The following is a 72,089-nucleotide window of genomic DNA, read 5'->3' on the forward strand; positions in this document are numbered from 1 at the left end:
GTATACCCATGAGCTAAGGTGTTCAAGATGCATCCAAAACACCTTTTGAACCAAGTCTCCTTGTAGGGGGCCCTTTAGCATGCATCCAAGGTGTAGCATGCTTTTTTCAAAAGGGAATCCACCTTAAACAAATGAGGTAGGATCCAATAAAGTTTGATTTATTGGGGATATACATTATATTTAAGATTTGTTGACCAACACAAGTAAATGATCCAAGACTTGGGTCACATAGTGGTGGGGAAGGGAAGGCCTATAAGGTTAACCCTACCCTTGAGAGAAGATGGGTAAGATAAGTGCCCATAAATTATTTATTTACAAATTATGGGATGTAGATAGGTATTTAAATTAGTAAAGGTAATTAGTTAAAAGAATATACAGTAAAAAAACTAGGAGAGTAGAATTAAGTTTACTATTTACATTCAGCATGAAGAGAGAAATATGATGTAAATGCATAAAGATCTAATAGGGGTAAGGTGTTTGTATGGAAAAAGGCTATTACGGAAAGAGAGAATGAACACTAGGTTAAAACTTTGATAAAAAATATATACATTTGAGTAGAAATGTAGTGCAAATGCAAGGTTACCATTTAACGCTACTCATATTAGCCCTCCCCCTTCATCTAGGATCATTCATGCTCCTAGATGAAACAAAAGAGTTTTTTCCTTTTTCTTCTTTTTTTATTATTTTTTTCTTTTTTTCTTATTTTTCTAAAAAAAAGGAGGAGTGATATACACTCTTTTACTCCATTAGACCTGCTTTTCATTACCTCAATCCCATAAATCGGAGATGGGAGGGTTGCCTTGGGTATGTTGAGATTCCAAGGCTGGTTCTTCTTTGCACATCAAAGCTTTCAAAATAGGTGGAGCATTTGCCAAGCCAAAGGGAGCCATGCCAATTTGGAGCTTAGACGATGTAGGTAGATGACTTCCTATCAACGGATTGATACGTTGAAAGTAGGGCTTTAATCTCCATCCATTGACTCTGGTCTTGTGGAGTTTTCCTGATAAATCTGCTAATCTGTAACTACCATTTCCAAACTTTGTTTTTATCATGAAAGGTCCCTCCCATCTTTGCAAAAACTTTTTGTCAAGTCGAGTATCAAGTCGGTTATCATAGCGAAGAACCAACATACCTTCCTTCAATCCTTTCCCCTTGAGCTGATAAATCTGCTAATCTGTAACTACCATTCCCAAACTTTGTTTTTATCATGAAAGGTCCCTCCCATCTTTGCAAAAACTTTTTGTCAAGTCGAGTATCAAGTCGGTTATCATAGCGAAGAACCAACATACCTTCCTTCAATCCTTTCCCCTTGAGATTCTTGTTGATTTTGTCCCTTTGGCTTGTGGCTTGGGCAATGTAATAGTCGATGGACTCTTCTCTATCAAGCTCAAGTTGTTGAAGATCTAAAATTCTTTCCTGCAAAGCTTCTTTTGGCCTCTTTGCTCCCCGTGAGAGAATGCGTAGGCTTGCAATCTCCACCTCAATAGGAAGGAGTGCCTCCTGTCCATATACCAAATGAAAAGGAGTGAATTGAGTGGATACCTTGAAAGATGTTCTGTATGCCCATAGAGCTGCAGTCAAATGACGATCCCAGTCGTTTGGTCGATCTGCAACCTGCTTAGAAATGATCTTACATATCATTCCATTCACCTTTTCAACTAACCCATTGCACTGGGGGTAGTAAGGTGTAGAATGCAAATGTTTGACTTTTAACTTTGTCAAAAGATTATCTAAGAGCTCTGCTCTAAACCCTGGACCACGATCTGAAAAAATCTCTAATGGTGTGCCGAATCTACTGCATATGTGATCAAAGATAAATTTTGATACCTCCTCGGCTGTAATTCGTGTTGTACTTGCTGCCTCCGCCCATCGTGTCATGTAATCTACTCCCACAATGATGAAGAACTTCCCGGTAGATGTGCGAGGTAAGGGGCCTATTGCATCCACACCCCACTTCTCAAAAGGACCATATGAAATTATTGGAACTCGAGGTTCGTAAGTGAGTCGTCGATTTCCAGCAATCTGACAACCTTTGCATGACTTACACCAATGCTGGACATCACGGTGTAGACTTGGCCAAACAAACCCTGCTTGCAAAATCTTCCTGTTTGTAATATCATGAGAAAAATGACCCCCACAGACATCATCATGGCATGAAAAGAGGATTCTCTCTATTTCTTGAATAGAGGGCACCCTTCTTAGCACCAAATCTTTCCCTTTATGATACAGATCATCTCCTATGAGTTGGTAAGGAGTTGCCTTTTTTACCAACCTATGCCTTTGCACTTTATCCAAGTGTTTAGGGCACTCACCAGTTTGGAGGAAAAATATGATGTCCTTCAATTCCTCTTGGCCTTGGTACTTTGGTTCGTAGAGCTTCACACCTCCCACCATGATCTGAAGTTTCTCATTGGCGAGATAATCTGCTTCCTTGTTGAGGGTTCTCACAACATGCTGTACCTGTGTAGCTTCAAAGTTCTTTATCAAAGCCTTCACCTGTCTAAGCCACTCCACTAGAGTAGGGTTCTTGCACTTCCATATCCCTTGGATTTGCCTAATAACTAGTAAGGAATCACCTCTTATTATAAGTCTTTCGATGCCAAGTTTTCTGCATTCTTCAAGCCCCAACTTTAAGGTGACATACTCAGCCTCATTATTAGAATGAACATTTTCCAAGGTGATACCTTTCTTAACAAGAACTTCCCTTTGTGGACTTAGAATAAGAACCCCCCCTGCTGCCTGATCGTGTTGTCGTCGGTAAGCTCCATCAAAGCACAAAATGTGTGCATTGTCCATCTCCTCCTCATTATTTTGTGGTGTAGCTTTGTCTCCTGCCTTTGGTGACTCTTTCCTTTCCCTCACTTTGTATGTGAGAATGTCTGCAAGACCTGCCCTTGTGCTATCTTCCACAAGAAAAGTGTATTCGAACTCTTGAAGTTCTAGAACCCATTTGGCTATCCTAGATGAGAGGCTCATGTGTTGCACAACATATGGTAAATTGTTTTCCATGGTGAGAATGACAAATGGTGCAGGTAAGAGATATGATTGGAACTTTCTTACCGCAAACATAATTGTGAATACCACCTTCTCCATATCGGTGTAGCCCTTCTCTGCAGCGGTCATGACTTTGCTTGCAAAGTATACTGGCCTCATGTAGCATGTTTTTGGGTCTTTTTGCATGAGAACTACACCGATGGCCTCCATTCCTACACTTGGCGTGATGTAATATGTATCCTTTGGATTTGGTGGCATTATTGTTGGAAGAGAGTTGAGAATACCCTTTACTTCAGTAAAGCATAATTAGTGTTCCTCTCTCCATTCAAATGTGGGTTTGTTTGCTAGCTTGTGCAAAGGTGCAATAGCTTCCGCTAGAAGGTGAATGAAACGAGACAGTACCTTACTTTGTGGTTGAAAGTCATGAGCTCCTTGGTTGTCGTTGGTGGTTGTAGTGACAAGAGAGCATTTACTTTTGATGGATCCACTTGAATTCCTTGCAAAGAAACCACATGACCTAGCAATACCACTTGTGACTCTGCAATGTGACACTTCTCAGGATTAAGCTGTCCCCCAAATTGATGAAGCCTCCTAAGCCCCTCCTCAACTTTTTGGCAATGAAGTCTTTGGCTACTATAGATACAGAAGTCATCCATAAAAACCCTAATTGACTTTCCAAAGAAGGGCTGAAAGACAAGAGTTGTAAACCTTATAAAGGTACTAGGAGCATTTGTGAGCCCAAATGGCATCACTCTATAGGCAAAGCAACCCCAAGGTGTGATGAAAGTGGTTTTTAACTGATCTTCTTCTGCTATTCTGATTTGAAAATACCCTGAATACCCATCACACACTGTGTAACATTCATAGCCGGCTACTTCGTTTAAGATTTCATCTTGGAAAGGAAGAGGAAAATGATCCCTCTTTGTTGCAGCATTGAGCGGTTTGTAGTCAACACAGACCCTCCATTTTCCGTTCTTTTTAGGGGTTACTACAATTGGGGACACCCACTCAGAGTTAGACACAGGGTAAATGAAACCAGCTTTTAGGAGTCGGTTAACCTCTGTCAAAAGTGCCTCTTGTTGTATTTTTCCTAGGCGCCTTAGCTTTTGAGCCACAGGTTTAGTACCTGGTTTTAATTCTATGCCATGCTATATAACATCCACACCTCTAATTTGTGAGTAATCAGTGATAAACAAATTGGGATACCTCTTGAGCATATCGATGAAGGACCGCTTCTCTTCAGGGGTAAGATATTTTGCAAGCATCCTTTCAAAGTCTTCAAAGTGCTTGTGGTCACCTTTTTCATCCTTTGTTTGCTCCTTTGTTGGGTCAACCTCTATTGATGGAGTTTTTGATGTGTTGAAGATGATTCCCATTACCTCCAAAGATGATTCTTCTTCGCTATTGGATGTAGTGGTTGAACCTTCCTCGTCGCTTGAGCCAAAACTCTCTTCACTTTCTTCATCAGCCGTGGTCTCATAGTTGATGTCGAGCTACTTTCCTTCATGCCAATCGTATACTACATGTTGCCCCTTTTTGAGAATCAATTGTCCTCGTCCCCATTTTTGATCTGCATTCACAGCAATGAGCCAAGGCCTCCCTAGGATGATGGGATAGCCCTCCCCCTTGGCTGGCATAACATACATGTCCACACGTACATCTATATTACATACAGAAACTTTTACATTCTCGATGATCCCTAGGCACTTCACACTTGCATTGTTGGCCAGCCTAGCTTGACAATTAGAGGATTTAGTGATTTCAAGCCCTAGTCTATTCATGGCTCTTTCCGTGATCACACACATTTTTGCTCCACCATCAACATACACATTGGATACCTTCCTACCCCTTACATAAGCATCTACAATAGGTTCCACATCTTGTTGTGGCTTTGAAGTCAATGCCTTTACTGTCACCTTTTCTTTCTTTCTTGGGAGTCTTGTGCTTACAAGTTTGGACCAGTGCTTTCTCACCTTGGGTGATAGATGTAGGAGTTGAGGCCAAGAAATATTGGGCTTTTGAGTTTGCAAATCTTCTAAGATGTTATAGGGTTCCATATTCTTCCCTAATGGAAAATCGTTGATGCCGATCTCCCTTCGCCTCGACCTCTGCTTCTTGCCTCCTTCCTCCTTCTTTGACTTTTTCTTCCTCTCCTTCCTTGCAGGTTCTGACTCTTCATTCCTTGTGTCTTCATCCTTGTTGTGTGCTCTTGTGCGCTTTTCTGCTGGCATAACATCAAAATGTATAGGGCTCACCTCTATCTCCTCTTCCAGCTTTATGACGTTTACTCCTCTCTCTTCCTCCACTGGTGGGACAGGTGGGATGTTTGCGACGAAGAATTTGCGGGGCTTGAGCATGCTCTTGCTGCACCATGAGCGGAGGGGGTCTAGGAGGGTATATGTCCCCTGGAAGCCTTCGAGGGTGAGGGAAATTATACATGCCATGACCAACTTCGTTGCAATTCCAGCATCTCAACTCTTGTGCTTGACGTCGTTGATTGCGATTCCCTTCTCTTGGTTGTCGTTGTTGGGGTAGGCCTGCACTAGATTCAAGGTGAGACTCTCTAGTTGTTGAGTTAATCTTTACAAGATCTCTTGTTGTGATCCTTCCCCTATTTGTGAAGTTTGGGCAAGAGAGCCCCTAACTTGTGCTCCCATGCTTGGTGAAGAATCCCTCTCAATGACTTCATTTAGGTCCCTTGTTCTATGTGCTTGAAAATTTAACTTCTTGAATTTGACCATGGCCACCTCACGTGCTTCCTCAAATGTTGATGGGAATTTTAACTCTACCTTGGTCTTCAAAATTGGATACAAGCCATCCATGAACCTATCTTCATTTAGAAAGTTTGGTGCACCACCTTGGTTTTGTAAGGTAGCCTCCCATCTATCCCATAGGTTAAGGAAAACGGTCTCATAAGATGGGTAGTCTTCAAGGAATACCTGTTTATGTTGAAGTAAACACTTCCAAAGACCCTCTCGAGTATCTCCTTGCCCAAATTTGGCAAGAAAAATTGCACGTAGCCTCTCCCAATTGGTTTTTTTTGGGGTTGCAAGGCCTCGTACCATGCCTTAGCCTCCCCTTTGAGAATGAGTTAAAGGGGTAAAGCACGCAGCTTTACCTCTTCTTGATCTCTCCTAGAGATGAGGTGTGCCATCTCCAAATTATCCAGAAATTCTTGTGCATCCTCACCATTTTTAGAATGAAAGGTAGGAAAAGTGCTTGACATTTTTACCATACAAGGAGGCTTGTGTACCACAAAGTTTTGACTACGATGAATGATCACATCAAAATGAAAATATATACATCAAGTGTTAGTTCATAATTTATCATAGGCAAAATAAAAGGGTTGATTGAGGCATTAATTTCATTAAGGCGAGTGGGTCCAAAAATTCTCCTAATGGTTGCTTGAAATCTAAATTTTGTAGCAATTATGATGTGCACAGATTGACGAGCTATGGGTGTAAAAGGAGAAGCAGCTCCAGGTTGGTTCATGTGACAATGTGTTCTCCTTTTTCTTTCTCTTGAAGAAAGTTTCCTTTGAGTGGATTGCTATCTAAGCGCCTCTTGTCCCTGCCTCAAAACAAAATAAAAACATGGACATCAAATGAATCATCATAATTAATGAATGGAAGAATGATGGGATTTGGAGATGCCAAGATTTCACCAAGTTTTTCTGCTCCAAACATAAAAACAATGCGTTGTTGGTAAAAAAATTTGCGATCTACACAAATGTTAATTCTGATGCGTTGTGAAAAATGAAAAGCATATGGTGCAACTCTATTGTTCATGAGGAGAATAGAAGGCAATTAGGAAAGTTCCTCAGTGGGGGCACCACTTTTATGAGAGCGGATTTTTTGAGATGGGGCTCAACTCAAAGCTCCCACTAGACAACCACTCCGTGAGACCCTACACACGCATATTTCTTAGGGGCACCACCCTCTTTTATGGAGAAAGAAGGAAACCAAAACAAACCATATACAACACACACACACACACACCTTCCTTATGTGCTTCAACACAAAATGCCCTTCAACCATTCAACACACACTCCTTAAGCAATCCCTTTGAACACTGCACAAACTCACATGCAAAGATTGACCTTCACCATATTAGTGCTCATATACTTCTAAGAAAAGCAAGCACAAAACCTCAAAACTCAAAACACCATAATGCACAAATACTTGACAACTCCTTTCCTTTCCCAAAAGAAGAGACTACTTACACACATAAGGCGGCATGCATAGAGAGCTCTTCTCCATCTATGCAACCCCAAGAATTACTTACACACAACATAAGGAGAGAAGCCAAGCAAATAGACACCATGGTGCACAAAAAACTTTCTCAAAAAACAAGCAACCCAATGAGCACAAAATATGAGAAGCTGCCAAGATATGCTTACCAATTTTACATGCGTTTAGAGCAAAAGTGTGACGACGACACCCCAATTGCAACAATTCGTTGATCAAACCATGAGATAGATCATTGAACTTGATATCCTTGCTCTCATATAGAATCTAAAATCCTTATTTAGGGATGAGTATGGTAAGAGAAATGTTTGCAAGAGAATGGTAGCAATAGCATATTGATGCTCTCTCTATGGTGCCGCTTATGATAGCGAGCTTAGGAAATGGATAGGGAGACAAGAGGAGAGAGAGATTAGGGCTTCCCTAACCTTAGAGGAGCTTATTTGCAGCAATGGAGTAGGTGTGTGTATTTTTGTGCTTGCCAAAGGGCCTTTTTATAGCTGTACAAGACCTTGGGTTAGGTTAAACTTGACTAGGGTAGGTAATTAACCATAGTTAGGTTCCCTTTTGACCATTCCTTCAATTATACAAATAAGGGACTTAAATTTTCATTAAAAATATCCTTTTAGGTCGTGGAGGCTCCATAAGGGTTGATAATGTATGTGGGCCCCACCATGATGTCCCTCCAGTGGCTCCTGCAGAGTGTCCCCATCCTGTTTGTTGTGTCTCTGGAAGCATCTTGAGCCGAACCCTCCACATGCAAGTGGTTTTTAACTCCCCATTGGTATTTTAGAATGTTGGAGAAGTCAAGAAAAATTTTCACCTTTGTGGTTTACCTGATTGTAACTTTGACCTGCAGTAACAGTGTTCGCAGCACCTTGTTTTCACCATAACTTTCAGCCTGTAACTCAGAATTGGGTGCTGTAAAAGGCAAAGTTGACCTTCTCAAAGTGTTTAAGCTGATTTTGGAGTGTTCCTCAAGTATACCCACGAGCTAAGGTGTTCAAGATGCATCCAAAACACCTTTTGAACCAAGTCTCCTTGTAGGGGGCCCTTTAGCATGCATCCAAGGTGTAGCATGCCTTTTTCAAAAGGGAATCCACCTTAAACAAATGAGGTAGGATCCAATAAAGTTTGATTTATTGGGGATATACATTATATTTAAGATTTGTTGACCAACACAAGTAAATGATCCAAGACTTGGGTCACATAGTGGTGGGGAAGGGAAGGCCTACAAGGTTAACCCTACCCTTGAGAGAAGATGGGTAAGATAAGTGCCCATAAATTATTTATTTACAAATTATGGGATGTAGATAGGTATTTAAATTAGTAAAGATAATTAGTTAAAAGAATATGCAGTAAAAAAACTAGGAGAGTAGAATTAAGTTTACTATTTACATTCAGCATGAAGAGAGAAATATGATGTAAATGCATAAAGATCTAATAGGGGTAAGGTGTTTGTATGGAAAAAGGCTATTACGGAAAGAGAGAATGAACACTAGGTTAAAACTTTGATAAAAAATATATACATTTGAGTAGAAATGTAGTGCAAATGCAAGGTTACCATTTAACGCTACTCACCAATAGGAATCAGGCAAGCCATTGGGCTACTGAATGCTCATTGGACCCCTTGGGGAGACTGTCCAATAGTCTTCTAGAGAGATTAATTCCTATTGGTTCTTTTATTAAGTGTTTTTAAAATTAATTAAACTAGATTTACTCTAGCATAATCTTCATTGGTCCACCTCCATGGCCATCCAATAGGATTTGAGTACACCTTGTGGGCATCTGGGCTAGGGAGTTGACACGTGTCCCTCTTTCCCCTTGTGTAAAGGAAGCTTGTGTGTGTGTGTGTGTTTCTCTCTCATCTCCTACTTCTAGGGCTCGCCCCTCCTAAGTAGGACTCTTTGAAGACTTTTTGGCACACACACTAAGCATCCAATTTTCCTAGTGATTGACCTTTGGACACAACCTTTGAATTTTGGAACCTTAGCATTTTGGAAGTCTTAATGGGCTGAACCTTAGGGTCTTTTAAGACCATTGTTGCACATTGCTCTTTTGTAGATGGCCCCCCTTTGGATCCCTATTTTCCCTCCTTTGGATCCTTTAATGTGGTCGGTCTGCCAGTTTAACCAATATTCTAGCCTTTTCTCCCTTGGCACTTCCCCATATTAAATGATCAATTTAACATGAGAAAATCATTTAGGAGAATTAGATATTAGTTATTATGACATTACCTCTCCCTTGAAATCATAGTCGTCCTCAACTATGGGGTAGAGAAGATAAATCCTATTCATTAGTCCTTTTTCTAGCGGTTAGAGGATCCCTATGTTACCCTACGACATTGTTCCAAAATGGATGACTAGTCCATTTGGTGCTTGAGAGCCTAAGCTACCGCAAGCATGTCTGCACATTAGTCCTATAAATCTTCCATAGTAGAATGACAAGCTCTACTTGGTATTTGGGAGACGTCGTCTCCGCAAACTTGATCTAAGCATGCATACTACTTCACATTTGTGCACAATAAAGAAAAAGAGAGTCTTATAAGACACAAACTTTGTTTATTTTAAACATTTGTACATTTGCTTACTCTAGGGAAGCATTGTAAGCATCGACAAGGTTTAGGTTATCCTTTAGTTGTATGCCTTGCATCCATCTAGCATCTTCAAAAGGATAATTCTTAAATTTAATAAGATATCATCAGATAGTCTTACCACCTCTTAGGACCTTGTCTTTATGTCGGAGAATGGACTCGTGCTGCAACACCTTTTCTTGGTCCTCGATCTCCGGTGGGTCTTCAATAGTTGGTTCTTGAGGTGTCTCTCCTTTGTAAGGCTCTAGTAGGCTCACATGAAAAGCATTGTGTATGAGCCAATGGTTGGGCAACTTAAGTTGATAGGCCATCTAATTGATTGGGCTAAGAATTTGGAAGGGACCATAGTACATTTTTGCTAACTTAGCATAGTACTTTTGGTGTCCCATAGGATTCTTGCATGTCGTGTGCCTTAATCGAGCCTTGGGAAATTTGAGTAAGACCCAATCATTTTCTTTAAAGGCTTGGGCTCTTTTGTGCTTGTCAGCAGCAGCCTTTTGCCTTTGCTATGAGATAAAGATAGCATCCTTAATCTTTTGGAAAGATTCTTGTAGGTCTCGGCTATACTCATCTGCAACGAAGATCTTCCCGTGTACCTTAAGTAGAAGGGGACTTTTTGATCTTCCCTCAATTACCTCAAAATGTGCTTTTCCTGTGGAAGTATGTACAGTGTTATTGTAGGCATACTCCACCAAGGGTAAGTACGTCTCCTATTGGGATCTTTGATCTACTTCCATTACATAGGCTTTGAGTAGATCAAGAATTGTTAGGTTAGCTATTTCACTTTGGCCATCCGTTTGCGGGTGATAGGCCGAAGAGAAATTTAGCCTTGTCTCTAAATTCTCAAAGAGACCCTCCCAGAAATGACTAGTCATTCTAGGATCTCTATTCGACACTATGGACATTGGCAAGCCATGGTACTTGAAGATTTGTGAAATGAAGAGGGCTGCCATTTGATGGGCTTTGATAGTCTTTTTGACATGTATAAAATGAGCTTCTTTATTGAATTTGTCTACTATCGTCCATATTCCCGTATTCCCATGGATAGACTTAGGCAATCCAAAGATAAAATCCATAGATATGCTCTCCCATTGTCAATTAGGGATTGACAAAGGTTGAAGCAATCCAGGTTGCTTCCCTCTATCAAAATTCGTCTTTTGGCATACCTCACATTTAGAAACATACTCTTGTATGTTTGCTTTCATGGTAGGCCAATAGAAATATGTTTCAATCCCTTTTAGGGTAGAGTGAATCCCTTTATGCCCTGCATAAGGAGGAGCATGAGATTCATGCATTACGTTCTCACATAGTGAGTTAGTAACACATATTCTATTGCCATAGAGAAGATAACCATGTTGTAAATTAAGTGGTTCCTCTTTTTCCCTAATGAAAGGGCCAAAATCACATCTCTAAAATCGGGATCAATAGCATACTCATCTATCATAGAAGATAGATCATTGTGAGTTTCTATGGAAACCGCATTCACTCTCAATCGTCTTGAGAATGCATAGGCTACTTGATTATGCTTGCCAACAATGTGAGTAATATGAAAATGAAATTGCAAAAGAAAATTTGCCCATCTGTTTGTTTGTCGGAGAGCTTGGTCTGCGTCACAAAGTACTTAAGACTTTGGTGATAGAAGTCCCCAATAAATAGTGCTTCCATGAGTCTAAGGCATGTAGAACTGTGAGGAGTTCCTTTTCATATATGCCTAGAGCGTGCTCAACAGACTTCAACTTTCATAGGCTATGGCGTGCCCTTCTTGGAGCAAAACAGCTCCAAGGCAATCACCACAAGCATCACATTGGACCTCAAATGGCTTTGAGAGATCCGGTAGTGTAAGCACAAGTTGAGAGATAAGCTTTTCTTTAAGCTTTTTGAAAGCATTATTCTCCTTGGAAGACCATGTATACCTAATATTTTTCTTTGTTAGGTCATGTAATGTTCCTGTGATTTGTGAGAACTTTTCTATGAAGCGTCTATAGTATGCACACATGCCTATAAAGCTTCTTAGTTCATGAAGATTCCTTGGTTTAGGCCATCCTTTTATTACCTCTAACTTTTATGAATCCATTTGGATGCCATCTTGAGAGATAATGTGACCTAAATACTGAATCTCTTGTAAGAAAAATTCACTTTTCTTTCAATTAACATAAAGTTTATTCTCTCTTAGAACTTGAAATATTACCTGGAGGTGTTGCTTGTGTTTGTCTAATGAATTAGAGTAGATGATGATATCATCAAAGAACACTCCAGTAAAGGTTCGGTGAGGCCTGAATAGCTACTCCATCAAGTGGTTGAATGTGGCTGGTGCATTGGTCAAGCCAAAAGGCATCCCAATATATTCATAAAGACCAAACGTAGTGCAAAATGCGGTCTTTACAATGTCTTGATGATAGCCACTTTTTAGGTCAATCCTACTGAAGTAGGTGGACCCTTGTAGCTTATCAAATAGGTCTTCTACCCGTGGAACAGGAAACCTATTCTTGATAGTGATCCTATTTAGTGCTCTATAGTCGACACACATATGATATGTGCCGTCTTTCTTTTGCACTAATAGCACATGTGAGCAAAATGGAGATGAGCTAGGCCTAACCATGCCCTTCTCAACTAACTCATGCACTTGCAGCATAATCTCCTCTTGTTGAGCTTGAGAAAGTCTATAAGGAGGTTTATTAGGGGGTGAACTTCCTGGAAGAAGTTCAATTGCATGGTCATCATTGCCTCGTTTAGGAGGTAGCACACAAGGGATGTCGTCAATAAAGACATCTTGAAACCCCTTGAGAAAATTGGATAACTCTAATTCCTTGTGAGTGTGTATATTACTTTAGCTAAAACATTAGGTTCATTTTGAGAATCTTTAACAAAAATCATGTACATGAAAATAGAGCTCTTTATTGACTTATTGAAAGCTTGCGTATGTACAATGTGTATGGTGTTACCCATTTGCTTAGCATCTATGTACATGTCTTTTTCCTTGAGCCTAAAGTAGATTTTCCTTTCAAGGAATTTAACATTGGCATCCATGCGATCAAACCATGGTGCCCCTAGGATTACATCCTCATGCTTGAGAGGAGAGATAAAGAAGTCCTTTTTGTCCACATAGCTTTGGACATGGAGCCTCAATTTCCCGATTAAGGGAGTGACTGAAGCTTCTTGCCCCTTGAAAGCACCATCTCTGTGGGTAGGACATCTCCCATCTCGTAAGCTTGTATGCCTAGCTTGGTGGACAACTCTGTGGATATGAAATTGTGAGTAGAACCAGGGTAAAAGAGAATAAAATCACCATGTTCTCTTACCTTTCCTCAAGCATGGCATAGAGGAGATCCTTTATGGTGAGTTTCCTCCTCTTGGATTTTGACCAAGGTAGCTCTAGGAGGTTCATGGTGTGTGTTCTTTTGGGGACAAGCGCGGTACGGATGCCCTTGCTCGCCGCACTTGTAACAACGGTTATCCTTACGATAATGCTCAAGCTCTTCAATAGAGAGTTTGTTTTGCCTTTGTAAACTCCCTTCTCCTTAGCTTTGTGAGGTGAGGGTAAAGCAAGGTAAGAAGTGCACCGCAAGACTAGCATCATCCGATCTGGAGTGAAGGCGAGTTGAGCTACTACTTCGACTACTTGTACTACCAACCCAACTCTACCCCTTGTTCGCTTTGTCGTCGACACTCTCCAACCCTGGTGTATCCCTTCTTGCCCACAACCATGAGCACTTTGTTGGTTCAAAGCTCTATGCGAGCGACGTTAGCAAAAAATTTCTTGTGAAGTGATTATTATCTTTACCGAAATCATGATTATTATCCGATAATAATCGTTTTTGCTTTCTCGTGTTAGTCTTCACTACACCCACTTAAGGTGTTTCTATAACAACGATAATTATCGTTTTTTTATCAACTTAGTTAAGAAATGAAGGAAGGACCAAGCACCAAAGCTTTAGGGAAAAAAAAAGTCCTCTTGGCACCTAGTTGTATGCGTTACTTTGTAATGGAACTCGACGCTCTGGCCGTAAATGAAGATATTGTCAAATTCTCACATATGTTAGGGACGGAAAAATACCCAAAAAGGAGTTAGTTGTGCCGATGATGGCTTGGTCTTGAGACCATTGCATGATGCGGAAATGTCGAGCCCCAATTCGCCAAGGGCTACAACCATGAAAAAGGACAAAACTGTCTTGATTGAAAAAGTTTCCTTGAGGAAACAAGAAAGAAAATGGGCTCAGCTCAAGGGTTTAAATTGGAGGTAAAAACCCTCAAAGACGGGGTTCCTCAGGGTCCCATCTGTACGAACGTAAATAAGGGTCAAGTGTTTCTGCAGCTTGCAGGCTAGGCATTTCGTTTGCTGCATACTCAAGGGGACTGACTCTAAGGACTATGGAAAAGGTTCATCAGAAGGGTTGTCGAGTGAAGGAGATATCGAAAAACTACAGAATGCAAGAGCTAGAATTGAGCAAGAGCTCAAGGAAGTCAACAAAATGATCGAGTCCTGCCCTAACAACAACAAAAGAACTTGCTCCCAAGCAGATTACAGTGGGTTGATCGGGCCTTTTTTGCTTTAAATTTCTACCTAGCTAATGGTTTTTGTTCAGTGAGATTCAAAGAGGCCTCCAATGTGGAAAAGATCCTTGAAAAAGGGCCCCTTATATTTAATAGGACTACGGTTTGTGTGGTGCCTTGGGAGCCAATGTTAGACTTAGATGAATCTCTACAAGGGTTTCATCCGGTCTGGGTTGAGTTTGTGGGACTGCCTAGTTGGCTGTGGGAAAATCTCAGGATGCTTGCTAGTCAACTAGGCACTCCCTTATTTATACCTAGCAAGAGAGGGTTTGGCAGAACCTCAAATAGGGTTTGTATAGGCTAGAATGTTGCTAAAACGCCACCTAAGAGCATTGTAATCAATGTTTGAGTTGGGCTTGTTACTATTCTGCTAAACTTTGGGACATACTTTGAATCATGTTTTGAATGCAACAACTTTGGACACTTCACCAAGGATTGCCCCTTGAAGACTAGGTCATCAGGAAAGCTCTGGAGATTGTACAAATATTCTTAGTAGCTTCGGGGCCCCACGTAATATAGAGAAGTCAAGACTAATCTCCTTGGCGGAAAATGACTCATTTGACCCTTTTGACTGGTCAACAGAGATTGTCACAAGAGGGAATATTTTCAGACATTTGGGAGCCCCCTTGGGGGTGGACGTACTCACAAGCAAAGATTTGAGTGGGTGTTTGAAAAAATCAAAACAAAAATGAGTAGGTGGGAGTATGCTCTTCTCCCATTCCGAAGTCGGGTAAAAGTGATTAATGCCTTTATGCTCCCTTATATTGCCTTCACTAGCCCGCTTCTCAAGATGGCTAAGTGTCACTGGAAAGAGTTCTTAAAAGCAACAAAAAGGTTTTTATGGAAAAACAACACAAAATCCTCCAGGCCATGGCAATGGGCTAGTTGGGAATTAGTCGCTCGGTTGGTGAATCAAGGAGGCCTCGAAATTCTTAACCTTGTGGCCCATGCAAAAGCTTGTTGCACCAGATTTGTTGTCTCCTTGGCTAAACGGGATCAAAATTGGGCTATCATGATCAGAGATATGATAGAAGCAGCTAAACTTGGCTTGAAAGGTGGAAAGTGGAGAGGGGTAGAGGTTCATGACAAACTATTAGCCCCGATGTGGTATACCTTAATATTGAGAGGCGGCTCAGGGGAATTGGTAAGAAAATGCAATAGAGTAGCAGGAGTCTTAAAGTGGGGGGAAGAAACTAGATACTTCAAGAACTCCATTTCTCATTGGTCCCCCTGGCTTTCCAAAGTTGTAGATCCGCCACAAAATCCCTATTGGATAGAGACAACCAAGAAACTGAATAATAAGGGCCTGACTCGACCTGGGCACTTTTGGGATAGTGACAGCAAGAGCTGGAAAACCATTGACCTTTTGGTTACCCATTACCAACTTAATAGCTTGGAGGTCTTGCTTGTCAACAAAGTGATGAAAGAGTTTGACAATGTAGTGTTGCCAATCTGTGATTCGGAGTTTGATTGGAATGCTTGGAAATGGCCCGAAAGCAGTCTCTTATGGAAACCCCATCCTAAAGGCATCATAAAGGTCTTGCTTGTCAACAAAGTGATGAAAGAGCTTGACAATGTAGTGATGCAAATCTCTGATTCGGAGTTTGATTGGAATGCCTGGAAATGGCCTGGAAGCAGTCTCTTATGGAAACCCCATCCTAAAGGCATTTATCATACAATGATGCATAAGAAGAATTGGTCTAGCTCCCTTAACAAGATATGGAAAAACAATGGCCAGAGGAAAGGTGGGAGCAAGTAATGGAGAACATCTGGAAGCCAAAGGTTCCGTAGCACATGAAGGTATTTTTATGGACGGTAATTTGGGGTGCTCTACCGACGGGGGTGAAGATTCAGGAGAGAGGGATTTGTGAAGGTTGGCTAGTGAAGATCTGGCCCACCTATTCATGGAATGCCCAATTATCAAAGGCCTCGCAGGGAAAATATGCAAGTGGGTTCAAAGAACATGGATAATTGGTTTTTTCAAGACTGATTTATTCCTTGGAGGTAAGAATTCAGGTAGTCCTACCCTCCTCATCAGCACTCAAATCGTCAGGTACTTCTTCTTACATAATGTATGGTAGACAAGAAACCGCAGTGTGTTTGAAGGAGGTTTTGAGGTGGCAAGCTTCACAGAAATTATACAAGAAAGCAAAGTGCTAATATGGATGCTCGGGTGCAAGCAAAACTCGGAGGATTGTTCTAGGACTACCTGTGCCTTATTGTGACAACAGATGGAATGCCTAGGAAGGGGAAAAATCTTGGCCATTAGAAAATAGAAGATCTCTAAAGAACATGATAATTGAGCTTGTGTCTTAAGGATAAAGGGGCGGGTCGTTAGGGGTGGCTCCCCACATAGCCGATGTAATATGGTCTCTAGATGATGTCATGGCTCAACACGAGCATGGTAAGATCTTGTAATTTTTTGGGATGATCAATATAATTCACTCACAATTGTGAGTTTTGCAAAAAAGAAAAGAGTACCAGGATGGCGAGCGATGAGCAGGGAAGGTGTGGGATGGCGTGCTGTGACTGTTTCTAGGGCTTAGGTTAGTGGGTATCACGAGTCGCTGAGGGTAGTTTGAAGAGGTTTCGTGTGGGAGCTTGCATCCGGTGTTGACCATCTTTTGCTTTCCTATTGTGCTTCTGGGTAGTCGCGACCAGCTGAAGGCATGCTCCTTCCTAGTGCCGTCCACTAATCACGCCCTTTTGTACCCACAGATTGCGATCCATCTCCATTTATAGTTTCTTCTTGGTGAATTTTGACTCATCCATCACTATGGATCGCCATCGCGTAAAAAAAAGAAAAGAAAGCCCTTATTAGAGCGCCGGCTTGGGGCTGGTTCTCATGGACCCTTCTTTGCTTAAGATTTGGCATTGATAACACAAAGGCAGTGACGGGGACACAAGGGGAGGTGAAGTGACCCTCTTGTGGTGGAGGGCCAAAGGGCCGGAAGTTGCCAGAGCCCAACATAATGAGTGCAGTTAGGGCAACAACTCGACGCTAAACAAGGACAAATTGAAAAGTCACAAGGCACATATCAAGAAACAACTGGCCAAAATCATTGGAGCATTGTCACTGAACGAAAGATTGTTGGAGGAAGCAAAGGCACCCACCACATCACTAGATTTTGCCAAGGGAGATAGAGCCTTTTAAATTCTAAAAAAACCTTCTCGCAGAGAGTTGAAGTAGAAGTTTCTTTAATCATGGTGGTCCCTCTTGCTCTAATCAGGGACAACTAGCTGAGCTCACTAAATCCACTCTGATTTTTGGCTTTATAAACAAGGTCCCAACCAAAGTTGAGCTTATCAATTGGCTTCAAGTCTTCATCAGTGTGGCTCAATATCTAATGGTCACTATCTAGCTAAATGTTTTTCTCAGTGCAATTCAACAACAAGGTGATAGTAGCCAAAGTAACGGGCAAAAGTTGTCGTTTCTCTATCGTTCACCGGTGTGTGTGATCCCATGGGATCCCTCATTTGAATCCCCAAATCATTCCAGGATATGTGCCCAGTGTGGGTGGAATTGATCGACTCGCCTTTATGACTAAGAAGCAACCTAAAAAACTTGAGAGTGGCTGTGGGTACCCCTTTGTTTGTACCGTCAAGCAGAGCGATTGACACTGCAGCCAATAAGGTGTGTATTTGGTGGGATATCAAAAAGTACCATCCCAAGAATCTGGTTGTTGATGTGGGGTCCGGTATTAAGGTAATTCCCCTAAACTTTGGCACCTTCTTTGGTGCGTGCTTCAAGTGTAGCAAATTTGGGTACTTTGCTAGATCATGTCTAGTTGCCTTGGCCATGGCCTCAAGCCTGATTAACTGGTGAAAAGGTTATGCATGATATGCTCAAGGTGGATTATGAAACTACAGCTCCTCAATCAAAGGTCAATGATAAGGCATGAGAAGATGGGCCTATTGCAAGGAAGGAAACCCCGGAGAATTTAGAGAAACCCACCAAAATCATGTTAACAAAATGGCCACCCCAAAATACCGCTTCACATCCATCACCTAGAAAAAACGACATTCCCAATGTTCCAGAAGATTTCTTTGTCACCCAATTTGGGTCAAAAAGATGAAGGATGGAAAAAATCCTCTAATATCTCATGCAAGCAGTTTAAATCCTAGGCATGAGCAACTGAGCAGATGAAGAAATCCCGCCATATATCCCAAAAAACCCCTTTTTCTATGGTGACATCTTTGAGGTTCTTCAGGATACCAATAAAAAGGTCTCATGATTACTGAGGAGAAGGATAAACGACCAATGGAAGAGGAAAACAAAAAAGAAGGAACAGAAGAAGAGTTCCTAGAGGCAGAGGAGTTTGTACCCCTCTTTCAATAATGTTTATTTTCCAATCTTGGAACGTGAAGGGGCGCAAAACCTAGAAGAAGAGCTCACTCTTTTGGGAAGAAGTCAAAAAAGGCAAGAAAATCAACTTTTGGGCTATCCAAGAGCATCGCCTTGATGCTGCTGCAAGCAAAAGAAAGCAAATAGCTGGAAATAAGTTTGTCTTCTATGGAGAGGGTGTTGATGTTTTTAGTGGAGTCCCCTCTATTGTGGACAAGGATCTTGTGCCAAAGGTGGTCTTCAACCATCCCTTTGGGAGAGCTCTTGGAGTAAAGATCAAGTGGGCTGCTCAACATATTACTATCATAAACGTGCAATGCCCTTGCTTGGTGAAGGAAAGGGCTAAATTGTGGGAGCACTTGAAAGATATCCATATTGAAGGGGAATGGCTCTTAGTGGGTGACTTTAATATGGTAGAAAGATAAGGGACATAACTGGTGCATTGAGCATGTTAGTTGGATCTAAAAGACCCAAATGGCTAAGCCTTTGTGAGAAATTGGCATTGGTGGACTTGTGGGAGGTAGGCCCGCAAAGCAGCATGCCAAAATTCACGTACACTAGCCTTTAATATGCCGGTACATCATCTTGATTGGACCACTACTACTGCTCTCATCAAGCTGATTGGCTTCCCTCATGGCTTGAGCTGAAGGTGGCAACTTCACAGTGTCTATCAAACCATCTACCATTAAGCATACAATTAAAAAAAAGAGGAGAAGATCACTTCCCCCAAGGGTCAAAGAAGTTACTTTTGATAGGGCTCACATCTTTAAAGACCTGCTCTTCAAAAGCCTAGCACTCAAAGCTTTGATCAAGCTTCAAAAATATGTGTATTGCGGAAGCACTAGGACCTGGGATATGTTTTCCAAGAAATTGTTGGCCCTAGAAGAAATAAATACCAAGGGGAATGGATTAAACAAATTGTTGATGACGAAGTTGAACTTCTAATCACCAAAAAGTAGAAGGGGTATTCCTTAGAGGTGGAGCACATAAGATGGCTAGAAGTTAAAGTGGAATCAAGTAATCACCAACTTGAGGAGGTGAGGACGGCCATAATTGTATTCAAAGAAACCTTTCTCTAGCTAGAGGAGGCCAACCATGCACACTCCTTTAAAGTCCTCAAAATCAAAAGAAATCAAGGACTGGTCCACTTGTGCACAAATGTGGATGGAAATGATATTAAGGATCCTAACAAAATGGCTCAATTAATGATTAACCACCTACAATAGATTATAGGCCAATGTAAGGCATGTTAACCTGAATTGGAACATGCCAGATCTACTCTTCTTGGGAGTGTCAAAAGAAAAATATCCCTCTCTGAAGTCAACCTACAAGAGAAGGCATTCACCGAGGATGAATGCTCTCTTGTGCTGCAAGATTTAAACAAAGAGAGGTCTCCTGACTGGGATGGTTTTACTACTGGGTTCTTCAAAGAATTTTGGGATGAGCTTAAGTCTTCAATCACAAGAATGGCTAACCAAGCCCTGGTTGATGGAGTCATAGACTTAATCATTAAAAGAGGCCTCATTAAGCCTATTCCTAAATAAGTCTACTGCTCCCAATTGATTCATTGGCACCCCATAACAATGATGTGAGTAGACTATAAAATTATCACCAAAATTTTATCCCTCATGCTCTCCCCACTTGGAAAATGTACTCACTCCCCACCACTAGCACGGATTCATCAAGGAAGCTCAATTTATGATAACATTCTGGCAGCAATCGTCGGCATTAAATGTGCTACTTTCACTAAGCAAGAGTGTATCGTACTAGAATTGGATCTAGAAAAAGCCTATGACAGGATCACATGGTCATTCATTGAAGATATCATAAAGTCATTAGGCTTTGGGCCACGGATGTGTCGGCTGGTCAACACCCTTTGGTGCCTTGGTGATGGTAGCAAACCCACAAAACCCTTAACAAAAAACTTGAAAACCAAAATGAAGTCTTGCTTGAAGTTACTACTCTTGAACACTTGTTTCTTCAATTTGAGCTATTCCTCTTGACTATGCATCCACATCATCTCCATCTTCCACCAATGTAACATCAATAAGTGGATTTTCTGACATTGCCTCAAAAATTTTCATCATTGGGTCTTCAAGTTGGTGCTGATCACCTGTGTCATTAGTGTATGTAACTCCAACTAAAACTGCACCCTGAACTTCATCCTAAACTTTATTTTGAACTTCAATTTCACCTGTAGTCTAAACTACATAACATGTTGTACTATCCATTTGCACATCCATCTGTACCTGCTGCTGTAACTGTGCATACTACTCCTTTAACTCAGCATACTGTCTCTACAAGATCAAAATTTCCTCCTTTGTCTCCTCCTCTGCAAAAGCTTGATAAGGTTTACTCACAACATCATACATTTTGATCTTGATCTGTTACCACATCCCTTTCATATATTCCATGACTTCATTTTTCATTTTTTCTATATCCCCTGAGCCGATATACCAACCATCCACATCTAGCTCTTCATCAGCATGTGTCTAATCTTTTCTTCAACTTTCCTGCAAGCTGTAACCGTGCTTAACAACACCCTATTTCTACTTTCCAAGGTAGCATTGACAATAGACATTTCAATTAACTGTGATTGCAGTACCTGCGTCATAAAATATAATATCTAGCTTTACCAAATGATTTTCTCATATTAAACTGATCACTTAATATGGGAAGATAAAAGGGGAACAAGAGTTAGGATATATATATATATATATATATGTGCTTCTATACCTATCTCAATTGGGGACCAAAAGGAGAAATGGTTGCATCTCAATAGGGGTCCAAAAGGAGACAGTCTACCAAAGAGCAATGTGCAATAAGTGCTTCTAGATTTACCTTAGCAAGGGACCAAGAGGAGAGATGGTTACATCTCAAAAAGGGTCCAAATGGAGGCAGTCTATCAAAGAACAATGTGCATCTAATGGAGCTTAGTAGACCTTAGGTTTAGCTTCATTAAAGACCTCCAAAAGTTAGTGTTAAAAAGTCCTTTGACCTTATGCAAGCTAGGGCTAACCTCGGGGTGGGAATCCTACCCAAGTATGAGGTGCTAAGATGCTTAAAGTGGTTGTGGGAACCTTGCCCAAAGCTTGAGGTGAATTTTATCCTTAAATGACTAAGGTTTTTGAAATGTTAAATTCAAAGATAAAATCTCCATGCTTGATTGACTAATGCTTGAAGTATTCAATTCAAAACAAATGACTTAAGAAGCATAAAAGACACATTCTTGCTTGATTGACTAAGTCCTTGAAGTATTCAATTCAACCAAATGACTTAATAAGCATAAAATGCACATTTTCAAATGATCCTCCACATGTGGCCCTCATGATGTGCTTGAATGCTACCGGATAGGTTTTAAAGGGGTCCAATGAGAATTTAGATACATAAAACTAAATAATTAAGTTCTTTCTCTCAAAGAGAAAAAAGAGGACACATGTCCAAATGAAATAATAAAATAATATGAGAGAGAGAGAGAGAGAGAGAGAGAGAGAGAGAGAGAGAGAGGTGGACCAAGCATGAGAGGTGTGGACCAAGCATGAGAGGGGGGTATACTCTACCACACACACACACACACACACACACACACACACACACACACACACACACACACACACACACACACATTCTCTCATTGTGTGGAGTGAAACTTGTGCAAGAGTTCCATCTCCTTCTCCAAGCTTGTTGAGAAGTGGAGAGCCTACACAGACACTCTTGGCTATGGAATGCAAATCCAACCAAGAGCCATGCTTCAGTGCCTAAGATTGCCATCTTATTCATCTTCATTACTATGCTATTATGCTATGCTAAGCAAGAAGAGTGATGCTAAGTGAGGAACTATTTCTTTCTCCTATGGAATGTTTCTTCTTCCTCTTCCCTACCCTCATTGCCCGCTAGCTCCCTCCACCTTGAAGGTGTTTGAGGCCTTAGGAATGAGGCTTGGGACAATTAATTATTTTTGCAAAGTTTATGTTAAGCTCATGATGCATGAAGATTTCCATCTTCATAGCATCACCAAGGTCACAAGGAACACAAAGATTCTATTGTAACAAAGTCTCTCTCTTGATGGGAGAATCTATAATACAAACGCCTTTTGGAGGGGGGACTAGCTCCAAGTAAATCTGGTCCTCGACTATTGTCATGTTCTCTAATACTCTATCTTTTGTAAAATTATTGTTCATGCCAAGTTAATTAAGTACTGTGTTCATGTTGCTACCATCAATTAAGTTCACCCTCTATGTTCAAAGTAATCTCACGAAAACACTCACTCTAATTCTCTTAATTCCGCTATTCTCAAAGTTCATAGGCCATTTTCATTACATTGGTATCAGAGCATTTGGTTTCTCTTTTCTTGATTAAGAAGAGAGGTCCTTAAGTAGCCTATTAATTATATTAGGGTAAGTGGGATTGGGATCTATTATTAGTTTTGTTGAGCCCACTATGTAGGATATGGTGCACGCCTCGAGAGCTTTGGTCTTAATAATGGGGTCTTTTTAGACTTGCCTACAACTTACCATTATTGAGCCATAAGAAGTCCAAAAGGAGCTATCCCTCAACAAATCTGCTATGTTAAACCCACCCCACTATTCTCTATAATTAACCAATTCAAGTCGTGGGTGTAGATACTTAAGTGCTTATTAAAGGCTAAGAGGAGTAGCAACTAAGGTTTTGAATTGCCAAAGAATACACTAAGTAAACACATAAGTATAATTAGTATGACTGATAATAACCAAGAGAGTAGAATGAACATTGATAACTTTGATTTTTCACATGAAGGTGCTAATGATGATGCCCCCCTATTTATCAATTATCTTGTTACTAGGTTGCATTAAACTATGAGCAACCCTACTTTGCAAGCCAAAGTTACCCAACAACTTTGTGCTTATGGGATTTCCCTTCCTCTCCAAGAGGAGGGAGAGTTTAGGAGGCCTCTTGATGAGACTCCCAAAAGAAGACTCTCTCCCATAAGAGAGGAGAAATCTAAAGAACGAGAAAGAAGTGAATCCCTAAGTTCCTCTAAAGATGTGGCTCCATGAAGACGGTGGTCTAGACTATCTCCAACTCCTCCCAAGAGGAGACGATCAACCCATAGTCCTTCTCCTTGTCACTCTGGAAGGGAAGAGAGGAAACAAATGAAGAAAAAGACAAGAAAGAGGTCACCCTCTTCTCCTTATTCTTCACCTTCTTCCTCTTCTGATGAAAGCAATAGTTATTCTCTTAGAGAATACAAGAGGAGAGGACATTGCATAACTTACCCATCATGGAGAAGGTCCCAAAAGCTAAAGAAGTTCAAAGAGGGAGGAAAGAGTACCTCTTTTCTCACCTATGTGATGGCACCTTTGGTGCGATAGACAAAGTATTGGCCTTCATCCAAAAATTTGATGCGGCCTTTGGAGACGAGAGCTTAACAAAGTCCTCCAAGATACACCATGTAGCTATGCACTTCCAAAAATCAACTCCTCAATGGTGGGCTAGACTTCGTGGAAATGGCGAGGCCCCAAAGACATAGAAATCTGTACGAGTTTCCACCATGAAGCAATTCCTTGCAAGTGATGCCAAGGACAAAGTGCTCACTAAATGGTGAAGTTTGAAGCTGCTCTTCAACGAGTCTATCCACAAATATGTAGACAAGTTTTGGGATTTACATCTCAAAGGTACAATCTTTCAAAGGATAGACTTCACCAAACAAAAGAAACAATTTTGTGTGGTATTACATAAAGAAATGGCCGAGTATGTCAACTCACAATGGCCTAGCACTATCACCGAAGTCATCCACCACACTATGGTTGCTTCAAAGATCAATTTCCAACAAGGAGCGAGAAGAAATTTCAAGCACATGGAAAACAAGGATCAAAATGAAGCTAAAGGGATGAGCAATGCTCACAACTCTTCCCAAGGCAAACACTAACACCAACAACAACAAGGCCAAGGAGAAAGGATCTTACAAAAGCAAAAATAAGCTCTATCCCAAAGAATTAGAGGCTTTTTTTGTAAAGACCAATGCTTTAAGTGTGGGGAGCAAGCAATGGTTATCGTTCTTGCCCCAAAAGAAATGTACGCAATGACACTCCTAGAGCTTCCATGATTGAAGCTTCAAAAGAGGATGCTCATTGCAAAGGCTCATCACTCTCCTATGTTTGGGGAAAAAGGAGCATGATACCTTCATCTTGTTTGAATCTGGCTATACTCACAACTTCATATCAACGGAGTTGGCCACCAAGTTGGGCATTCAAGCCTTTGAGATGGGAGATATTGTAACTGCTGACACAGCTTTCAAGGGATAGCAAGCCTTCATTACTCCCTTGATTGGGAAGTTGAGGCTTCATGTCCAAAGCTACGTCAACAAAGAAGATTTTTTTAAAATCTCTTTTCTCCAACATGAGGATGTTATCCTAGGGGCACCATGGTTCAATCGCATGGCTGCCAACATGAAGTCCCCTGAAAGGAGAATCTATTTCACCTACAGGGAAAAGAGCATGTACATAGTTGCTTATGATTTGGGGAACACCATATCCCTGGTAAATATGCTTGCTTTTGATAAGTCAATAAAAAGCTCTATTTTTGTGTATATGTTTTTTGTTAGAGAATCTGTAAATGATTCTAATGTTTTCACAAGTATCAATAAAGGGAATAAAGAGGAATTAGAGTTGTCTAATTTCTTAAATGGATTCCAAGATGTTTTCATTGATGACATCCCTAGTGAGCTACCTCCAAAATGAGGGGATGATGACCATGCAATAGAGCTTCTACTAGGAAGCTCACCTCCTAATAAACCTCCTTATTGAGTTTCACAAGCTCACCAAGAGGAGATCATGAGGCAAGTGCATGAATTGGTGGAAAAAGGAATGGTGAGGCCTAGCTCCTCTCCATTCTGTCCACCAGTACTTTTAGTGCAAAAGAAAGATGGCACATATCACATGTGTGTCGAGTATAGAGCACTAAATAGGATCACTATAAAAAATTATTTTTCGTGCCGCGGGTAGAAGATCTATTTGTAAGTTTTGGCCTGACAAGTGCTCCAGCCGCATTCAAACTCATGATGGACAAAAATCTTCAGGCCACTCAAATTCTCTTGAGGAGTACAAGTGACACCTCCAAGTAATCTTTCAAGTTGTGAGAGAGAAATTAAAAAAAAAGTGAATTTTTCCTACAAGAGATTCAATATTTAGGTCACATTATCTCTTAAGATGGTATATGTATGAATCCATCAAGGTTGGAGATAATAAAAGCATGGCCTAATCCAAGGAATCTACATGAGCTAAGAAGCTTTATTGGTATGTGTGCATACTATAGAAGCTTCATAGCAAAATTCTCTCAAATAGCAGGACCATTGCATGACTTAACAAGGAAGAACATTAAGTACTCATGGACTGCTAAAGAAAAAAATGCCTTTGACAAGCTCAAAGAGAAGCTTACCTCCCAACCAGTCCTTATGCTTCCGGATCTCTCAAAGCCATTTGAGGTCGTGATGCTTGTGGTGATTGCCTTGGAGCAGTTTTGCTTCAAGAAGGGCATGCCACAACATATGAGAGTCGAAGGCTCAATGCTGAGGAATGAGTCTTGGACATATATGCAGAGCTTTTAACTGTTCTACATGCCCTAAACACATGGAAGAACTATCTCTTGGGGGCTCCATTCATCCTACGAATGGATCACAAAGCCTCAAAAAATTCATGATGCAAACCAAGATCTCCGACAAACAAATGAGGTGGGAAAATTTTCTTTTGCAATTTGAATTTCATATTGCTCACATTACTGGCAAGCACAATCAAGTGGTTGATGCACTTTCACAACGGCCAAGGGTAAATGTGGTGTCTTTAGCAACTCACAATGATCTATCTTTTATGATAGTTGAGTATGCTACTGACCAAAACTTTAAGTAGGTGATTACAGCCTTTGCATTAGGGAAGAAAAAAGAACAGTTCACCTTAGAGGATGGTTATCTTTCAAACAGCAATAGGCTATGTGTTACTCACCAATCACTAAGAAAGTCATGTATGAATCCCATGCTTCTCCTTATGTAGGGCAAAGAGGGATTCCATAATCTACTCTTCAAGGAGTAGAAATGTATGTCTATTGGTCTACCATGAAAAGTAAACATACAAGATTATGTTTCAAAATGCGTGGTATACCAAAAATTGAAATTTGATCGAGGGAAACAAATTGGATTGTTTTATCCGACATGCTTAACAAAAAAACGTACTCTATGCCTATCAAAAAGACTATAAAGGCACATCAAACGGTGTCAAGAGTTTTTTGGAGCAAGGGATTGTGCATATGTACACACACATGCATGGTGCATCGAATAAAGGATTGCCCAATTTCCATAGCCAGGTGGTTACGTGGGGCCCACATGTGTATAGGTAGGACAGCATGTACATAGTGCATCGATTTTCACTATCACCAGTACCAGTATGTTTTTTCTACAATAATGAGGAGTTTATAGCGCGTAAAAATTCTCGAGGAAGCTATCCGCGGGCCGAACACATGAGGTAAGCAGGTGCGTCAGATGGCATCTAGTGGTGTCAGGAGGGCGAACGGGGTCAATATTTGCACGTGGATGAATTAGGACACAAAGTGGTGTTTTCTTGTGAGAGTTATGCAGAAAGGTCATCATTAGGACCACTTTTTGGGGCCACTTCACGTGGTTGCGAGACGCATTATTGAAAAGAAATGAGTGCCAGGTGTGCGCATGGATGATGCAAAAAGGTAACAAACTATGTACTGCGAGGTCAGTTTTTGGCCTGTTCGGGGTCCGTTTGAGGTCATTTAAAAGGCCAAGGGTGCCCAAATAAAAAAGCTAAGTGTGGGAACTGAAAAAATAGAGAGAAGACCAGAAAAAATGTGGAGAAGAGAGGAGGAACAACCGCAACTGTGTTTTTGGGGTTTTTGGAGCTTGTTTTGGCCGTAAACTGCTCATCCGAGGTCGGATTTGAGCACTTTGACATTGTAGACTAGGGTTTTGGACCGTTCTGGACGCGATGGCGCTGTACATTTTGCCAAATTACTCACTATTTTTTTTCTGTTTTGGCTGTGTAAGTTTCTCCTATGAGCGAAGCTTCTGCTCCAATTTGTGATTGTATCTGGTATCTTTTACCCATATTGTGTGAGCTATTTGCCCCATTGGTTTTGGCCCAAGCTCAATTGTATCTACACATAAGAAATTCTCCTCTTTTGAGCTGAGTTTTTTGGGGGTGTGTGTGTGTGTCTGTGTGGAGTGGGCAAGTGGATAGTCTCTCTCCTCTCACTCCAGAGGTGTGTTCCCTGTCTCGGCCAGGTGTGTTGTGTAAGCCGAGTGGTGCCCCATAGTGTGTGTGTGTATCTTCCCAAGAGTGTGTGTCGGGTTGTTATAGAGGCGTTCTGTGTTTTTCCATCCCGCTCACATTCTTTTGGCGCCCCCACGGAGGATCTTCTTCGAGTACCTTCTGTTTCGAGATTCGAGACTACAGGTTACAGATTACAGGTTACAGGTTACAGGTTATAGGTATAGGTGATTCACACAGGTACAGGTAGCTGGAGTACAGTGATAAACTATAGCAGTGGTGTCACTTGCAGTTGTTGTGGGTATGCATCACTTGGCGCCTATTTGAGCGCATTGTCTGCTGGATTGTACGTTACTTGTGGAAACTGCCATTGTACGCATTTGTGGAGCCATACTTGGTTGTATTTGGTAGTCCTAGCCATTTCTGAGACTTGGTGTGGAAGATAGTCATTTCTGAGACTTGACTATACGTGATTTGCATTAGCCTTTGTGTGAGGGTTTGATGTGCATGTGTTTGTCCTTATCTAAAGTTGAGCTCCATTGAAGTTTCTGGGGAGTGGGTTGTCAAAAGTTTTGGGTTCTTGCACGTGTGTTCAAAGGGGTTCTCAAAGCATTGAAACTTGGGTAGCCATGGCTTTCTCTTATCCGGAGTTTCATGGAAGAAGTGATGAAGATGTGGAAGAATTTTTGAAAAAGATGGAGGTTGCCTGCATTAGCAACCAGATTCATGACCCTGCGCAGATGTTACGCCTTCTCCAAATTTTTTTGAAGAGTGATGCACGAGTTTGGTCTAAAGCATTTGAAGAGGAGTTGCGTGTGGCTGATCCACCTGTAAGGTTGAGTTGGGACAATCTACGACATGGGTTGGAAGTGGAGTTTGTGAAGATAGAAGATCCTGACAAAGTGTGGCAAGAAGTACAGGCTTTAGTGCAAAAGGAAGGTGAGCCAGTAGATGCGTACATACGTAAGTTTTCATTTGCATGGGAGCGAATGTGCAAGGCCTTAGCACCACAGATAGCCCCGCCTGACATGATGGAGAAGGACAGGTTCTTAGCTGGTCTTTGGGAGAATATACGTTGGAGAGTGGAGCTAAAGAAGCCTAGGACATATGAAGATGCACTAGAGGTATCAAGGAACAAAGAGTGGAAGTTGAGGAAAATGAGCCAGTTAGGGGTGGAGTCTTTGCCCATGAGGTCTGAATTTCAGCCTATAGAGTCTTTACAAGGTCGCATGTCAGGGGTTCATCACGAACTAGTGGTTATTCTTACTACTCAAGTTATGCCAGTAGTGGTCACTACAGCAGTGCAAGATGATGGGCTACTGCAAGACATGAGGCAAATGGTAGATTTGATGAAGAATCTCAGCCTAAACATGCTAGGTCAAGTGGGAAATAATCGAGGTCGAGGGAGGTTTGCAAATCAGCCAGGAGGTGAAGAAAGGCCTAGGAATGGTGTTGGACAAAGCAATGGTAGGTTTTGGAGGCCGACGCCCACATGTTATAATTGTGGAGAGTTGGGTCACATCAGCCCGCAATGTGATAAGCCACCAAGGATGGGGGGAGACATGTATCCATTGCCAAGACATGTGCTAGTGATAGCCATTTTTCGGCTCTCTGTGATTGCCATAGTGAGTTATCCCCCCCTATCAAATCACTCAAACATTGTGGTTACCCTCACCCTTTCACTGTATATAGGTGCGTGTGAGTTAGGGGACTTTTCCCATATCTCCTTACTGAAATAAAAAACCCTCAATTAGCTAGGCATTGGGCTAGTTGAGCCAAAAAAATAAAAAAAATAAAAAATATAAGTATATTATGGCCCATGCGTATGTAAATATTTCTTTGTATATAGGGCCTAAATAAAATATTTTTTCATAATTATTTTGGTATTTATTTAAATATTTTTACCTAGGTATGTGTTATTTATGCTCTGTACATTGCCTCACCATTACCACAATTTTTCTTACCATTTTTCATACTCTTTATTCCATATAGAAATATTTTCATGTAAGCTTCTCTTATATTTGGTGTAACTCCACCCCAACAAAAATCCAAAAAAACTAGTTTTATTTATGTGTATATTTTTTCACTATTGTGATTTTTCCCTTCCTGCATCTATTTTGTTTTTTTTCTAAAAAATTAGAACACCAAAAATATTTATCTTTTTATGGTAGCCTCATAATGAGAGAGATTTATTTTGACCCCTTTATATTTTTTCCACTTATATTATTTATATTTGACATGTACATATTTTTTAGACCCCTCAATATTTGATTTTCTTAGTTGTACTATTCACTTATATCATGATCTCAACAATATCTTCAATTGTAGACCTACCAAATAAGGTCAAGGGTAGGTGGCATGCATACATGCACTATGGAGGGCTCACTCTTGGAGGTATTCAAAAGAATCATCCAAAGAAGGACCCCACAAGGACCTTGTGCAGTGGAAAAAAACGGTCGGTTTTTCTGAATTTTTAAAGTTCACTTGCTCTCCGAATTTGAAAAGGTGATACAAACAAAAGTTGTAGCTAGTGGGCTGAACTTTTGCCTCAAATTTTTTCATATATTTTTGAGCTACGAGCTGTGAGCTATGATTTTATTAGTGGACCCCAGTTTTCCCATGCTATGCAGCCACACTCTCTCTTCCACTTTATCATTTTCCTCTTTCACACACACTTCTCCACTCATCATCCCCACCTCTCTCACCACTCCTCTCTGCACCCTACTCACCTTCTCCTCAACCTTGAAGAATAAGAGAAACCATGGTGAACTCATACCTCCCACACACAATTCCATTCCAAAATTGACCACCTAGTCTCATTTTTCCTCCTCCAAATTACCCATATCTATCAAAAAAACCACAAAATTCAGCCTCTTCTCTTAAAAGACAGCATCATGGTGGTTGATTACTCCGCTTCAATTACCTTGTCTCTCAAGGAAGGTCAAGAGTGGAGAAAAATGTACCGTCAAAGCTACTGGACCGTCAACAAGCGTCAAAATTGGCCCTACTCAAGACACTTGGAGCATCAACCTTGTAAGAAATCCACCTTTTCTTACCTCTTAAGAGTTTTTCTTCCTTATTTGTATCCTACATGGATACTCCCATTGTAAATATCCAATTCCATTTGTAAATTAATACTAACTCTACTAACACTAACCCACTATGAAAAGTCCTATCACCTCCATTTCTCTCCTCTCTCTTTCCCCACCAACTTCTTGATAATTCCAAGCAAAAGAAATTAGATAAATTGCTGAAAATCTAACCCAACCATGGTTAGAGGAGTAACCCTAGCCTTCAAAATTGCTATAAAAGGAGGGTGTAGCTAGCACAAAAAGGAGAGCCATAAGCAAGAGCACTATGCTATAGCTTGAGAAGCCAAGCTCAACCTCTCTAGAAGGAGCTCTTGAGTGGAAGCTCATTGTCTTATGCATGTGCATGTGTTGTAATAGGGGATTAGCAAGGGAACTCTATGCCATTTTAAGAGAGAGAGTGATCATTTAATTGAGAGTAGGAAATCTATCATTTCTCCTACTAGTGTAAGCCCAACATTTGCTGAATCAAGGAGGGTGGATTTGGACTAAGCTTGGATACTTTGTCTCCCTTCCAACGTGAAGTAATGGACAACAATGATGCGTAAGTGTCTTGGTGTTTTTTGTTAAGTTCTTGATAGCTTGTCTCTGGTGTTGTCATCAATCTAGCCATAAATCCCACATACTGTAAGAGGGCGACAGGGTGGAGAGGACTCCCCTGGCCTTAAGACAGTGATTGGGGTGGCTTTTCTTGTGATGTGTTGTGGTGAAATTTACGCAAGCTATGTTGAACAAATACTAATCTCACTTTGATTTGTCATGACAGATTTGTAAAAAGGTATTAATGCAACAAGCACCCCCTCCCCCTTTCTCTCTCTTTCTTAAATATATAGTTGTGTTTGCTTGATCATTGCCGATACATTTCAAAGCAGCCCGAGCTCTCTCTCTCTCTCTCTACGCGTCCTAGTTCGCATCCAAAACTAGGTGGTGCCCCAAATTTGTGTAGGGTTAGGTTGCGGGTTTGTGTGTGTGTTTGTTGTTTTTTCCAACCCCAACCCAATTGAGCAGCATGGGAGCCTAGAAGAGTGCTTGGAGGCCACTCCTCTTGTTGCCCGCCCCAGACCGCCTCACTAGCTAGGTCAAATGATTATGGCATCGAAATTAAGGGAGACGAAGGAACCAGTGGACTGACCCAGGAGGAAAAGGGAAAGACAAAAGTGCTAAGTGTAGTCACCTTGGAGAAGGCATCAAAGCTAGAGGATACATTCGTGATGCCTATTGGGAAGAGGACCACAGAGGATAAGGAAGGAAGAAGTGCCCCAGGTCCTAGTAAGAAGAAAGGAAAGAGCCATGAAGGCGAGGATGTCAAGGCCAAGAGGAAAAGGAGAGCTCGTCGAAAGTTTCATGTTTCAGATTTTCCACTAGGGGATGGGCAATTAAGCTATGACTTGAAGGAGGATCTGACGAGCATGAAGGCAGATGTTAATTTTGGGCAGCTTATAGAGATGGTGCCTAAGCTAAAGCGACAGTGGAAGAGGATGGTTAACCCAATGGAGAAAGAGCCAGAGAGAGGTTCAATAAAGGTGTTGGCAATGGATGAGCTACGAGACATTTGTCCAATAGTAGATGTGTGGCATAAAAGGAAAAATTTGGGACAAGGTTATGTGGATGGCGGAGCCCAAATATGCATCATAACACACTCATGCGTTGAGAAGATGGGTCTCACAGTGGCTGGGGTGTCAGGGTTTCGGATCAGATTGGCAAACCATCAAAAAGTAAAAATGCTTGGGTGTTGTAAAGAGCTTAGAAGTGGAGGCATATGATGCAAAGGCAGTGGTTGATTTTCATGTGATGCCAGCAGGGTTGGGAGCATATCCTATTATACTGGGCAGACCATGGTTACGTGCAGTGGGAGCTGTTCAAGATTGGCGACATGGTACGATTAGCCTCTATGGAAAGACAGGTACCAAGAAGCTTTATAATATGGACACAAGGAAACGATTAGAGGAGCTTTATGAAGATGAGGATGAGTCTAGTGATGAAGACTCTTCCACGGTGACAGATGAGGACAGTGATAGCACTACCAGCAGTGATGAGGATGCTGATGTTGCATTTCTTTTGATGGGCAAAGAAATCCAGGAGTTTGGTTTAGTTGCATTTGCGAATGAGGTTGAAGATGAAAGTGAAGGGCCTTATGAAGTGATTGAAGGGCTGATGCAAACCAAGGTTGAGTTGTCAAAGAAGCAGGAATTGATGACACAAATGATTAGTGGAGACCTCTCAGCTATGGAGAAGGATATATATTTGCACATGCTGGCTAGTTTTCCTGATTTGTTCATTACTTCATATGAAGAGATCAGAGGGTTCAAGGGCGAAGAGATGCATATAGAGCTAAAAGAAGGTGCTAAGCCAGTGCGGCAAAGGCTAAGAAGGATGGGTCAAGAGAAAATGGAAGCCTTGCGAGAAGAGGTGGACAAGTTGTTGAAGGCAGGGTTCATAGTCCCTGTGGAGACCACAGAATGGGTGAGTCCAGTTGTAGTCAGTCCAAAGAAGGATGGGAAGTGGAGAATTTGTGTAGATTTTAAAACCTTAAATGCAGCCACTAAGAAGAACCCATATCCTCTTCCATTCATCGATCAGATCTTGGATTCAGTGGCAGGTTATGAGAGGTACAGTGTGTGTGATGGTTTTTCAGGCTATTTTCAATTGAAGATTGCTCTTAAAGACCGCACAAAGACCACTTTTATTACGCCATGGGGCTGCTATTGCTACACAGTATTGCCATTTGGGTTGTCAAATGGACCTTCCTTCTATCAAGTGAGAGCAAATTGGGTGTTGGAACCATTCATTGGTAGTTGTGTTAAAGCTTTTATGGATGACTTCTGTGTTTATAGCAGTAGGGCTGAACACCATGAGAAGCTGCAGATGGTATTGGCTCGACATGATGAATGTGGAGGACAACTAAATCCAAAGAAATGTCATCTAGCACAGCCAAGGGTGAAGTTATTGGGCCATATGGTGTCAGAAAATGGCATTGAGGCTGATCCAGATAAGGTTAAGTCTATTATTCTTCTTCTATCACCTACGAGTATGAAGCAATTGGCAACCTTTATACACAAAGTGAAGTACATGGCAAGGTTTATTCCATTGTCTTCTCAGATTCTTTATCCATTACAACAAGTGGCAAAGCATGATCCATTGCAATGGGATGACAAGTGTGAAGAAGTGTTTCAAGAGGTGAAAGAGGTGTTAGGGGGTTTGTCAGCCATGCAGGCTCCTGATTGGGAGAAAGTTTTTTATGTAAATCCCTCAGTAGGGGATGATGCCATTGGAGCCATGCTATTGCAAAAGGGGAAGGGCAGCCATTATATGAGGCCAGTGTATTGTGCAAGTCGAGTGAAGTTGGTAGCGGAGAGAAAGTTCTCGGAAGTAGAGCTAGTGATGGCCAGTGTAATATTTGCTTGTCGACGATTTTGTCATTACTTGCTACCACGGCCTTTTGTTTTCTTGACGAGTTATGCCTTTTTGCCACATTTAATTAATGGTACTAACATGTTAAATGTGGTGAAGAAATGGGTAATTGAGTTGCAGGAGGTTGAGTTCTCTTTTCTAGTGGAAGATAGTACAAGGGATACCCTAGTTGATTTGTTGACCTACAAGGAGAATCCCCTTATTGTTAAGGAAGAGGTGGTGAGAAAGGTTTTTGAAGAAGTGCCATAGATTAGCAATGCACATATGTTGTTCTTTGATGGTTCATACAGAAAGAGCCATGATGCAGCTTCAGGGGGTATATCACTTTATGACCCAGAGGGGAAGCTAGTATGCAAGAGAGGGTTCAAATTGGATGCTCATAGTAACAATGAGGCTGAATATGCTACTCTGGAAGCCGGATTACACATTTGTTTAAAGCATGGGGTTCGAAGGTTGAGCATAAAAGGTGATGCCTTGTTAGTGGTGAAGCAAGTGCTGGGTGTGTGGAAGAGCAAGAACACCTCATTGAAGGAAATGTGCTTCAAAATTAAAGGCCTGTTAAAAAAGTTCGAAGCATGGATCATCAGACACATTGAACGTGCTCTAAATGGAGAGGCACATGAAGCAGCTCAAGGCATGATTGGGGAGCTATTTGTGTTGAGGACCACTTTACCTCTTTATCATGGCTGGGAAAGTTTGGCTCAAGAAGAGGAGTTTTTGCTAACAGGAATCATTCCCAAGGAGATTCATAAGTCTAAGAAGTATGGCTTTGTGCGTAGAGCATACAGGTACAAATTGATTGGTGATGTCTTATACATGAAAGGGGCTGATCTCGTGTTGAGACGTGTACCTTGGAGGGAGGAGCTTTACAGAGTGTTGGAAGAGAATCATGAAGGCGCATGTGGTGGCCATTTTGCTCTAAAGATCACCTTGCATAAGATATTGCAAGAGGGGTATGTATGGCCTAGTTTGCACAAGGATGTTCACCATTGGTGTAGGTCTTGCAATAGGTGTCAAGCATTTGGTAAGAGAGTGTTGAAGCTAGAGCTACGAAAAACCATTATGGCATTTGATGTGTTTGAAAAGTGGGGGATTGATGCAATAGGCCCGTTACCTATCACAAGCAGGGGCAAAAGCTATATCTTGATGGCAGTGGACTATCTCTCTAGATGGGCAGAGGCTATAGCAGTAAAACAGATCACTGCAAAGGATGTGGCAAAATTTTTGTATGATGAAATATGTTGCAAGTTTGGGGTTCCATTAGAGCTACTTTCAAATAAGGGGCCAAGATTTAGAGCTAAACTGCTAGACTTCTTATGCACAAAGATGAAGATTAGGCACCAGCATACCACTCCTTATTACCCGCAGTGTAATGGCTTAAATGAAAGATTCAATGGTGAGTTGGTACAAATTCTTTCTAAAGTGACAGAGCACCAAGGAAAGAATTGGGATTTGGAATTGCCTAGTGCATTATGGGCTTACCGTACTTCGGTGAAGACAGGTACATGGTTTACTCCATTTCATTTGGTGTATGGAAAGGAAGCACTATTGCATGTGGAGGTAGAGTTGCCTGCGGTCAAGATGTTAGAGAAGTTGCTTGGGCCTCCTAGTGATGCATTCAAAGAGAGGCTCTTGCAGTTACAAGAGGTCCAGTTGGATATGATGAGCGCATTGGAGCATTATGGGCAGATGCAGGATAAGGCTTTGGCAAAGATAAATGAAAAGGTCAAAAGTAAGGGTATCAAGAAACATGACTTGGTTTTGCGCTACAACAGTAAGCTGGATAACACCTTCCAAAAGAAGTTTCAAATTAAGTGGGAAGGCCCTTTCAAGGTAGTGGAGTGTTTCCCGAATGGTACATATCAGTTGGCTAACCTGGATGGGTTTCTACATAAGTCAAGGGTAAATGGATTGCGTCTTAAATTGTATCATGCTAGATTGATGATGGTGGAGCAAGATGAGCTGTATGTGGATCAAGGAGTGTTGGTGAGGGATGAGGAGACCTGTGATGCGGCGAGTCTCATATCTCTTTTTGCTGCTGCTGATCATGAATGATCTAGCAGGCTAGGGGATGGGCAAATTATGTCAGGAGTTTTTTGGAGCAAGGGATTGTGCATATGTACATACACATGCATGGTGCATCGAATAAAGGATTGCCCAATTTCCATAGCCAGGTGGTTACGTGGGGCCCACATGTGTACAGGTAGGACAACATGTACATAGTGCATCGATTTTCACTATCACCAGTACCAGTATGTTTTTTCTACAATAATGAGGAGTTTATAGCGTGTAAAAATTCTCGAGGAAGCTATCCGCGGGCCGACGACATGAGGTAAGCAGGTGCGTCAGATGGCATCTAGTGGTGTCAGGAGGGCGAACGGGGTCAATATTTGCACATGGATGAATTAGGACACAAAGTGGTGTTTTCTTGTGAGAGTTATGCAGAAAGGTCATCATTAGGACCACTTTTTGGGGCCACTTCACGTGGTTGCGAGACGCATTATTGAAAAGAAATGAGTGCCAGGTGTGCGCATGGATGATGCAAAAAGGTAACAACTATGTACTGCAAGGTCAATTTTTGGCCTGTTCGGGGTCCGTTTGAGGTCATTTAAAAGGCCAAGGGTGCCCAAATAAAAAAGCTAAGTGTGGGAACTGAAAAAATAGAGAGAAGACCAGAAAAAATGTGGAGAAGAGAGGAGGAACAGCCGCAACTGTGTTTTTGGGGTTTTTGGAGCTTGTTTTGGCCGTAAACTGCTCATCCGAGGTCGGATTTGAGCACGTTGACATTGTAGATTGGGGTTTTGGGCCGTTCCGGACGCGATGGCGCTGTCCATTTTTCCAAATTCCTCACTCTTTTTTCTGTTGTTTTGGCTGTGTAAGTTTCTCCTATGAGCGAAGCTTCTGCTCCAATTTGTGATTGTATCTGGTATCTTTTACCCATATTGTGTGAGCTATTTTCCCCATTGGTGTTGGCCCAAGCTCAATTGTATCTAAAAATAAAAAATTATCCTCTTTTGAGCTGAGTTTTTTGGGTGTGTGTGTGTGTGTGTGTCTGTGTGGAGTGGGCAAGTGGATAGTTTCTCTCCTCTCACTCCAGAGGTGTGTTCCCTGTCTCGGCCAGGTGTGTTGTGTAAACCAAGTGGTGCCCCATAGTGTGTGTGTGTATCTTCCCAAGAGTGTGTGTCGGGCCGTTATAGAGGCGTTCTGTGTGTTTCCATCCCGCTCACAACAGTAACCCTCTCTAGATCTCAAATTTTCAAGTTTCATGGCTTGCCAACATGCATAGTGTCGGACAAAGATCCTAGAATGACCAGTAATTTCTAGAAGGGTCTCTTTAAGAATCTAAATTTAATTTCTATTTCGGCCTATCATCCACAACCGGATGACCAAAGTGAAATAACTAATGATTCTTGAATCTACTAAAAGCTTCTGTCATAGAAGTAGAGCTACGTTCTCGATTAGAGAAGTCCCTACCTCTTATAAAGTATCCGTACAATGCCATTGTACATACTTCTATGGGAAAAGCACCTTTCGAGGTTAAAGAGGCAAAATCCAAAATTCCCCTACTACTTAAGGTATATGGGAAGATCTTCGCTCCTAATGAATACATCAGAAGCTTACAAGAATCTTTTCCAAAGACTAAAAAGGGTTATACCCATCTTACAGCAAAGGCAAAAAGGGCTGCTGCAAATAAGCACATAAGAGTCTCATCCTTAAAGAAAAATGATTGGGTCTTGCTAAAGTTTCTCTAGGCTCATCTAAGGCATACTACGGGTAAGATTCTTACGGGCCACCAAGAGTATGATGCTAAACTAACAAAAAGATACTATGGTTCTTTTTAAATTCTTAAGCCAACCAATGAGATGGATTATCAATTAAAGTTGCGCAACCATTGTCTCATTCACAATGTTAACCATGTGAGCCTACTCAAGCCTTACAGAGGAGAGCCACAAAAAGAACCAATAATGGAGGACTCGCTAGAGATCGAAGATCAAGAAGAGGTATTGCAGCCCGAATCAATTCTTCAACACACAAAGACAAGGTACTAAGATACGATAAGGTTATCCAATGATATCTTGTTAAGTTTAAGAATTATACTTTTAAAGATGCTAGATGGATAAGGAACCTAGCTTGAGGATAATATGAACCTTGTCAATGCTTACAATGCTACACTAGAGTAAGAAAATGAAAATGCATTTTAAATGAACAATGTTCTTGTCTTGTGAGACTCATTCTCTTTCTTTTATTGTGCATAAAATTTAAGATGTTTAGGATCATGTTTGTGGTGACGACGTCTCCCAAACACCAAGTAGAACTTGTCACTCTACTTTGGAAGTATGATATGGACTAAAGAGTAGACATGCTTTGCAACAGCTAAGTCTCTCGAGCACCAAATGGATTAGTCATCCATTCTGCAATGATGTCATAGGGTAAAAAGGGATCCTCTACCCGCTAAGAAATATGGACTAATGACTAGGCTTTATCTTCTCTACCTCATAGTCGAGGACGACTATGATTTCAAGAGAGAGGTGATGTCATAAAATATAATATCTAACTTTAAAATGATTTTCTCATATTAACTGATCACGTAATATGGGAATATAAAAAGGAAAGAAGAGTTAGGATATATACATATATGTGCTTCTAGACCTATCTCAATTGGGGACCAAAAAAAGAAATGGTTGCATCTCAATAGGGGTCCAAAAGGAGACGGTCTACCAAAGAGCAATGTGCAATAAGTGCTTCTAGATTTACCTCAGCAAGGGACCAAGAGGAGAGATGGTTACATTTCAAAAGCGGTCCAAATGGAGTAGTCTACCAAAGAGCAACGTGCATCTAATGGAGCTTAAAAGACCTTAGGGTTAGCTTCATTAAAGACCTCCAAAAGTTAGTGCTAAAAAGTCCTTTGACCTTATGCAAGCTAGGACTAACCTCGAGGTGGGAATCCTACCCAAGCATGAGGTGCTAAGATGCTTAAAATGGTTGTGGGAACCTTGCCCAAAGCTTGAGGTGAATTTTATGCTTAAATGACTAAGGTTTTTGAAATGTTAAATTCAAAGATAAATTCTCAAGAGGCATGAACTTTCCATGCTTTATTGACTAAGGCTTGAAGTATTCAATTCAAAACAAATGACTTAAGAAGCATAAAAGACACATGCTTGCTTGATTGACTAAGTCCATGAAGTATTCAATTCAGCTAAATGACTTAATAAGCATAAAAGACACATGTTCAAATGATCCTCCACATGTGGCTCTCATGATGTGCTTGAATGCTATTGGATAGGGGTCCAATGAAAAACTAGATACATAAAAATAAATAATCAAGTGCTTTCTCCCTCAAAGAGGAAAAAGAGGACACATGTCCAAATGAAATAATAATATATTAAGAGAGAGAGAGAGAGAGAGAGAGAGAGAGAGAGAGAGAGAGAGAGAGAGAGAGAGAGAGGGAGGTGTGGACCAAGCATGAGAGGGGGGTATACTCTCCCATACACACACACACACACACACACATATTCTCTCATTGTGTGGAGTGCAACTTATGCAAGAGCTCCATCTCCTTTTCCAAGCTTGTTGAGAATTGGAGAGCCTACACCAACACTCTTGGCTATGAAATGCAAATCCAACCAAGAGCCATGCTTCAGTGCTTAATCTTTCCATCTTCTTCATCTTCATTACTATGCTATTATGCTATGATAAGCAAGAAGAGTGATTATAAGTGAGGAACTATTTCTTTGTCCTATGGAATGTTTCTTCTTCCTCTTCCCTACCCTCATTCCCCGCTAGCTCTCTTCATCTTCGAAGGTGTTTGAGGCCTTGGGACTGAGGCTTGGGATAGTTAATGCTTTTTTCAAAGTTTATGTTAAGCAAATGATGCATGAAGCTTTCCATCTTCATAGCATCACCAAGGTCACAAGGAACACAAAGATTTTATTGTAACAAAGTCTCTCTCTTGATGGGAGAATCTATAATATAAATGCCTTTTGGAGGGGGGCTGCCGGCTCCAAGTAGATCCGGTCCTCAACTATTGTCATGTTCTCTAATACTCTCTCTCTTGCAAAAGTATTGTTCATGCCAAGTTAATTAAGTATTATGTTCATGTTGCTGCCATCAATTAAGTTCACACTCTATATTCTCAAAGTAATCTCACAAAAATGCTCACTCTAATTCTCTTAATTTTGCTATTCTCAAAGTTCATAGGCTATTTCCATTACAACCTGAAACCACTCCTCCCCTCCCTCCATTGAGAAATTTTGACTGATGTCTTTTTCCTGAATTCCACCACTTGTTTATAGGAGTCCAACTCCTGTTGCATGAGTTCGTAAGTCCTAGTCAACTCTTGAACCTTCTTGTCCAAAACTTCTATTTCAGTTTGTGCCTTTTTTTCCTTTAAAGCTCCTCCTCTAATCTGTTTCAGTATGACATGTAGACCATCATTCTCCCTACTCAAGAATGTAAGGTCCAGAGATTGCTGCTCAATATATTTCTTAATTAACTTTAATGTAGTTTGCACTGCATCCAATGGCACAATAGAAAACTGAGCCTTAGAAATTGTAGGCCTCTCTAGAATAGGATCCCAAACACTGTTACAGGTTCCTCCCCTACCAATTTGTCCTTTAATCTTGTAATCTTGAAACTTGTTTTAGAAGCTGTAGAAATAACAGGTTTTTTAAGTCAAATTCACTGTAGTGTCAGTAAACAGGTCCTCAAACTCTTTATCCATTTTATCCTTCATTGCATCCAAAGACTCCTGTTTTGAATAATCTGCAGATAAAAGATCTTGTATATCTTCAGTCATTTGCAAAGACCTGTGATCAAATTGTAGTTTCCTTCTTTTCTTCCTTCTCATTGTAGATCTTACATCTTCAGTCATTTGTGCTGGAGTTTGGGACTGTCTTCCCCGCATCATACTTTTGTTATTGACATACTAAAAGATAGTAGCTAGATACACTACAAGAGGTTCTTCATATTAGCGATGCTAGCAGCGTGATACTCAAATGTTAAAATCCACGGCGTCGCTATGGGTGTTGCTATAAGCGTCTCTATGAGCATCTCTATTTTCTTTGTGGCACAGCGATGCTCATAGCGACACCGATAGGGGTAAAAAATAAATCGAAAGCGTCAAAAACTCATATCTCAAGTCTGAGTTTTGGTGCTCTAGAAAAACAGGTAAACCAGCGCCTCTCCCTCCCTCCCTCTCTCTCTCTCTCTCTTCCCCCCTCCCCCCCCCCCCCCCCCCCCCCCCCCCCCCCCACACACACACACACACGAGGAGAAGAAGGAGAGCCAAGTATGCTCCTTTCCTCTCCTCCCTCTCATGTTCCCTTCCCCTCTTTCTCTCTCTTCCTCTCAATATCTCTCTCTCTCTCTCTCTCTCTCTCTCTCACACACACACACACACACACAAACACACAAACACACACACACACACACACACACACACACACACACACACAAACATTGTGTCTTTGAGAGAGAGAGAGAGAGAGAGAGAGAGAGAGAGAGAGAGAGAGAATGTACACACATGCATAAACAAAACACATACACCCACATTGAATGTACAAAAAATACACACACATGCATAAACAAAGAATGCATACACACACATTGAGAGATGAAGAGAGAGAGAGAGAGAGAGAGAGAGAGAGAGAGATAAAGTAGAGAAAATATGAATTAATGAAATGTTATATTAAGATTTAGGGTTAGGTTAGATTTAAAATTAAATTTAAAATTATGCTAGATTAAGATCTAAGATTAAGTCAGATCACATTTAACTTATGCTAAATCTAAAATTAGGTTAAACTTAAGATTATGTTAAGATTTAAATTAAGCTAGATTTAGGTTTATCTTGAGTTTAAGATTAGATTAGATTTAGATTTATATTAGATTTAAGAATAGGGCAAGATTTAAGATTAGCTAGGTTAGATTTAAAATTAGATTACATTTAGATTTAGGTTAGATTTTAGGGCATGCCAATGAAGGGGGAGTTCTAGCTAAGCTCAAGGCTTTGCCCAAAGAGCTAACACTAAGTACACAATGCAATGAACTATCCCATCAGAATTTGACACCTATTAACTCACCCACTAACCATGTTCAATTAGGTTAGATTTTGATTTTGGTTTTTATATTAAAGTCTACCTTCGGGATTACGGAAGAAAATTAGAGTTAGGCCAACGGTCATCCCTCTCTTCCTCTCTATGGGTGCGACCTTAATTTGGAAAGCTTTAAACGGCTTGATACTCATATTGGAGGCCAACATGTAATGTGCACACAGTAATCCCTCGAACAAGGATCTGCTGTGAAGAGATGTTAAGATGCTATGAATTGCTACACTTAAAGAAGAGGCAAAGGGGTATTGTCCACTACATGCATTGCCATGTAGATGTGGGTGTATAGATTTCTTGTACACACAAATATAGGAATTGACCAATAAAGACGAGATTATAACCCGATGGTTCTGATCTCTGTGCACCTCTAGACCGAGGTGTGCGGAGATCGCACATGACTAGAGAATGTGAGGTAGTTTACAATGTGATCAAAGAGAGCAAGAACGAGAGAGAGAGAGAGAGAGAGAGAGAGAGAGAGAGAGAGAGAGAGAGAGAGAGAGAGAGAGAGAGTCGGGAGGCGTTGTAGCAACGACCTTTTCACAACCCACACAGAATTATCAATCTGTGGATCGACAGCCCGGCTAGGGCATGGAAGCACAAGCATCAGAGATGAATAGAAATAGATAATTCAAGAGAATACCTCACCAATGCAAGTAGAGATTATCCATGGCAAAACTAACTCTAAACATACTCTAATCACTAATGAATCAACTCCTATACACATCAAGTCCACCAAAGTCCGACTTGCCAATCTTCTGGAGTCACAAGAACACGGTCAACACAAGCATCCATGATCAAAGCACACACTAATTGCATTGAAGTTGGCTTTCCAAATCATCACATGCCAACCAAGGTACTCTAATCACATCACACACAAGTGGCATTGAGCTCAAGGCTCTTAAACCTTCATACACTTAAGCACACAATTAGGCACAAACCCTAATGACATGAACAAGAGTGCACACACACTACACTAATAAAGAGAATTAGAGAAGTCATCAACTAATGAAATACTTATGGAAGAAGAGAGTTAAGATCAAAGCAAGAAGTACTTACCTCTCTCAAATCTAGAATAATGAAAGTGTAATACTACTTCTTGACATAATGAAATGTAGAAAAGAGAAGACTAATGAGTAAAATAGGGACTAGGTTAATTAAGATTCTCTAATTACAATGGATTAGTACTATCCTCTTAAGCATGGGCATTAAGCTCAAGGCTAGTCCATCCATAGAGTGAACACTCAAGAGAGAGAGAGAGAGCTCTCAAAAGTGGATTCTCAAGAGTGGATACTCAAGAATGAAACCTCCTTGCATAAAGGCTTACTTTTAAAAGCTTTCACCACAATCCCTTCTATTATGGGTTTAAGTTTGAGCCCTCTAACTAGCATATACAACTTTTGGAACTCCCAATGAGCACAAGACTTATAAAAAGTGAGTTGGAAATATTATGCACATCCATATCATATCTCTCGCTTGATGCATAATTTGTGTAGCCTGTGTTAGCCACTGCTAACATCCCCCCCTTCCTAATTTGGCACACGTCCTTGTGTGCCGGTGAAACAAAACACGATGAAATGGTAGAAAGCAAGTCCATGGAAGAAATGTTGAGCTACAAAAACATAAAAAAAGTAATGAGCATCAAAGGCTAACAAGGATAAAAACATGAAGTACAATGAACAATCATGCAAAGTGAAGTTTTTACTTTTAAAAGATGGGCGAATCATAGTAAAAAACTAGACAACATAAAGCAAAAAAGACACTTAAACTATCATGAAGATTAAAACACTTGAAATTTCAGTTCTATGCATAGAACATAAGCAATCAATTAAGACCTTAGGCTAATGCAAGTTCATAAACCCACTAGCCTAAAAACTATGTGACCAATCTTAATAAATCATTCAAGTCTATCAAGTCTAGGGCTATAAAAAGGCTCCTAATCTATTAGTACATTGTCACAGCTTTTTGAAGCTCATGGAAGTTTGTTTTTGTCATTCATTGAAAAAAGTAAAACACATCACAAGGGTACCACCCCAAGGAAAGTCTAGGTACAACTCTCGGCTCCTTGAACCCTCAAGAAGGTGTTCCAAAAGCCTACTAGCCTACCAAGGTGACAACTAATCCCTATCAGCCCAGGGCATTGGTTTATGGCCTTGACGAAGTGAGCCAAGCTGGTGATTCCCCTCGCCTGCCAAGTGCCAATAAGACTCTAGGCCTCACAAAGACACAACATAGCATAGAAAATTTCTTTTCATGTGTCTAGTAGCATTTTTACTACTTTTTCTTCACACTTTTTTGCTTCATTGTTTCATTTTTTTAGCCAAGCATAGAGAATGAAGAGATGAACAAAAGAGCAAAGGCATGGAAGGATTATACCTATTTATGCTCTTTTGTGCATCCTTGAGCAAGCATCCCCTTTTTGTAGAGAACTCTCTTGATCCTTTTATTTACAATCCAAGCTTTTTGAAGGTAAGTGTAAACACAAGCTACAAAAGCCATTTATTTAAATCCAAAAGCACACAAAAACATCAATGAAATCCTAACACTAGGGTCTTGAATACCCGAATTTGCCAAAGGGAAAAAACCCAAGGGAAAAAAGTGCCTTTGGTTATGCACAATTATGCTCTTCGGTAGCAAATTTATGCATACATATCAACAATGAGACATAAAATGAGCTTCTACATAAGGAAATTTTACAATTTTTACAATCTCTCATGCATGATTCAAAGTTGACTAATTTCTACCTCACTTGAAATATGGAATTTAAAAACAAGCCAAGAGCTGAAAATAATGCAACTTTGATGAAATGAAGTGGCTCTTCGAGCAAGATTTTACAATATAAAGCTCTAAACAAGTTGGATAAACACTAGCTCACATGAAATTTTACAACTTTAGAGTAATCTATGAGCTAGAGATGACTGCAACTTGATGAAATTATCAAATTTTGTACTTGAAAGCTCTCAAAAATGCTGGCTAAACACTAGCTCAAAATGAAAAAAATTAACTTTTGACCAAGCTATGAGCTAGCATGTATACAACTTTTAAGAAAAGAATTTGGAATTGCTCTAAATAGCCAAGGTTTGCAATATTTTGCAATGATGAACCCTTCTTGGATCAATGGAATCACACACCTGTCCACAACCCTTCAAAATGAGGCTCAATTGTTAGTGCATGAAAGCATTTGTCATTCAAAGTAAGCGGTAAAAATGTCATGTTCAATCATAAATTGTGCTAATGCTATCTCATGATCATTCAAACAAGCTCCAGAATTAGTGTTTTTGCAAGGATTTTGCATTCATATTAAGCACAAAAAATGTCTCAACCATGCACCAACTCATCATAAACAATGTGACTCTCATGTCTGCATGCATATCACAAAGAAAAATTTTCCTTTTTGCAACCAAGCTTCCAATCGAGATGGCATGAAATCAATGCATAAGGCTCAAATTGGTGCATTCAAAGTTCATTCATGTATTGAAGTTTTCAATTAAAGCACACATGAAACCAATGTCCATTCCCTTGCTCTTAAACTAGCAAATATGACATATATAGGAAAGGAGAGAGAGGGAGTTTTAGGATGATGAAATTTTGAACTCTCTTAATTGGTTAATCAAAACCCAATATGATAATTTATGGCCATTCAAAAACTCTCAATTTTTAGTGCTATGTAGGGGTTTTCATTCAATTTTGAGCATTAAAATGCAACAAACAATGTCAAGCCCAAATTTTAATGGACACCCTCAACCAAGCACGAATGAATTGAATCTCAACTAAAGCTCACATGTATGCCAAAATAATTTGTCTTTAATGCAATGAAGGTTTCAATCACAGTGAGCACTAAAGATGATCATCACAATTCCAAGCTTGAATGCCATCCCTGCAAATTCCAAGCACAATGGAACATGTACCCAAATTTGATGCGTTAAGCACATTTGTCATACAGGAGAGAGAAAAGATTATCACCAAATGATCTTTCTATATCCTTTTGAATGATCAAGGCTCAAGGTGAATTGTGATTTTTTAGTCATTGGCAACGCCCTTTTGTAGTTGAATCTTCATCGAAACTCATAGTTTAATAGTTTTTGTCATTTGCGAGACAGGAGCCGAGAAGGCGGCTACGAGCCAAGCGGGCAAGGGGCACCACTAAATGCAAGCGATCGCGCCTGTACACATTTTTTATGAGCATTTCACAATCAAAAATCATTTGGGTGCCCGCCCCAATTGACCATCAATCATTGAAAATCAAGTGGCCTTGAATGGGCACACACATTCAAATTTTGCTCAATTTTTTGGCATTTAGGCTTATCCAATGATTGAATTAGCCTAGTATACACATCAATTACATGATTGCATACTCACATATCATCAATTCCATCAATTTCTATGCATGCACACACTCAAGATTAGGTGCACACACACTTGAATTTTTTGACAGTTTTTCCCCCTCTTTGGTGCATTACACACACAATGATTTTTATGCACACACATGTATACTTGATGAGAATTAAACATTATCTTGATACACACAAAGTTCATTAGTCTAAATTGACCATCAATTTCATTCCAAAACAATCAAGTTAGGTGCAAAGTGTAGGTCAATTGATTTACACACCTAATTTTAGCAATAAATTATCAACACATTGGAATCAAATTAACCACTCAAAAATTGAATGGAGTAGGTCAATGCACTTACAATCGATTGCATCCAAGTTAATCCTTGCTCCATGCGATGATTCCATCATGCACACACATGTGTGGCTCTTCGAAATTAGCCAAAAAATTGACCATTATAAGCCAAAAATCAAACACTCAAATCATCAAATTAAGCATGGATTAGCACAATTAACTTGATAAAAGTGTTGATTCCACCTCTTGCAAGGGGATTGGACATACATTACACTTCAAATGTTAGTGGGTAGGTTAGCAAAGTTAGTAAAAAATTAGTAAAAAGTAGCATGAAATTAGTACAATTAGCAAGGAAATGAAGCAAAATTAGTAAGGGTTAGTATGAAGTTAGTAAAATTGGGGTGGAATTGGGGGTTTGGGGTATTCATAACTCAAAAATTAGCTTCAATTACTTCCACAACATCATCAAATTAGTAGTGAAATTACTCTAATTCTAAACAACCTATTCTCACTAGCTTAGGTTATCGATCCCTGGCAACGGTGCCAAATGTGGGGGGGGGATTGTAGCAATAACCTAATCGCAACCCACACAAAATTATCAATCCGTGGATCAACAACCCGGCTAGGGCATGGAAGCACGAGCACCGGACGAATAGAAATAGAGGATTCATGAGAATACCTCACCAATGCAAGTAGAGATTATCTCTAAACATACTTTAATCACTAATCAATCACCTCTTACACACATCAAGTCCATTGAAGTCCAACTTGCAAATCTTATTGAGTCACAAGAACACAGTCAACATAATCACATCACACACAAGTGGCATTGAGCTCAAGGCTCTTAAACCTTCACACACTTAAGCACATAATTAGGCACAAAATCTAATGACATGACCAAGAGTGCACACACACTACACTAATCAAGAAAATTAGAGAAGTCATCAACTAATTGAAATACTTATGGAAGAAGAGAGTTAAGATCAAAGCAAGAAGTACTTACCTCTCAAGTCTAGAATAATGAGAGTGTAAGACTACTTCTTGACATAATGAAATGTAGAGAAGATAAGACTAATGAGTAAAATAGGGATTAGATTATTCAAGCTTCTCTAATTACAATGGATTAGTACGAGCCTCTTAAACATGGGCATTAAGCTCAAGGCTAGTCCATCCATAGAGTGAACACTCAAGAGAGAGAGAGAGAGAGAGTCTCAAAAGTGGATCCTCAAGAGTGGATACTCAAGAATGAAGCCTCTTTGCATATACAACTTTGGAACTCCCAATGAGCCCAAGACTTATACAAATTGAGTTCAAAATATTATGCACATCCATAGCATATCTCCCGCTTGATGCATATTTGGTGTAGCATGTGTTAGCCACTGCTGAGAGAGAGAGAGAGAGAGAGAGAGAGAGAGAGAGAGAGAGAGAGAGAGAGAGAGAGAGAGAGAGAGAGAGAGAGAGAGAGAGATAAAAGATGGAGGATGCCAATAGAAGATTAAATTTATGTCCAGGTTAAAGCTTTTTACATTTATTATGAGTAGTGATGACGATGTGGGGCCGTCCAACCGAAACACCTATCTCTCAACAAGGATCTTATGTCTTTGTAGTCAACGCAAACATGCTGTGCGACGAACAAGACGTGTTTCTTTGCAGCACGTTCGAGAATTTGGCGAGTTTGATCCATCTATTAAAGATCAAGTTGTTTTCAATTATAACTCGTTGGACTCTCACACTAGCCAACATGCAGCAATCTTGCAAGCCAATAGACGTATTCACATGCGCTTTGGTCAAGCAGCATACATGAGGCTACAAGATATAGCCTCTGATAGCTCGAAGGATGATCATGCGAACCACATTCCAAACGAGGCTATGTTTGAACCCAAGATCGAAGAAATGATCGAGATGATCATGGATTTAGAAAGGCTTGTCTATGATAATATGAAAAGTAAAGCTGATACGCCATTGTATGATGGAACATGTGTGTCTATATTGAAGGTGCTCCTGGTTCTTCTCAACATGCAGGCAATTTTTGGATGGAGTGACACTAGCATCACATCGCTTTTCAGGTAATCTATTACAATGTGGTTTACTTCAATAAAAAACTCTAGATGTATAATGATCTGAGAGATTACTTACACAAGTGTATTGTATTTTTTTCGTTGTGTAGAATCTAGATTGCTCAAAGAGCACATACTGCCAGCTGATAATGTGATGCCAGATTCCAAAGAGGAGGCAATAAAGATCTTGCAAAACTTGAGGATGGATTACAATTTGATTCATGCTTGTCCTAACGACTACATTCTTTTCGAAGGGGAATACATAGACATGGAGAAGTGTCCAATATGTGATTCCGAGAGATATCGAGTAGATCTCCACAGACAAAATTCCACAAAAAGTTTTACGACACATTCCTCTGATTCCTTGCATCAAGTATTTCTTTGAATGTAAGTCCATGGACGCCCTAGCATCATGGCACAAGGAGAATAGATCTTCGGATGGTGTGCTACGAAGTCCTGAAGATTGCACAGCCTGGAAACATATAGACGACACATGGCCGGATTTTGCCAAGGAAGCTCAAAATTTGTGCTTAGGACTGGATATGGATGGAGTAAATCCATTTGGTCAGAGATCAACATCTTACAGTGTATGGCCCGTTGCCATCATCAACTACAACATTCCCCTGTGGTTGACTAACGAGAAGGGCACTTGTTTCTAAGCTTGATTGTGCCGGGGCGGTATAAAGTGAAGAATATGGATGTGTATCTTTGTCCACTATTGGAAGAGATACAACAATTGTGGATTGGCATAGAAGTGGTGGATATCAGCCGACACACAGGTCGACAGAATGCTTTGATCAGAGGCATTCTAATGTGGACCATGCATGACTATCCCAGACTAACAAAATGCTCAGGTGATTTATACTCAAACTCAAACTCAAACACTATAAATCTTGGTTTTCTCAAGCTTATCTATTGTCATGTGTATACATATAGGGCTTTAAACAAGCGGATACAGAGCATGTGTTACATGTGGACCTATACTTAATGCACGTCGGGCGTCCTCACTGAAGAAGCAAATCTACAAAGGTCATCAAGTGCATCTTCCAGAGAATCATGAGTTACACGAAGGTTTTTTGGAAAGAGAGCCACTGAGGATTTTTGCACAAGCATGGTTAGAACTGAAGGAGATGTGTGATGATGGTTTGCCCCCAGGGATGAAGAGACTCTCCCTATGGTAAGCCAATCATTCTAAGACATGCAATATTTGCTTCAGTATTCTCTAAATCATACCTAAAGTCGAGAAAAGTGTAATAAAAAAATACTTCCTCCCTTGCAGGCTGTACCATGCGGATAGGAGTAATCATTTTTGACTCATCATCCAAAATCGGTCTGACACCATTGGACCTTGATAGCGGGTCTTCCTTGCAGAACGCATTAGTGCAGGTGTAAATTCATCCTCTGTTCTTGTATCCAGACCAACACTTGTAGATGAATTACAGACTATCGACATGTTCACCCCCGTCGTAAAACACAAAGGTTGGGTATACACATGGTGATGATTACACGTTGCCCCTTCACATGCATAACTAGTCACTATCCCAATTTCATCATCAATAGGATGTCCGCCTTGATTCCGGACGATTTGTCCAAAAAATGGTTTGAGGCAAAATCCATCAATGGGTTTCTCAAAGTTGGCTACAAATTGCAGTCCCCCAACTGAGATATGCAGATTCCTCAAAATTCCCAAACGTTGAACCCGCCTCTGGTCTTCTATTTTCACCTGAAAAGGGGTTGGATCCCACTTCAAGAAATTCAAACGTTTGCAGGTTGACTCCGGGAGGATACTAACTCCTGACGCCCCATCCAAGAGTACACTAGGGAAAAACACCTTTCCAATGGAAGCCCCAACTACTGGTACCTTGTAATCAGCATCCAAAGGTTGAACTCACAAGCTTCCCCACAAATAGTTTCCTCAGTATACATTCCTATTTCTTGATTCTTTCTTGCTACTTCCTTAGTAATTCTTTTTAATAGTTGTTGTGAAAATGCACGTACCAGCCTCAACATTTGCTTTACTGTGATGGTTATCGGAGCTGACAACAAAGCTTCATAAAATTCATCACCACCAACCCGTTCTTGCAGTATAGTCGGACTGAGGTCTGAAGTTCTTATTTGCTGGTCATCCAATGGTCTTATAACAAAATTTCACTCCTCAGGTGGTACACCCCCTCTTTGAGAGTCTTGCACTTCCCTGAGTACCCTATCCTTACTGCTTTTTGATCTTTCCACTTCAAACTATCCGGGTTGTCTACTTCTTCCAAGGTGGATTTTCCAACCTTGGCCTTTGCCCTAGTGACCACCATGGCCTCAGTACATCCACTGGTTTTTGGAATATCCTCAATTAGGATACATGCTGTGCAATCACAATTATGATGCTTAGGTGTTTCTTGAGCAAGGTTGCTCTCCTCAGTCCATGCTTCTTCAAACCATTCTTCCAAAATCACTAAATTAGCCTGACCTGGAGGTCTTTGCTACTGTTGTGGTGGAAGTGGACGATTCTATTCTAGAGGTCGATTATTATTGTTATTATTGTTATTGTTGTACCTGATAATAGGGATTCCCCTATCATTTTTGTGTCTACACCATAGTTCACAATCAAGACCTTAACTATGTCCTATTAATCCACAATAATTGCATATTATTTTGATCTCTGTTCTGGTATCCCCAATTATTTTGGTTTTGAAACCTTCTTTGAGGTGCAGGTCCCTGATATCTCCTATTAGCACCCTGAGGAGAGACCACATTTGCAGATGTCTCCCTCACTTTCTGAATAATATACTTAGGTCGTCTTCCCCTGAAATCTGGGTTATAGTAACAGTTTCATATTCATGATCAAATCTTTGACAAACCTGACAATATGGTTTCCCTGACATTCCAAACTAATTCATTTCAATTGTCTGTATTTTTTTTTGGAATTTTGTTAATTGCATCTGCAGTTACTACTTCCTTTCCCCGCTTCTCCAAACCGATTCATTCCAATTGTCTGTAATTTTTTTGAATGATTTTGTTGATTGCATCTGCAGTTACTACTTCCTTTCCCTGCTTCTTTTCATTCTTTTTCTTAGCTTTATCTTTCTTTTGCGTCTTATTTTCCTGCTTCTTCTTCTTTTTCTTCTTCTTTTTTGACCAGTCTTCCTCCTCAATATCAGTTTCCTCCTCAGTATCCTGATCTGAATCTTCATCTTTTGACTCTGACTCTTCTGACTTTGCATCTAAATCCTCAGTCTTCTTCTTCTTCTTCTCCTTTAGTTCTACCTTACCTCCATATCTTCTTTCAGCTCTTGCAAATGCTTCCACCAAATCAGTAAAATCCTATGCATTTGCTAATGGGGGTCACCCTGCCACTGCACTTCTAACTCCTTTTTGAGTCCCTTACAAACGTAGTCTCCCAATTTCTCCATAGAAGGATGTTGTGTTGCCTCTTGTCTATTATTCAAATTTCTAAATCTCTGTACATAATCTTCAACCAAAAAATCTTTCTGCTTCAATTTCCTCAACTTCTTTAAAATGTCTTCAGGTGTTTTATCCTCCCTAAACCTTAGTAAAAATCTCTACCTTAAATCATTATAATTAGCAAAAGCTGCCATGCCATACTGCAAGAACCAATCCATGGCCTTACCCTGTAGTGTTGCTGCAAAATGCTCTTTCTCCACTACATCCGGATGTAACACCTCATAACCACTTGCAGACCACCTTGTTTGAAACTGACCACCGTGGCTATCAGCATCTTGGGACTTTTTCCTGCTGAATTTTGTCGTGCCCACTTTGGCATTTGGTGCAGCCATTGGAGGTGTCGGAAGTGTTTTGAGTACTCTTACCAGGAGTGGATTGAAAGGTAAAGTACCTGTCCTTGATGGTATAAACTGCAATTGTCTTCTTACTTGTAAGATTGTCTGAGTTAGTAGTACATTAACCAATTGTCCCAAAAGTGGGTCTGCTGTGGGAGGAGTTGTCTGCTGGCCTCCTTAGTTTGCAGGTGGGGTCTCCTGCAGCCTGTGTTCAGAATCTTGTAGTGTAGTCCCCGCCCCAACAATTTCTTCTCCTCCAGCAAGCCCCCTTACACGTTCTTCTTGGTCATCACTACTCGAATCTTCTTCATGTCTTCCCCTTGCAGCAAACTCTCTCCTTAGTCTAAACCTTGTGCCATATGAGTGTTGTGGTAAATTGGACCCTTGCCCTTACCCACTCATACATTGTTTCTTCTTTTCTGTCTTAAATACTGTACCAACACCTTCCTTTCATACAGACTTTAACATGGAGGTAAGTTGCATGCCCCACACGGTAAAAATGAAGTAACTACTTGTTAGCAATTGAAATTTTGATTTCTCGGTAGATTCGGGAAGAACTCCTCCAAGAATTTGGTTGCACATTCCCCAGACTCTTCCTGCGGGGTTACCCAATTGGAGAATTCCATTAGGTGGTCTATGTCCACTTGCATATCAATTCCCTACTTTATTTCTGACTGCCATATAGTTCAAGCTGAATTCAAACCGACTGAAGGATCGCCAAAGTGTTAGGGGCTAACCACACTAACGATATTTCAATATAGATACACATTAATATTGCATACATCATTAATCTACTGTAACATCATGGAAATAAAGAGAAGGTACTGTATTACTGCATAATCATCATCCACACAACCACTTACAAGCAGTACCGAGAACAATATGACCTGTCGCGCTTTTTTGCTAGTTAGCATTTTCAAGTTAGCACATCTTTAAAAAGTTGGGTGTCCAGTAAATTTTTTACAAATAATATCAAATTTTGTTGGAGGTTGTACATTTGGATTCCTTGTTTCAAGAACTTTCTATTGATATATCATACATCATAGATCTTGGAGATGTAGCTCATGTTATTGTAATAGTTAGCGTATGTCAAAATTGTGCTATTTAGCATTGTCCAGTACATGAAAAAGTGTGACACGTTAACACGCTTTCACCCGACTGCATAAGAGAGACTAACTGCTGAACTGCAAGACAATGTCAAGAACTAAACTACTCGCCTAAAACTAACCCACTTAAAACATCAACCATTGGTGTAAAAACACCCTTAAGGTTCAAAGTTTCCATCCTTAGCTACAAACAAAAGTAAATAGACTAACACTGATGTATCACGGTAGTAACAATGGGTACATTTGAGGTCAAAAGATCAATAAAATAGGGTTGCCTACTTGCCCCTCTTATGTTTGTAGCCATTGGATCCCATCCTCTAGTAACATTACTCAAAGAAAATGCTGCTAAAGAGGAGATTCAAGTGTTGGCTCTGCCTAACAATGATCAAATTTTGGCACAAATTTTTGTAGATGACTCATTTTCCTAAAAGCATGCTCTTAGGTTATCAAGAAGGCTCTAGAAATTATGCAACCATATGCCTTAGCTTTGAGGTCAAAATGTAGTACTAAAAAATCAAGATCTCTCTCTCTCTCTCTCTCTCTCTCTCTCTCTCTCTCAAAAAACGCAGCCGTTTTTTGACCTAGTAGACATCAGTCCACTCTTTTGATCATAACTTCTTCATCCGAACTCCGATTTGGGTGATCTATAGCTTCAATCGAAGAGCACGAAGTCCTCTACGCATTGATGTAAAGACAGAAATTTTTAGAGTTATGGAAGGCATTTCTGTAGCAGCATTTCCGAAGTGAACAGGTTCAACAAAATTGATTCTCATCTCCTATTTTACATACAATGTCTTCCGGCACTCGCAAGGGTTCTTCTTCTTCAACAAGGTCCACAACCATTGTGGAAAATGATCCAAAATCTCCTAAGTGTGGAGATAGCAACACAACCACCCAACCAACGACACTGAAAACCATGATCATGGCGTACTTGGTATCATTGCAAGAGACCGTAAACAAACAAGGCGAAGACTTACGAGCACTTGCAATGGAGAATGGCACACTAAGGATACTTGTGGTTGAGAATGAGAATCTCAAGAGGACACTTGAGATGCAAACAACACGTTTGATGCAACTTGAAGAGGAAGTCAAGGAATGTAAACGCTCTCTTGTGGACTTGAATGCTTTGAAGGAGCGGATGAGCAAAGTAGAGCATGACCATATATTGAAAGAGGAGAAATTTGACACTATGAGCCGGGATGTATGCGACATGAAAAATGTATGCACAAACAAGTCTTGAGCTGATGTATGTGGTAGCAATGTGGTTTCTAATTCCTCACTCATGCAAGCTATGGTTCAAACAAAGAATGTTGAGAATGTGGATGTGGAGGAGTTGAAGGAACGGGAGCGACGTTCCAAGAACATTGTTATTCGTGGAATTCCCGAAGAGAAGTTAGAGACACCTCCTTCTCTTGCCATTGTTATTGAAGATTTCTTCAAAACCCACTTTGGCATGTCCGGAGTTATGGTCTATGGAGCACATAGAGTGGGGAAGCAAGGAGCTCCTCGCTCGGGAGAACGGCTAATTGTATGCACCATGCCGGATGAGACCAAGCGAAATATTATCCTTGATAATAGTTGGATCTATTTGAGGGATACAAAATGTTTTGTATGTGAAGATCGCACTATTAAGCAACAAAATATGCGTCGCAAGGCATATGAGGAAAAGAATAATAAAAACAAGGAGATCTCTCATGAAGAAAATGTGCCCAAGGAGGAGGCAAGTCTCTCAAGCAAATAGGGATGCGTGACCTATGAGACCGAGTTACAATTGAAAATATGCTTTTGGAATTGTAATGGATACCCATGGAATGCAGGGGTTGGCATTGATGAACTAACAAGCAAAGCCGATGTTGTACTTCTTGTTGAAACTTGGGAGCATGATACACAAAGGATTAACGGCTTGGAGGATTACAATGTACATTCATTGATGTGGTCAAAGAATCTCAAGCAACGAAGAGGACAAGGAGGGTTAGCATGTATGGTTAAGAAAGGATTAGAAGATTTTGTATCAATTGTGAAAGATGACAAGTACAAATGTTATGTATGGATGAAAATTATGACACCAAAAAGAGCACCCATTTTTGTAGCCGGTTGCTACATTCCTCATCTTGATTCTCCCTTTTATGCTTGCATGGATAGAGATCAACCATTTTCTGATTTGGAAGAGGACATTTCTTATTTCAAAGGTGAAGGTGATGTTATTGTATTTGGGGATATGAATGCTCGCACAAAAACATTGCAACATGATACTCAACAATTTGATATGCCATACATTTCAAGGGAGTTGGAGGAAGTTCACTTGTATGATCGTACTTCAATGGATGAGAAAGAGCCGGATCACTATGGAAAGTTACTTTTACACATGTGTAATAGCACGGGTATGATCATTGCCAATGGTGTATCTTTGTGGAGTGGAACCAATGGATTTACATGTAGGAGACATAATGGGGATAGTGTGATTGACTATATGCTACTCTCTGAAGCCATCATGTATCGCATAAAGAGTTTTATGTTTGGTCAATGGACCCCGGAATCCGACCATCGCACGTTATGTATTGACCTTTCATGTGGAGAAGCAACTAAGCATGATAATCGCAGCCAAAGGAAAGAGAAGTTATCACTATGTATGGATTTCAAACGGGCACCAATGTACATTGAAATGTTTGAGCAAAAATTATGGATGACAAAGCTTCAATGTGATGCACCATTGGAAACTAAATGGGAAGCTTTCAAGAAAGCTATTTGTTCTTGTGCGGAAGAATGCTTTGCCATAAAGCATCTCCATGGTATCAACAAAGATAGATCACGCAAAAGGTGGTTTGATAAAGAATTTCAAGATGCTCGAAAGTCCTTGATAAAGCTTGATGCAACTATGGGCAAAGACAACTATCGAAGTCATTTGCATATATACAAGGCATTGATTCAAAAGAAGAGAAGAAGATGGGAAGTAAAGCAACAAGAATTTCAAGTCCAAGAAAAGGCACATGCATGTGGAAGATTTTGGAGAAACTTGAGAGGCAAGCGGGTTGAGAATTTTGGTAACTTGAGTCTAGTGGATATGTACACACATTGTAGGCAATTATATGAGCAAGAAAATACTGAAAAAATGTCATTTTATGGTTCACTCCCATGTATGCCATCTTTTTTTACTATTGAGGATGTATGCGGTGGGCTTGAAAAGTTGGCCACTCGCAAAGCGGGAGATCTTCAAGGTATCAAGCCGGAGATGATCAAATGGACGGGAGATTTTACCCATGAGTGGATGTGTGTTATGTTCAACCTTGCACTTCAACATGGTATGCCTTATGATTGGAGTACTAATTGGGTTAAGCCTTTGCATAAAGGAGGGGATGTAAAGAATGTAAGCAACTACCGGACTATAATGATTGGGTCTCTTATGGAAAAGTTGTTTGGGTGCATAATGGAGATGAAATTGAGTGATTGGGTTGAAGAGAATGACAAGCGTGCAAAGGGACAAGCGGGTTTTTGTCGATGCCATAGCACCATTGATCATCTTGTCACTCTTCGTGTTCTCATGGAGGAAAGTCGGTTGAAAGGCAAGCGATTGTATTGTTGTTTTGTGGACTTTAAGAAAGCCTTTGATATGATTCCACGTAACAATTTGTGGAGAAGGATGGAAGAACTCCAAGTGCCAAGTGAGTTTATGCTTGCGGTTTCTCGAATCTATGAGAAGGTGATTTGTCAATTGCGCATGGGAAGAGAAATTTCAGAAATTTTTGTAAGCACTATTGGGGTTAAACAAGGATGTCCATTGTCACCAACTCTCTTTGGTCTATGCATCGATCAATTGGAACAAATGGTACTTGACTTTATGCAAGAAGAAGGCATTGAAGAGGTAACTATTTGCAATGCGGTAATCATGCTTTTGTTGTATGCGGATGATGTAGTGCTTCTAGCACACACTTTAGAAGATGCACAAAAGCTTATGGTTGTCCTTGAGAACTTTTGCTTGCATAGTGGGCTGATTGTAAATGAATCCAAAAAAAAGGTTATGCTTGTGAAAACCAACTATAAGGAGAAGCCATGCATTGTGTACAACAACGAGACACTTAAAGTTGTTGAGAGCTTTAAGTACCTTGGCCTTGAGGTTCCATCCAATCACAAGTGGCATGAATGTGCTATGCGTCGTTTGGAAGCGGGAAAGAGAGCATATTATGCATTTGAGAACATGTGTAATGCGGGAAACATCAAGTGTTGGGTTCTCAAGAAGTATCTTTTTGATGCATTGGTGACACCGGTTCTTCTTTATGGAGTTGAAGTGTGGGGCGGGAGCATCTCAAAGTCTACTTGGAAAGAGTTTGAGAATGTCCAAAAGCGTCTTCTTACAAACTTTCTCCAAGTTAAGACACAAACACCATATATGCTCCTACTTCTTGAGTCGGGATCTCTTCCAATTGAGGTTATGGACATGGAAAGGGTTGTGGAGTACATGATAAAGATGCGTCAAAACCCCTCACATCGACTTCCTACAATTGCATGGGAAGCAAGCAAAAAAGTTCAAAAGATGCATAAAAGCAAGATCTTGAGCACGGGATGGATGCAAGACATAAAGAAGTGGTTTGGGAGATGGGATGCATTACACTTGCTACATGATGCTTCAATTGACTCTCAAGTGAATGAAGCTTTTCTACAACGCCAATGTATTACGGCTTGGGAGAAATCCGGTGGGTCACGCTTCATACATTACACCACCTATATTGCCCCCAACTACAAAACCATGTTCTTCGCTGAGAGAGGAAACCGTACTCACACTTACATGCTTGATCCTATTCCCTTGTCCGCGATATGCACTATCGCAGCAATTCGGCTTAGCTCCCATTTCCTTCGATGCGAGATAGGGCGTTGGGGCAATGGAGAAGAGTCAAATCGATTGTGCACATTATGCTCACTGCAAGTTCGAGAGTCTGAGTACCATACACTACTAGAGTGCTCAGCTTTTGATCACATCCGAACTTGCTTCTCTCACATTTTCAGCCATAACTTAGACCTACATACTTTCCTCTGCCAGCCAAAGTGTGGGCTCTCCATTGCGACTCTCATCACTACAATTTTGGAGCATCGAGAGTCACTCATCAGCCATACACATACTACATCACATGTAACTTTGGTCCCATAGGTCATATTTGACCTCCGAGGACGATAATAAAATCTATCTATCTATCTATCTCTCTCTCTCTCTCTCTCTCTCTCTCTCTCTCTCTCTCTCTCTCTCTCTCTCTCTCTCTCTCTCTCTCTCTTTGTCCCCTGCCCCCAGAACAACTCGTTTGATCCATCAATGTGGATTGGGGAGATAGTGTCAAAAGGGAAGATATTTCGGCGCCTAGGAGCCCCTCTGGGGGTGGATGTAACTCACAAGAAAAGATTCTTCTGGGTTATGGAGAGAGTAAGGGATAAGATGTGAAGGTGGGAGTATGTGCTTCTCTACTCTTTTTGAGTAGAGTGAAGTTAATCAGTTCATTTATGATCCCTCATATAGACTTTAATGGTTTGTTGCTTAAGCTACCTAAATGTAACTAGAATGAGTTTTTGAAACCAATAAAGATATTTCTATGGAAGAACAACACTAAAGACTCGATGCCCTGGTAGTGGGCTAAATGGGAGACATTTGCAAGACCTACGGAGCAAGGAGGTCTCAAGATTCTTAACCCTAGCACTCATACGGAGGCCCAGTGTGCCAAGTTTGTGGTATCACTTGCAAAGCAAGTCCAAGCTTGTGATATTATGGCTAAGTCTATAATGGACAGCTCCAGAGTATGCTCGCAAGGTGGCCAATGGAAAGGGCTTGAGATGCACGATAAGCTGCTTGCCCCGCAATGGGCCATTCTGAAACTTGGGGGTACGATAGGCAAGCTCACTCAAAAATGAAATGGAGTCCTTGGAATGTGGAGAGCTATCAAGGTACTTTCACAAAGTTATAACTCAATATTTGACTTGGCTCTCCAAGGTTGAAGCATCCTTCTAACCCCTTTTTGGAGGGAAGTTTCCAGAAAGATTAATAACAAAGGTATTAGATGTCTAGGAAAACTTTGGGACTATAGTAGTAGTTGCTAGAAAGGAATGCATCAATTATCTCTCCAATATAACCTCAATGGGATAGAAATATTTCTAATCAGTAGAGCCCTTGAATTCCTTAACAAGTGGTATCTACCGAACTGTGAATCCAAGTTCTATTGGAAAGCTTGGCAGTGGACTCAGAACATACATTTTGTGAAGTTGAAAACTAAAGAAGTGCACCTCACCCTTATGTCTTCAAAGGATTGGTTCTCCTTGCTTAACACGCAGTGGGGAAAACACTAGCTGGGGTCAAGATAGGAGACAATTCGTGAAGAACATGTGGCGACCTCAATGGTCGCATGGGATGAAGGTATTCTTATGGAAAGTGCTATGCGGAGCCAACTGAGTGGGGTGAAAGTTCTTGCTAGGGGAATTGGTCAAGATAGATGCTCGCAACGTAAAACGGCTAAAGAAGACCTCCCCCTCACCTTTTCAAGGAGTGCGTGAGGATCTATGGCCTAGCAAGGAAGATTTGCAAATGGGTTCAAAAGACTTGGAAAATAGGATTCTTCAAGAATCATCTCTTCTTGGGATGGAGGGTGTTCAAGGGACAAGCACTGGTCATCGCAACACAAATCATGATATTTTGTTAATTCAAACATATTTGGAAGGCAAGGAATGGTTGAATCTTTAGGCGGAGATCAATTAGGAAATAAGGTCAAAAGGGGGTGCAAATAAAAAGGCTTGGACGGGCTGAGCAAAGACAAACTAAGAGGACGTAAAGCACAAACTGAGAAGGAACTAGCCGAGATCTTAGATGCTCTCTTGTTGAACAAATGACCATTGGAGGATGTAGAAACGTCCACGGTCTCCAAGAAGTTGCCAAGGGCTATCAAGCTCTTAAGAAAACCTCCCACATAGAGTAGAGGTTGAAGATGTAGTCATTGTCATAGTCCCATTGATCTTGATAAAGAGATAGCTCACAGGGCTAACAAACTCGACACTGATGTTTATCGTAACGGGCACGGTTCCTGCCAAAGCCAAATTGATCAATTGGTTGTATAGTGCCAATGTCCTCAATCATGGTGGATCAGTGGTGATGGCGCAATATTTCGCCAAAGGATCCTTCTCTAATTAGTCGATGAGTCTTTGAGTGTCCAAAATCCTTGCCAAGAGCCTACTCTTCTTTAACAGGGCACCAATGTGTGTGCTTCCATGGGACCTCTCGCTTGAATCTACCGATGCTTTCAATGACATGTGCCAAGTGCGGTTGAGTTTGTAAACCTTTTGTTGTGGTTGAGGAACAATTTGAGAGATCTGGTAGCATCCCTCGGTACCCCATTTTTTGTGCCAACTAGAAGAGCCACTAGGGCTGTAGTGAATAAGGTATGCATTTGGTGGGATCTTAAAAATCCCCAACCCAAGAACCTAGTGGTGAATGTGGGGACTTGGCTGAAAGTTATTCCATTGAATTTTGGCACTTTTTTTGGTGTGTGCTTCAAGTGCAACTAATTTGGACACTTTGCAAGGTCTTGTCCCTTGGCCTTGATAGACCCTTGCTTGTCCCTTGGCCTTGACAGTCCCGTTCCCAATGAAGGGAAAAAAGGAAAAACATGAAACTCTCAAGAAGTGGCTGGCACAGATGCTCTACCATGGATGTTGGAGTTGTAGGGAAAGGGCAACAAGGTAAGGAGATTCCAGCTACCAAGGAGAACATTATGAAGCCCTCCAAGACAAGAATAGAAATGAAAAGGCCACACACCACTTCTTGTCCACAACGAAGCCAAAATCATCAACTCTGATGGTACAAAAGATTGTGTTGGCACCCTCATTGAGAAATAAAGAAGATGGTTGGAAATAGGTATCCAACATATCATATAAGAAATTCAAATCTTGAGCCAGAGTGGCTGGGGTATTGAAAGTGGCCCCAATGGACCCTCTCAAAACCCAATACTCTATGAAAACTTTTTCAAATTGTTGCAAGATGCCAACTCATAAAATCTTATGACAACTAATCTGAGAAGTTCATGGATTGAGAATATCCTTTTGGAGGAGGATCACATGAAAGAGACCACTGAAGAAGAATTCCTTGATGCAGAGGTATATGTACCCTCTATGTATTGACTACCATATTGAGATACACACCTAATTGTGTACATTATAGAGCTAGACTATCTACAAATGCTCCAACCCAAACAGATCACAGATCATCTCCTAGACCCATGAGTGATTTTGATCCTCCACAAGAGATTCCTAGGACTATGCCACCCCTAGATGTATCCCTAGAGCTTAGCCTACCACTAAGTGAGCTTCATAGCTTAGATCAACTTGAGACCGACTCCATAGAGCCGACATGTGTTGATTACTAGCTTGATACGTAGTAGTGTGACACATTATTGAGTGATACACCTACAAAGCAACCACATCATAGAGATGTTTCCGTCGAGACATATATTCATGCAAAGACATGATCACATTACTTGATCATAGAGCATTCAGATTCAACTTGTGAGACATTTTCACATCAGGTTCCTATAGACCATTTGACAAGACCACATTAGCAACCACAACACATATATCAGAGCCTTTGGTTTGGCCTCTACACCCTAGTGTAGTGCTACTTTAGCAGGTCACATGAGGGATTCTAGCCATAGCTTGGCTCATAGAGCTTACCATAGGACTAGACATGTTTATGTTCCCCGCAAAGATCTTCATTATAGATGTTTGTCTAGTGCTGACACATGTAATAATAACAAGGCAGAGAGCACATGATAGGGCATCACAGGGATGGCTAGCTTCTAGACAATCACTAGAGGCAGAGGGATTTTATGAGGGACATAGACATGTTTTGGTTCCTAGAGGTCACATAGTAGCACACCCCATGATGAACGCTCATAGTTCTTTTACGCTTCCTAGAGCAGATACAATATAACAAAGGTGTTCAATAGAGGGATCACGACAGTATACGAGATGTTCATGATGATGATGACAATGGCCATCTACTAGAGAAAGTCTAGAGCTCGAGTTAGATGTGCTAGACATTCACAACCACATGTGAGGAGAGCTCGGATTACATTCATTGAGACTCCACGGGCATTGAAGATTTGGCTACCAAAGGGCCGACCACCTATCACACTACGGATTGACACTAGCCATAGCTCACCTGAGATTTCTGGTGACCATGCCATTGACGTAGAGCTAGACAAGAGTTCACCATTGAGTGATCTTGAGCCACAAAGTTCATTGACGACACAGTCAGGTTGATGTCATCTCTAGACCCAACATCAATTGTGCTACAGATTCTATTATCCATTTGGAGCTCATGACCATTAGACAGAGAGCTAGGAGATTGTAGATTTTATTGTTTCGAGAGAGTTCTCTTATCCCTCCTAGTTGCACTAGACCCTTGAATTATGCAGATTGAATATGGTACGCTAGACACATGCACATTTACTTGTAATGGAAATGGCCTATGAACTTTGAGAATAGCAGAATTAAGAGAATTAGAGTAAGCAATTTTGTGAGATTACTTTGAGAACATAGAGGGTGAACTTAATTGATGGTAGCAACATAAACATAGTACTTAATTAACATGGCATGAACAATACTTTTGCAAGGGAGAGTATGTAATGGAATTAGCCTATTCAACTTGAGAATAGCGGAAATTAATGAGAATACTTTCGAGAAATAACTTTGTGAGCATAGCGGGTAGACATAATTGAAGATAGCAACATATCATAGCAATTAGTTAACTTGGCATGAACAATACTTTTGCAAGAGAGAGAATTTAGAGAACATGACAACAGTTGAGGACCGGATTTATGTGGAGCCGGTCCCCCCTCCAATAGGCATTTGTATTATGATTTCTCCCATTAAGAGAGACTTGTTACAATACATTCTTTGTGTTCCTTGTGGCCTAGGTGATGCAATGAAGATGGAAAGCTTCATGCATCACAATCATAGCATAACATGAACTTGAAGAAAGCTTTAATTGTCCCAAGCCTCAGTCCCAAGACCTCAAACATATTCGAAAGTGGAGAGAGCTAGCAGGGAATGAGGGTAGGGAAGAGGAAGAAGAAACATTTCATAGGAGAAAGAACTAGTTCCTCACTTATCATACTCTTGTTGCTAGCATACATAATAGCATAGTAATGAAGAAGAAGGAGATGACATACTCAAGCATTGAAGCATGGCTCTTGGTTGGATTTGCACTCCATAGCCAAGAGTGTTGGTGTAGGCTCTCAACCTCTACTTGCTTGGAGAGGGAGCTCTTGCACTTTGCATAGCACACAATGAGAGTGATTGTGAGTGTGTGTGGGTGAGTATACCCCTCAAGCAAGCCCCTAGATAGCTTGGGTTGACCCCCCCTTGTAGCTCGTGCTTGAAGCTCATTGGACCCTCCCAGGCCTAGCCAATCATGAGCAGGAGGCATTACAAGCAGTAGGGGTAGCCTTGAGACTGTCCCCCTTTCCTTTTTGAGAGAGAGGGCTAGATAAATGCTAAAACAATTAGATAATTCATGTAATTTATCATTGGACCCCTTTGAAGCTTAGCCAATAGGCTTCAAGCAACACATGAAGGTAACATGGGTAGGGGCCTGACATGTGTCCTTGCTGCCTCTTCAAGTTGGGGCTTCCCTTGTGTGTGTGAGTGGGTGTTCTCTCTCTAGCCCCTAGGAAAAGGGCTCGCCCCCCCCTCTTGTAGGAATGCTTTTGACTTTAGGTGATCAAGCACCTTACTCACCAAGCATGACAAAGCACTTGAACTAGGGGGTGTTCCCACAAGCATCTCAGGCAAGCTTCTCAAGGCACCTCAAGTACCTTAATCATGCAGCAAGTCAAGCACCTCAAGCATGGAGCCAATCAAGCACCTCAAGCATCTTAATCAAGCACCTCAAGCATGACAAACACCTCAAGCACGACAAGCACCTCAAGCAGGACAAGCACCTCGAGCTTGGGCCGGGTTCCCACCTCAAGCTCAGCCCTAGCTTACCTAAGGTCAAAGGACTTTTACACACATTTATTGGAGGTCTTCAATGAAGCTAACCCTAAGGTCTTATGCTCCATTGGTTAGCCTTGCTCTTTGATAGACCATCTCCCTTTTGGGCCCCTTTACCATTGGCCCCGTGTTGAGATAGATCTATAAGCACATATCTATATCTTAACACTTGTTCCCGTTTATTCTCCCACATTAAGTGATCAATTTAATATGAGAAAATAATTTGGGTTGGTTAGATATTAGATTTTATGACATTACCTCTCTCTTGAAATCATAGTCTTCCTCGACTATGAGATAGAAGAGATAAAGTCTTAGTCATTAGTCAATCGTACTTAGCGGGTAAAGGATCCCTTTTTACCCTACGACATCTTTCCAAGATGGATGACTAATCCATTTGGTGCTTGGGAGACATAGCTGCCGCAAGCATGTCTGCTCTTTAGTCCATTCCATTCTCCCAAAGTAGAGTGACAAATTCTACTTGGTGTTTGAGAGACGTCGTCATCACAAACATGATTCTAAGCATGCATACTAGTTAAATTTGTGCACAATTAAAAAGAGGACTAGTCATATAAGACAAAAACATGAGTCATTAAAAAGAAATTTGTACATTTGCTTACTCTAATGTAGCATTGTAAGCATTGACAAGGTTCATACTATCCTTAAGTTGTACTCCTTGCATCCATTTAGCATCTTCAAAAGGATAATTTTTGAACTTAATAAGATACCGCCGGATTATCTTACCATGTCGTAGTACCTTGTCTTCATGCCGAAGGACAGCTTCGGGTTGTAGCACCTCTTCTTGGTCTTCGACTTCGGGAGGGTCTTCAATAATTGGTTCAATTGGTGGCTCTCCTTTGTAGGGCTTAAGTAAGCTTACATGAAAGGCATTGTGTATAAGCCAATGGTTGGGCAACTTGAGTTGATAAGCCGTCTCATTGATAGGCTTTAAGATTTGGAAAGGACCATAGTATCTTTTTGCTAGTTTAGCATAATACTTTTGATGGCCCGTAGGATTTTTGCCCGTCGTTTGCCTTAATCGAGCCTTAGGAAACTTGAGTAAGACCCAATCATTTTCTTTGAACATTAAGGCTCTTTTGTGCTTATCAGCAACAACTTTTTGCCTTTGTTGAGAGATGGCTATAGCCTCCCTAATCTTTTGAAAAGATTCTTGTAGGTCACAGCTATACTCATCGGCGGCGAAGATCTTCCCATGTACTTTCAGTAGCAAGGGACTTTTAGGTCTTCCCTCTATGATCTCGAAAGGTGCTTTCCCCGTAGAAGTATGTACAATATTATTGTAGGCATACTCTACTAGTGGTAAATACTTTTTCCATTGTGAGCGTTGATCTACTTCGGTAACATAAGTTTTGAGTAGATCGAGTATCGTAAGATTGGCTATCTCACTTTGGCCATCCGTTTGTGGGTGATAGGCCGAAGAGAAATTCAATCTTGTTCCTAGATTTTCAAAGAGACCTTTCCAGAAATTACTGGTCATTCTAGGATCTCTATCTGACACGATGGATGTGGGTAATCCATGGTGCTTGAAAATCTGAGATATGAAGAGAGTTGCCATTTGGTGTGCCTTAATAGTCTTTTTGACAGGAATGAAATGTGCTTTCTTGCTAAACCTGTCGACTATTGTCCATATTCCTGTATTCCCATGGATAGACTTGGGCAATCCAAAGATGAAATCCATGAATATACTCTCCCATGGTGAATTTGGAATAGGCAATGGCTGGAGTAATTCAGGTTGCTTCCCTCTATCATACTTGGTCTTTTGGCATACGACACATTTTGAAACATACTCTTGTATGTCCACTTTCATGGTAGGCCAATAGAAATACGTCTCTACTCCTCGGAGAGTAGGTTGAATACCTCTATGCCCTGCATATGGAGGAGCATGGGATTCATACATAACCTTCTCACGAAGGGAATGGGTAACACATAGCCTATTGCCGTGGAGAAGATAACCATCCTGCAAGGTGAATGGTTCCTCTTTCTTCCCCAAAGCAAGAGCTGACATTATGTCTCTAAAGTCAGGGTCAGTAGCATACTCATGTATCATAGAGGGTAGATCATTGTGAGTGGCTATAGACACCGCATTAACGTTTGGTCATCGTGAAAGTGCATCGGCAACTTGATTGTGCTTACCAGCTATGTGAGCAATATGGAAATTAAATTGCGAAAGAAAATTTGCCCACCTCATTTGTTTGTCGGAAAGCTTGGTTTGCGTCATGAAATACTTGAGACTTTGGTGGTCGGTTCGTAGGATAAATGGAGTCCCCAATCGGTAGTGCTTCCATGTGTCCAGGGCATGTAGAACAGCTAAAAGCTCTTTCTCATAAATGCCCAAGACTCGTTCATCACCATTGAGCCTTCGGATCTCATATGCTATGGCATGCCCTTCTTGAAGCAAAACCGCTCCAAGGCAATCACCACAAGAATCACATTGGACCTCAAATGGCTTTGAGAGATCTGGAAGCACGAGGACTGGTTGGGAAGTAAGCTTCTCTTTGAGTTTTTCAAAAGCATTTTGCTCCTTAGCAGTCCATACAAACTTAACGTTCTTCTTAGTTAAGTCGTGTAGTGGTCCTGCTACTTGAGAGAATTTTGCTACGAAGCGTCTATAGTATGCACACATACCAATAAAGCTTCTTAGCTCATGTAGATTTCTTGGGTTAGGCCATGCTTTTATTACCTCTAACTTTGATGGATCCATTTGGATACCATCTTTAGAGATAATGTGACCTAAGTATTGAATCTCTTGAAGGAAGAATTCGCTTTTCTTTTGGTTGAGATAAAGCTTGTTCTCCCTCAATGCTTGAAAAATCACTTGGAGATGCTGCTTATGTTCCTCCAAAGACTTGGAGTAGAAGATGATATCATCAAAGAACACTCCAGTGAATTTTCGATATGGTCTAAAAATTTTCTCCATCAAACGATTGAACGTAGCTGGTGCATTAGTCAAGCCAAAAGGCATGACTAGATATTCATAAAGACCAAACGTTGTGCAAAACGCGGTCTTTAAGATATCTTCATCCACTATCCTTATTTGATGATAGCCACTCTTAAGGTCAATCCTACTGAAGTAGGTAGAGCCTTGTAGATTATCAAACAAATCTTCTACCCGAGGTACGGGAAATCTGTTTTTGATAGTGATATGGTTTAGTGCTCGATAGTCCACACACATACGGTATGTACCATCTTTCTTTTGCACTAAAAGGACTGGAGAACAAAAGGGAGAGGAACTAGGCCTCACCATCCCTTTGTCTACCAGCTCTTGTACTTGCCTCATGATCTCCTCTTGTTGAGCTTGTGAGACTCGATAAGGAGGCTTGCTAGGTGGTGAGCTTCCAGGAAGGAGCTCAATACGATGGTCATCATCCCCTCGTTTTGGAGGTAAGTCCATAGGGATATCATCGATGAACACATCTTGGAATCCTTTTAGAAAATTAGACAAGTCTAACTCTTCTTGATTCCTATCATTTACATTTGATGAAACATTAGTATCTTTTGGAGACTCTTTGACAAAAATCATGTACGCAGAAACTGAGCTCTTCATTGACTTATCAAAAGAAAGAGGATTTACAAGTGGAATAGTGCGACCACGCTCACTAGCATCTATATACATGTTCTTTCCCCTGTAAGTGAAGTAAATTCTCCTTTCAGGGAACTTCATGTGGGCAGCCATGCGATCAAACCATGGTGCCCCTAGGATAACATAACCATGGTGCCCCTAGGATTCGGTCCCCCCTCCAAAAGCGTTTGTATTATAGATTCCTCCATCAAGAGAGACTTGGTACAATACAACCTTTGGGTTCCTTGTGACATTGGTGGAAGCATGAGTGGGTGGACACCAAAGCTATGTCTAGGACATAGCTTTTAGGGGAGCGAGGAAGCTCTTTTATGGGAGTGAAAACGTTTAAAAAGTAAAAACTTAAATTATGATTGTCGGTATGTAACAACCCGCTTCTTGTTCTCTTTGTGCAGCTCATTCTCTGTCGCTCTCTCACTCTCTCTCTCTCTCTCTCTCACACACACACACACACACACACACACACACACACACACACACACACACACACACACACACAAGCTTTTTGTTTTCTCTTTGCAACTCTCTCTCTCTCTCTCTCTCTCTCTCTCTCTCTCACACACACACACACACACACACACACAAAACTACTTGTGTTTTTTCTCTTACTTCACCACTTTATTTATGATGGAAAAGCCTAATTTCTAGAAAGAAATAACCCTTTTTTTCTTTCTTTCTCCCCTACATATCAAGTAAACCATCCATTACATGATCGCACAAACAACTATCACAGTAATAGCAGGTGTTTGGATGCTCATCCAGGGGTAGAATATGGGTTGCCAAGACTACACCATACTCCTTAGTGCGAGGAGTGCAATTAAAATACCCTCGTAGTGTCCGCCCATATCCACGATACAAAAAAATCTGTTGTGGAGGAAGAAATTGTGCTAGCAGATATAATCGCTCAGAAAACCCTTGCTTCATTGAATGTTCTACATAATAGTAGTGTGGCTCTAGGCCCATGGCTTCTGCCACCATAGCCAGAGGGATATTATTTTTAAAATGCTCTCGACCCCAAAGAGTCACCCACGTCACTCTATCCTTATATGTCCACCACTTAGTCTGAGTAACTGATGTTCCTAACTGCGGAAATAAATGTCGTTCATAACGGAGCAATGTGGTCCTCTTAGTAGACTCTTTCGACTGCTGAAGATGTGCAATGGATATTGCTAAAATCTGATCATCACTAGGAGTCATAGCATATGTTGGATGAAAAAACACTCAGAAAGTGACTCAAGGAAGATCTTTGTGCACTCACCCTTTCAAAAAGATTGCCCGTCTTTTATAGAACTACATTGATACCTATACTCATTGTTTATTGCTTTGAAATTCCCAAAATTAATTACTCCCTCACTTTATCTTAGTTTGTAGTGATGACTGGCAAATTGTATACTCTCTTAATGTGTCTAATTTATACGGCCTTCTAATTATAGTTGCCTTAGAAATATTGGTGTGTATAGATGGTGTTTTCACCCATTGATGTGAGCAGGTGTATGTTTGGTAAATTTATCTACCGGGCTTTTCGACCTCTCGACAGCCGGCTAGACAACTTGGTTATCTACCAACTTGGTTAAAAAAGCATATTTAGCTCACAACCCCCTTTTTTTGGTGGGTATGCCTTTTAAAGTATTAGTTACTTTATCCTCAGTTACCATCGGGTAAAATTTCCCCTAGATGCTTAAAATCACTGTGATGTGAGAGAATATCTTTGCTGAGTGATGCTCTATGGGTTACTGCCGCACGTCCTTGTCTGCAAAATATGTGAGGCTGAGTGTGCGTAGATTGTGTGGAGGAGCCCTGTGCTGGCCGCTTGCATCCGGATCCGGTGCTGTAAATAATCCCTATATAGGGGGTCTTCAATGCAGACATCGTTGGCTGCAGTACTTGCTTGATTCTTGCCAATTTTGCTATGGAGTAGCTTCTTCTCCTATAAATACATTGGAAGGTGAGTCTTTATGACTCACTTAGCATTGGGTTCTGTAACCTCTGTTTTGTGTTCATTTTCTGGTTTGCTGTGGTGTCGTCATCATGCCGAAAAAAACTGATAAGGCGGTGATTGATTCGTCATCCTCAAATCTACAGGTTAACTGATATTTTCTTAAAAGCCTCAAGCATTGTTGTAATCTGGACTGTTTTTTGCTAATATTTGGATGGGAAATCTAATGGTTGGTATGCATTTTGTATACTGCCGCTCAATATGACGGGGTTTTTTTTCGATGAAAGTTATGGGAAGATTGCTTAGACTGATTGTCTTGATAAAATTTGTGAACTACATCTTGACGTTTTGCTACCAGATCTCGATTTGATAAAGAACTTGACCATGATTGGGAATATCTTGATGGTTGTTTCCATGCATAATAGTGTGTCTATTAAAAGATTGAGCATAGATCTTTTGAGGCGTAGTACGACTTATTGCCTAATTTTGGATTTGTTACTTTTGTCTCAAAGTCCTAAACTTAGCCATGTAGATTGTACCCTTTTCATACTAGAGTATTACATACATGTTGGGTTGAAGAAAATTTTGAAATGCTTTCTTCATGCTTACTATGGAAACTATTAATGAATATCATATTGTGTGTGACCTTATCACTAAACCGTTAGAAATCTCGGTTCTTTTTTGGGTTATTTATCTATGGCTGGGTAACTTGTCCTGGATTATAGACATCCCTTTTTAGATCTTACGGAATTTGACTTAAAACTTACTCATTATAAAGTTGTGGCAGAAATATGGTTCTTCATGTCCTATACAAGTATGGCTTCTATTTAACCATGCTCTCTTTTACGAAGATTACCGTACTGGATGGCTTGATAAACTAGTCGACTAGCTAACATGGTTTTTGACGTTCTTGAAATCCTAAAAACAATATATGCTGGTATGGTTGACCTAAGGCTATGGCATGAATAGTAGATCGGCTGGTATACTAAATAAAATTGGTGCACTTTCACTGTAGCCTTGTTGCTACCTATGCTCGAGACTTAAAAATGATCTCTCTACTATGATTATGCCTGGCAGTATAAAAAATTTCTACGAATGATGATACTGTTCTTTTCCATGTAATGTAGTGATTTTCATTTAGATGCTTGAAACTTGAAAATAAATTTTGCAGACTTAGCTTTGCCTGGTTACTTTCTTACAGGAGATAACTTTTAAGGATATTGCCCTAAATATTTTGTTCACTTACTAAGGGAAGCAGGACTTGTTTTTGAACTTGACTTTTGTTTTATACATGGTCGTATGGTTGCATACCTATTATGAGGTTATGAGGTTATGATTCCAGTTGGCTGTTTTGGGACTATTTTCTGATG

The sequence above is a fragment of the Adiantum capillus-veneris genome, chromosome 22 (assembly GCF_014529385.1).
Source record: "Adiantum capillus-veneris isolate H3 chromosome 22, ASM1452938v2, whole genome shotgun sequence".
Lineage (NCBI taxonomy): Eukaryota > Viridiplantae > Streptophyta > Polypodiopsida > Polypodiales > Pteridaceae > Adiantum > Adiantum capillus-veneris.